This window comes from Accipiter gentilis, chromosome 3 (assembly GCF_929443795.1).
Source record: "Accipiter gentilis chromosome 3, bAccGen1.1, whole genome shotgun sequence".
In the NCBI taxonomy this organism is placed as follows: Eukaryota; Metazoa; Chordata; class Aves; order Accipitriformes; family Accipitridae; genus Astur; species Astur gentilis.
Window position 1 is genome coordinate 18,076,232 of NC_064882.1, and position 71,431 is coordinate 18,147,662.

The following is a 71,431-nucleotide window of genomic DNA, read 5'->3' on the forward strand; positions in this document are numbered from 1 at the left end:
CCAGTTGTTGCACACCAAGAGACCTTTCTGCCAATTTCTTTGCAAAAAGAGCTGAGCTCGCTGAAACCTAAGCTGGGGGGCTTTTATTGGGACAGAACACATTGGACACAGGACACAGGCAAGCCCAGCCACTGCACAGATAGTCCCTGCTCCTCCTGCTCCCCTAGGACACTCTTATTACCTAGGATCCTTTGCTTTCATTACTCCATCCAAGATAATAATTTCATTTTCATGCAAAGTTTTCTCTGCAGAGAGAAACTATGGCCCTTTTGAGCAGATGTATAGCTGCACATCTACGTATTTAGCAGAATTTATTCTACAGAATTACTGACAACTAAGGTCACATGCAAAGGTTGATAAGCTGAAACTGCATGTCTAGATTTGAGACAAAATTTCGACAAACCCTTTTGATGTAGTCATGTTAACATAATGAAAAGTTTGAAAGATGTATAACTTCTGCAATAAACTAATATTCTCTTTTGCTTTGAAGTATTAGTGCTTGTGTCCAGCCTTTGAGCACTTCCAATCACAGAACTACTAAAGCCAGAAAAATTCAGATGGTTAGCAAAAATGGTATGTCTTCAAGATGTGCTTGCTCTACTAAAAAGATTTGATCTCAGCCTAGGCTGTGGATAACATAAGATAGATAATATTTGATTTTCCTTTGCTATTGTTAAAAATGTTTTATATAAATGGTGGTTTTCTCACTAAATTAAACCTCTTTTCATCTTCTTTTTTCCAGATTCATAAAAAACTGAAAAACTTCCAAACATTCCCCAAATTTTCTGGTAGGTATTTTAATGAAATAAAAAAAATAAGCAAAATGTTTATTTTCATTTCATGAAAGATGCAGAGGATATATTTCATTGCACCAGATGACCATTCAAAGAGAGAAGAGGGTACGGTTATGTATGTATAAATATAAACAATCCAATCTCGTGACATCGCATCAGGTTCAACAATACAAGAATATCCTATAATCATAATTTAGTCAGTGCTTTAGCTGCTGCATGGGTACTTGATGTAAAACTCTAGCAAAAAAAAGAAGAATAGGGGTTTTGGGGAGTTGACAGGAGGATCAGTTGTCAGCTGTTGAAATCCAGCCAAGGTTGCCAACGGCAATAGTGATAGTAATGGAACTATGACTGCTACTACCTTCCGGCAGCTGTTTGACTTAAGTAAAATGAGTCAGTGGACTACTCCAATAGTTTTAGGTTACCCATCCCTCCAGTTTCTAGGCGGTGCCTTAAAAGCTCTCAGACCACTCCGTAGAATGGAGGTGTCAATGCACAAAACTCCACAAGGGTGTCCTGAGTGATGTTAAGCACACCTAGAAGTAAGAAACTTCAAGCCAGAACCACAAAATCCTCTGAGCCCTAAAAGATCTTCCTTCAGTGCAGGGCTGGGACAAAGTGGCTGCTTTTATGGTTTTCTGAAGTTCTCCTGGTGATTTCTTCAAGGCTAAATCCTTAATTGTCCCTCAAGGTGCCCCAGCAGTGTCACACTTTTGGACTTACTGGTCTTGGCCAGATCCTTGCTCAATGCTCCTGTGTGAATGAGAACAGGGGTGCTTTGCCCTGGACAATGGTGACAGGGTTTGATCCTTGCTAGGGCTGTAGGGTGTGTTACGTGATGACATTTACCCTGTCCTAGTGCTTACACGGTGCTGTTCCTCTCCCACCGCACACAACCGTACAGGGGTCCTTCTACCTCCCTCCCCAGCAGCTGATCCAGTGCCAGCTCCCGTTGTTGGAGGGGTGTCCTGGGCCAGAGCTACTGTTCCCCCCATGGTACAAGGCAGACAGGTCTCAGCAGTAGGGTCAGCAGTACACTTGCGGTTGGGGGACCTCAGCAGGAGCCTGGGGACAACGTGGCGGACAAGCTGCTGGGGCAAGGCACATAGTGCTGGAGGGAGGAGAAGACAGGGAGAGAGGTTTGCCATGAGCTACATCACCACCGTGCAGTAAATATGTAAGGAAACTCTTCCTTTCTGCTGACTTAACACTCTCACAAGCCCCCTGCTCACTCTTCAGTGCGGGAGAAGACGACAACCTGAGCAGCGTCGTGACAAAATCCAGAGCTGGCGCGGCAGACAGTCTCAAGATAAACGTGTGGCAGGTTTGCAGGCAGAGGAAGTGTCTTTTGCGAGCCCTGCCCAGGTGGCTGGCAAAACCCAGGCAGCACCGGCAGGCGTCTCTGACCGGCGTGAAGTTGCAAGGCCACGGTGGGGCTCAGACCCCCTCTTTGCTCCTGGGACATAAAGGTGAGCAGCCTGTGGGCAGGCGGCAGGCAGCAGGGTGCAGGCGGGCAGGCGTGTGCCCGCACACAAGCACCGCTGTGTTCTCTCTCACGCGTGTGAGCCCTTGCGTCAGCGATGCTCCCGGGAAAGGAGGCTCTCACCGGCTCCCAGAGACGACTGCCACGGGGCAGAGCAGGGGAACAAAATGCATCTTTCATGCCCAGGCAGGCTTTGCCAGTCCCCTGCCCGCAGCCTGAGCAGCACCCCAGCGGGGGCAGCTCTCGTGCCCTTATCCTCTGCCGGCATTTTTTTTATTTTTTTTTTTTTTTTTTTGGAAGCTGCCAGGATAAGAAATCCTGGTAAATACTTCCCTGGAGTTGCAAGGCAGCTTCTAACAGCTGTTCCTATGAAAGGTCCTTGTAGCAGCGCAGTCTCGGTCTCAGCACAAGATGTCATAACATGCGGGATGGGAAGGGGGGTCCTTTGCGGGAGGCAGGAGGTAAAAGTAGATTTCAACAGGGGAAAAAAACCCAAGAGCTTGCTTTCTACATTCTCCACAGCGAACATGGCATTTTCAGGAGAAAATCTGAATACCAAAATATTCGAGCCAAAAAATAAAGTTTTTAATTTTTGGCAGCTCAGGACAGGTTTGGGCTGCTCAGTTTTTGACAGTAAAGCAACATACATTCGCACCATATTTTTTTTCTTCTTCTTTTACAGAATGCTGACATTTTCAAATGCTTTTTCTCTCAGAATGCAGTTTCTCCTGAACATTTTCAACAACGCTTTTTCACGGTATTTAATTCTGAGGGTTTCTCACTGCCAGGGGAACAGCCGAGGATCCGGGGAGGAGCTGTGGAAACACGTTAGCTATGCAGACTCTCGGGAGCAGCTTGGAGTGGCACTGGACCTATTCGACCCTGGCCTTTGGCAGCAACTGGTGTCGTCCGAGTCCGAAGCAGGGCAGGGATGCGGCAGAGCTCCCAGCTGGCTTCCCCAGGGGGGAGGCTGAAAAGGGTGGATGGAAAGAAAAAGACCCAACTCAACTGCACCTTTGAAAAAATCATGCAGTCTTAGCAAGACAGCAGAAAAAAGCAGAATATGCCATGCCCCTGCATCATCTCCCTGCTTGTGCCAAGCCTTGCAGCCAGGGAGAGCATCTCCCAACCAGCCAGCCCACAGCTGCAACAGAGCATGGACAGTCCCCTGCGCTTGCAGCCAAAGGCAGAGGCCAAACCTCCGTGTTGCTACATTACGTTGTAGCTGGGATCGGTATAGAGGGTTCTCTGTCCATTCCTGCTTTTGCATACATAAAAGCCAAGCACAGGCAGCTCTGACTCCGACCCTGGGGGGCTCAGCAGTGGCACTCCTCCTGCTCTGCTCAGGGCAATCTCCCTGGGCCATCCAACGGAGAGGCACAGCTCACAAAAGCACAAGAAGGTCTTGGGACAGAGAGGGAAAACATGTTTAACTAAATTCACCCACATTTTCTTACTGGGTAGAAACGTTATACGATTTTTTTTGGCTACAGGCATCTTTCCTCCTTCAGGCCAGTCCACCTCCACTAACTTCCAGCCAGAGGAACTCCTGTTTCACACACAGAGGATCAGAGTATAGTATACACAAAACCAAAACTGCCAAAGGCAGCCACCAGAAACTACACTGAAAGTGATTGAAATATGTTGATGAAATCCCACTTCCCTGCTCCATCCCACGATCAGACTAGAAATGATGGCAAATAGGTTTCTGAGCTCCTCTGAGCAAACAGTGTGGAAATATAAGTCTTGGTTTGGTGCATGCCCAGAGTGTTGAACTAATAACACTTGTCTCACATGTAAGCAGCTGCAAAACCTGATATTTACACAAGGATTCACAGAGATGAGAAAAGACTGCTTTTTTCTAGATGACAGGCTCTGGTTCAAATAGGAATTAATTCGGGAAAACCCTCCTGGTCTGTGTTATACAGCATGCCAGGTTAAATGACAGCAGTAGACTCTTTTTTTTAATAATTGAAGATTGGCTTTAAAGCATTGACATTGTTCCCACATCAATATATCAGCATTTTTACCTACCAAAGCACCCATCATTTTGCATGTCAAATAGATAGCGAGCAAAACAAAACTCTGCCTTTGAAAGCAATCAATCAAGGAGCTCACAAATGCACTTGGCATAAATACAATACACCCAAATACACTTGCTGGTGGGAGCCACTTTTTTGCAGAGCTGTCGCTGGTAGCACACACATGCTTGGCTTACCTTGGACAAGGTAGCTCCAATTTCAAAGCTTACAGCTGCCTTTAAATAGGCATTTCTAAGACTCGGGCGTCAGCTGGCACATGCTACTGCTGGCAACAAAATGGCTGTTGTCTCAGCCACCCAGAAGTAATATGCAGAAGATGACTTTTATGAGGCCAATTAGTAGAGCTGGAAAACACAGCCCAGTTTTTAGACACCCAAGCCCTACCTCAAGTCCTGACGTAAGTTACTTCTTGGTTTTTTTCAGCTGGTCTAATAAATCACATCCTCCTTCCTGCAAAGCTTGCAACACTTTTATGGAGAAATGATAAAGCAGGTGATGCTCCCGCTGGTGGAGCGCAGCAGTGCTAATGGCAGGGTGGATATGGCAATATGTCAGATTGCTGCAGGATTTGGAATAGCTTACAAACTCAAACTAACCCTCGAACCTGCATGCCTTCTGAGGGTTAGAGTTTGGGAGTCTGGCTACGTACATTGGACTGGTCCCACCTCTTTATTTTTTTTAATACCACGAAGGCACGTAAATTTGGCCCTCAGCTCAGAAGTGCTTTCTGGCTCCTCATTTGACATCAGCATAACAGTAAAGCAAAAAAATGAATGCGGAAGAGATAGACGCAGTCTCAGCTGAGTTTGGGATATCCAAGGTGTCACTCGTCACCATATTTAAAATTATATTTTATTCTCAATCCCTCCCTCTCTCCACTAGAAGTAAGTTTTTTGAGGCAAAAGGCAGAGTGTCCTTCAGCACCATCAGGGATAGCATGGCAGTTGCCAGTGAAGTGTCCAGCTTTGCAGAATTTGGGCTGCATGCTGAAACACAAAATGGATAACTATGGCCCAGAAAATCCTAGGCAACTTCCCTGACTTCCACTATGCTGTTTCAGTTTTCCCTTTGGTAAGAGTAGACTTGAGGATGTATTTCATTCTTAAAAAGGACTGTGTACAGCAGATCTTATCCTATGGAAAACTATGGTTATTATAACATGTTCAAAGGTCTTCCAAAAAAACATTTGGAGTTGACGGACACCGTATGGAGTCCTTTATGTCCTATTGCTAAAAAGGCTCCAGCTGCTCTGCCTCTGCAGTGGCAGCACAGCTGCTGTGGAAACAAAAACAGAAAAGGGTTGAGGAAAAGAACTATTTAACAGATTTTTGTCTCATGCTTCCATCTTGTGGCCAACTCGGAAAAGAAAAGGTTGACTTTTTATTTCAGTAAAGGTATTAACACATGTAAGGAAACACTGAAATTTTTAAAAGTGTCCCAAATCCTTACCTGCAGTTATATGGATGGGGATGAATTGGGGTTGGAAGTTAGATGGGTTTTCCCTTTGAAAGGCACTGAACGTCAATGCTGGTGGAGGAAGGGGCTGGTGCCCCCTCTGCCGCCTGCTGTTTTGGTCTCCTGTGGGCTGGCTGTGCCAAGGGGTGCAGGACGGAGATGGGGCCAGGTGGACAAGCCCATGATGCTAAGCCCAAACTTTCACTTTGCTGTAGGCATTGGTTATGGGATTCCCATAGTGTATGGACTTTGCTTCAGCTGTCGGCTTCATGCGCCAGCCCAGGTCCATGAGGTGACTTTTTTTGGTTTCGAGCATATGAATGGCTTTCCTTTGCTCTCCTCTGATCTTTCCCGGGGATTATGCCAGCGCACAGCTCCTGTACCGCACAACCCCCCTCTAATGATGGGGATAAGGTGATGGGACACGGCTGTCATCCTGACAGCTGCAAGGGCACCATACGCCTCAGGTTCCCAGAGCCACCAGGAGCATCTCAGGGTGGCTGACGAACCTGCTGCTCTTCTTTTGCACTGCCCATAGCAATCCAGAAGCTTAGCCAAAGGTCTGTTTACGGGCTCAAACTGAAGTCTCCTGCATAGGGCCCACGTGGAAAGCCATTCCCTACCTTTGCCTTCCCATCCTGGCCAGGAACCCACGCCTCTCTGCTGCTCCGGGGACAGTGCCGCTCTCCCCACAGCTCCTCTCTCCTGGGCAGACCGCCTCTGCCGTGTGCCAGTGCGCTCCCTCAGCACATTTCCAGCCAAACACTTGCACAGGCCTTGCAAGAGGGAGCAAGACAATGAGCAGGACTCCTGCCGGACACCCGGACTCTGGTTAGCAGTGGAGTGAGGGGCTAGGCTTTTGCCCAAAATGGATCTAGTTTAGCAAGAGGGTGAGACGCTCACCCTCCATGCTCCCCAGTGTGGACACACGCTCACAGGCACACACAGCCATACCCTACACATGGGAGATTGCACTCCTGCTCTGCAAAGGGGAAGAAGAGGATGGAGAACTGAATCTGAGCTCTGTACCCAGCTGCAGGTTCCTGCATAGAGAGGAATTTTAGTACCCCCACCCTTTGCCATGCACAGCAGGAATAACGAGTCCATCGGTTCTCCTGTCTTACACAGCTGCTGAACTTCCAGAAGAGCAGGTGCATGGCTGAGCAGGACAGATGTAAGGACACAAGCGCTGCCACGACCCTTTCCCGAACCCCTGCGGTGACAGGAATTGTCGTGTGTCCGTGCGGTGTGGTAGAATAAAGACTCCTCTTTGGCAAGGATGCGAAGGAGAGGGAACCTGCTTTAACTCTTATCTAAGGCACGGGCCCAGGCTGCTGCACCCTGTTTGAAGCAAGGAGGAGGTTCGCTTTGGAGGAAGTGGTGAAGGAGAGGGAGATGTTAGATGGAGAGTTCATCTCCAAGCATGGTTTAACAACAGTGACCACTCCATGGACAGAAGGCCGCTACCCTGCCCGTTCACAGGGCTTTCCCACAGCCAGCCTTGCCTGGCTCCTGCCGGCAAACCAGGAGATGCTCCAGTGCAGCAAGTGCAGCTGACAAGTTTAGCTCTGTTTTCAGGATGAAATCTTCTAATTCTTCTCAAATCCATGTTCAGTTACACTCACTGGGTAAAATTAATTACTGTGGGAGCACAAAACCATAGGACAAAATCTGGTTTGATTCATAAAGGTGAGTTCAGCATAGGTTTAAAAAAACCCTGCAGCCAGAGGCAGAGAAACCATGGCCATTTCAAGGTGGGGCCATCTAATCCTCTGTAATCATCAACAGCTTTAGGCTGAAGACTGACACAAGTCACTTTTAGTCCCTTGTTAAAAGCAACCTTTGCATAAAAGCCTTTATTGTACACCTGTGCTAGAAGCAGCCGAGAGCACGTATCACAGACAGGCAGTGCAGCATGTCCGTTTGCGTCCCGTGTCCCCCCTTTCCTCGGTGTGTGCAGCGCAGCAGGCATCAAACTCCCCCAACACACACGGTGCCTATGTCAAGAGGGGTTTCATCTCATGCGGGGAGCCCAGCGCCCGCCTTGGGGTACATGCTCTGCTCCGGACAGCAGTTGCTGGAGCACCACACCTGCTGTGTTTTGAAGGACAACATCGCTCCCCATAGATGTCATTTGCTGTCCGGGTCATTTGCTGCAGGTGCTTCCCGACTATGCCCACTGGAAGGGCTGAGAGACCTGCTTGTCATTGCTGCCTGATGGATTTGCAGAGCACTCAACTAACCAGAGACCTTTTGGGGGAAAAAAAAACCCAAGCAAGACTGATTCTATACAATCATCTTTCAATAAGTGAGTATAGACCCCTCACATATCCTTAAATTATATATCATTTATTGAAATATAGAGATCTTAATTTACAGGATTTTTTTCAAAGACAAAATATCAACAGGGGCATTTTTGAAATACATTTTGTGCCTACCATCACTCAGGCCAGTTTGCCCTTCTTCAAACATTTCACAACAGCCACCATTTTGGAAACACTTCCTTCTTTATTATTCTAAAATATAACTTTTGGACATTCAAAGTGCAACAGTTAACGTGCCTGTGGAATATATCACAGTAAAAAAAATATAAACAAAGGCAGTGATATAGCTGTCATAAATGTTTTGGCAGTATTCTAGAAGTCTATATAAAAATACTTATATACATATTGATGTATAACATCATCATATCTCACGTCCTTCATCATGTAATAGGACCATTTTGTACAAGTTGCAGACCACACTGTAAGGAATTGGTTGGCCATTCCAAATCAAAAGCTGTGTTTCGTAGGCTAATGCTGATTGTCGTTATACAATTACTGTAGCAAAAGGTTTGGGAATATCTCTTCCAGTGGCTTCTCAAAAATTAAGCCATAAAAGAAAAAGTCTGTAATACTGATAATATTGTAAAACTAAATGAATCATCCTCTCGCACTTCTCCCTCTCTTGTAAATCCTCTCTCTTCCTCTGCTTCTCATTCCAGTTTCCAGGCCAGCTTATCTGATTCCAAGCCTGCAATGAGCTGGGTTTGGCTAGACCCCTGCCATGGATGCAGTGCATCTACACGATACTCATGACAGGATGCATTACCATGCATCAGAAAGTGAGCCAGCTCTGGTTCACATCCACCATCTGGGTCTAGCCCTGAGATGTGCTGCGAGGTACAGAATGAAACCAGTGAGGGGGGAGGGAGACCGCATGAAAATGTCCTTAGATTCCAGTAGCTGGTATAATAAAACATGCTGGGGCTGATTTTCAAACCCTGAAGAACACTAGGCCATGTGCAAAAATGCAGGTGAAATTGCTTGCCTAATTTGAATGTGTAGTTGTGATGACTACGCATGCAAATTAAGGCACATGTGGTCTCAAGTGGCCATTCAGATATCTGGGATATCCAATAGACAATTTGTGTTTCCTCAATTCATAGTTCATAGCTGGAGGGAGACTTCACATCGTCTCATCTGTCCTGGCTTTATCGAGAGTCTTTATGTTTCACAGTTGTCCCCGTACAGAGCTCAGTGACACGTGTTTGGCTAAAGCATGGCTCCCAGGAAGACACTTGGTCTTGATCTGTTGACTGCAAGAAATGGAGGATGCGCCATCACTCACAGTTCCCTCTGATTGTCAGTATCCATCACGTTGAAAATGTGGGTGCCTCGCTGCTGGTCCTGTTTTCACATCTGAGTACGTTTGTACATGGCCTCAGCCAGGTGACATTTTGAAACCCAGACCCAGAATTATTTGCCTGTAACACTGACTACATCACATTTGCTTTCATTTGATTCACAACTGTCCACAACAAGTGAAGTCAAGGGGACTTGTGTAGCTTTTCTTAGGGCCATTTCAAGTTAAACTGTAGTTTAACATGGCTGCACGTTCTGTCGGTCACTGCTGGCCCGTCTTTCACACTTCCTAGGAAAAATACTGCAACACAGGGATGAGTTTGCACTGCATTTGCATTGGTTGTGTTGTGCCAGAGGCTGAGCACGTCCTGCAACACGCTCATCGCACTGGATTAAGGTTTAGTTTGAAAGTTGAGCACCAGAAAGGATGGGGCCCTTCGCAGTGATGTACCTTTTTTCACATGTAAGTCTTCCAAAGCATCATATCTCAATAACACATTGTACAGTGATAGCAGTAATCGTAACACTTTGTTCATAAAAGTGGTGTCAAAAAACAACTATTGCAGGCTGAGAGCAGGTTCATTTTCATGCACCTTCTTCTAAAAAACACTCTTGGAAGCAATTACTAGTTGTAGTTACAGTCTGCAAAGATAATAGTCAGAGTTTTCTGTTCCTGTTGAAACCTGAAAACTAAGACAAGAATATTTGATGCAGAATTATTTCTGCTAGTTTAAACTTGAGTTCCAGGCTGGGAGAGATGTCTTTGTTCCTTGAGCATTTCAAATATCAAATCGATTCTTCACAGCTAACCCCAGGATAGGATTTCTTTTCAGTACCCGTGAAACACTAATAATGGGATGTTGCTGGTGGTTTATCATAATCTTTCATTCTCCAGCATCTTGGAGATCTGGCATAACTTTTTTTTTTTTAATTTATATTTTTGGAACCTCCCTTAATCAGAGGACAATCATTGCTTCTAGTATACCTGATTAGAAAAGCTACTCAGCTCACGATAGAAAACAAAATCTTAAATTTTTCTCCGTGTTAAAGTAGTTTTGGCTAACCAGAGCAGTTACCATACTGCGTAGAGCCAAAAAAAAGAATTGTTTCATAAACATTTTCAGGTCATAAATTTTTTCCTTGTACTTAAAAAAGTTTCTTGAGACTGTGCTTTTACTGAAGGACAATGAATTGTAAAATATACATTTAGTGTTACTGAAAACAGTAGTAGTATTATCTTGAAAACAGCTATCTTCTATAGTTAATAAAGACTTACTAGGTTTCTAACACCTATCATAGACTGGTTTTTAATTATTATTATTATTATTACTATTCCCTGTTACTTGCATTAATGGTAAAAAGTAACATGTTTTGTAGTACCGGTCAGTCCCTTGTGGTTTTAGACCTTTTTGGTCCAAAAGTGGTTTTTGCATGTTCTTCAATTCACATGATAGTTCAACAGCAGCTGACATTGAGATTGAGGGAGGAAGTACACAAAATTCATGAGCGATCTCTTCTAAAATCCATGGCATATGTTCAATGTGCACCTCAAAAGATCCTTGAGTAGACAGTTATTTACATAATTACAATGGTAAAGTATTGCTGCAGTGGAAATTCGATCCATCAAAGTCATATGAATGCCCTTGAAACACAAAACTGGTCTGTTTGTGGCCTTTTCCTTCGTCCTCCTACCAGTTCAAATGGCAAACAACACTGAGATGCTACTGAAGTACTGCAAGAAGCAACACTAAAAAAATCCATCTTCGACATGTCTTTTTCATTCATAGTCAGGCTGATTCCTCTGCCCATCGCTGGGAGTTTCTCTGTACAAATCCACCTCCTCCTCACATCCTTGACATTGCAATAAAGTGGTTTTCTCTGGGGAGCAGAAGTCTGTAGACGACACAGCAAGCTTGCCCGTGTGCAGAGCTGGAAGGTGTCTGTGGGGTTACAGGAAGCTGTCCTCCACCAGGTCTGAGGAGTCGATCCCAATGTCGTCCATCATGTCAATGTCCTCAATGGTCTCGTCCTCTCTTTTGATGAAAGTGGAGCTACTGGAACCGGTTTCAATGGCACTTTCTTCAGATGTCTGGGAACTGGAAGAGACAAACATCTCAGAGAGAAAATACATGGCAAATGTGGCTGGATGAGTACTCCAGTCTCTAGCAGAACTGAACACTACCTCCCCACATGCTTTCTGACCCATGGCGCAATCTTAGGTGACTCTGACCACCCGCTTCTTAGGAGATGATACATCTTGTATCTCAAGAGTAATGAACCACCTTGGAATTCACAGGAGCGGGTTGTTCATATGTTCCTCCAAGCACTTTCCACTGGAGACCCATTAGAGAAATAGCTTTATGACACTGCTGTGACAATAGGTCACTTAGGTAAATCTAGGGAGGCCAGGTGAAAATAAGATAACAGTAACAGACAGTAAGATAAGAATAACAGAGAGGGGTAATAAATCTTAATCTGAATAGTGCTTCTTAGAGACTTCATTCATCCCTTTCTCGAAAATTGCGCAAAAATATCAAAAAAAGAAGTATCTAGGTTGCTAATTCTATATACTATGAATTAAGTGCTGAATTAAGCCCCCTCTCTTTCACACGAAGGGTTGCACGGTGTTGTGCTGTAGCGGAATCGGTCATGCAAACTGACTAGGGAGCAGTAAAAAGTCCTGCATGCTCTGCTGTCAATGAAAAGAATACCATGGAAGATACTAAAAACAACTTCTCCCAAATTTTGGATCTGGTCTTTCACAGAACAAATCAATCCCTTGAAATCTCATATGCAGCTCCAAGGCATTGAGCTGTAGGCAAGATGTGTTGCAAAATGTGCCCACGGAGCCGCCAGACAGCCACTGTGACGCGGCCAAGCTAGCAAGGGAGTTGCAGTGACACACAGGAGCACCCTACCAGAAGTCCCCTTGCCCTGGCCATCACAAAAAAGGCAAAATTAGTTTTTGCCCATTGAAAACACTGTGGCCAGTCATAGTACCATATTTACATGGGACCTTCCCAAACAACAGTTTCAACAGAGCTAAGGAAACCGTTTGTGGAGTAGGATGCTAAAAAGTGTTAATGCACAATGCCAAACATGATCCCGAACAGTGACTATGGGCTATATGATCTGTAAACCACACCTACCTGTGCCTGTTCCTTTTGCCAAGCTCATCTTCAGAAACAGGGTCAATGTCGGGCAGGGGGATGATGTATCCACTGTCAGCACTGAGCCTCTGCTCATCAAATCCGCTCTCCCTGTCCTTCAGCTTGTCTTCATTCTTGTAGGTGACACCAATGTAAGCATTGTCACAGTCCCCCCTCATGCGTGTGACAGCTGGGTGATCGCTTTTCAGGAAGTCCAGGTGAATCTTCTCGTAGCTCTGAAAATATTCATTTTAAACCCCTCATTAGATACTATTCACTAAGGCTGCCTTTCTTCAGATGGGGAGCTGTGATTCATTAACCCAGCAAATACTCTGCCCTATAAGCCAGCAACACTGGAGAGAGAAGCCCAGCATCTTCAAATAATTCAAAGGGAGAAGTGACACGTAAGTTTTAGATGATGCAGGAGTGAGTGTGGCAGCACAGAGCAGACAAACAGATGTGAAAGAGGGGTAGGGAGAGGGGGAAGGGGGTGAAGGTAGGTGGGAAAATGAAACACTGAATGATGGGGCAGGCAGAGCTTGTCCAGAGGTACCAGAAGTACAAGGGGAAAACTTGCTGATGTCAGGGTCCAAAGGGATAGGGAGATCATACACATGGGCCAAGTAGTCCCCTGTCTAGAATTCTTTCACTGCCTAGAAAATCCCATGAAAACATATAAAACCCATTCTCCAGTAGAAAAATAGAGCTGGTAGGATTTCATTAGAAATGGAGAGCCCTGCTTCCCAGCTAACACTGTAGAACTGCTTCTCTCGGTAAGCTTGCATGCAGAAACAGAACATGCAATGTCCCTGTCCAAATCATGTAATTCACGTAGGTTAGGATGTGCCAGTTCACTGCTCATGGCTCTGATGGCTGGAACAACACTTTTAATTACCTCTAAACAGTACCTAGAAAACACAGAGAAAATTTCAAAGAACAAACCTTTTTGTACTCTCCAGGCAACAAGCTCTCCACAATTTCACTCAAATGGTAAAAAGAAGGTCTTTTCTCTGGTTCACTGTTCCAGCACTTCACCATGATCTCATACCTGCAGATAAAATGGAAACCAATTTAACCAGCTGGTAAAGGAAAATGACTAACCAAACAGAAACTAAAGCCAAAATTGTCTGGAGACTGGCCAGGTATGGAAAAGCCAAATGCACACATACACTTCATTGGTAGCATGATCGGGTTTGGCCATTCGGTATCCACTCTTGATCTTATTGTAGAAAGTAGAATCGACCATCATGCCAGGATATGGTGTACCACCTGCAGATAAAAGAGAAGAAAACATACTACTCTATACTCGACTATCCATGCAGAGTTGCCAAATACTGTCTTGCTGTTCATGTCAAAAGTGTTAATGCTATAATTTGACATGCCATCAGAATTAATCTTTCCTAGCCAGTGTTTCACATCAGAGCTGTTGTCTTGACCACATTAAGCCCTGACGTGAAATGTTGGCTAGGAAAGATTGAAGTAGGTACTACTTAGAAAAAAATACCTTTACAGTGTCTATAGAATGTATTGACTGGGCACAGAGGTTGGATGATACCTGGATCAGGTCATCAACCCGCATTTGGCAGATCTGAAGTCATGGCTCTGCTCTGCCACTGACTTTCTGTGTGACCTTAGGCAAGTCACTTGCTCTGTCTGGTTTTATTGCCTTTGGCACCTGCACGACAGATAAGAGTCTTCCCACCTGGGCAGATAGCATAAGACAAGAGCTAACCTTGGGTGCATGAGTTGTCGAAAAGTTTGGACTTGGCCCCTGAGCTGACACAGTTAAGTGATCATTTGGGGGCCACAGCATGCAAACATCATTGCACTCATGCTCAGTTGTAGCTGGTGTGTAAAAGGATCATTCAAGCTGAAGTCAGTGTTGCAACAAGATGTCAAAGTTGACCTTCTTAACAAACACTGCTGAGGATACGTTTTGCTTCCCAAGAAAGATCATCTTTCTCAGGTGGAGGAGGCATACTATAATAATACTCCAGAAACCTCAGCCCTTTCAAAAGCAGGATTTTCACCTAAAACTGAGCTTCAGTGCCTTCCTTACAGGCTTAGCTGTGCCTCTGTTCCTGAGCTATCCAACGGCACTCCCATGCCTCCCAGGGATGCTGGGGAATGGATTTTTACAGGATCATATGATGCCCAGAGATTACAGTAATCAATACCCTAAGTAGTGGTGCAACTGCTGTTTTCTGAGAAGCAGCTATATGACAACTTATTCTAGAAAATAACATTAGGCTTGGGGTTGCCGTGGGGCAGTAGTAGATACAATACAGGCATGATTAATTCTGCTGGAAGTAAATCTGGGCAATGCACGCTTACTGAAGCAGGCCAGCCACCCGCCCGGGAGGCTAATTAATGAGGCTGAGGAAAGAGCCAGGCTGTTCCCAGTTGGGAACTGTACATTGTCTGTAACTGCTATACATTGTCATAACCACTTTACGCTGCCATAAACCAACTGTGTGAACAGTGCTGACCTGGAAATGAGAAATCAGTGTCCCAGAAGATTGACATTTGTTTTCATTCTGTAATGGGAGTAAGACGGGCTCTTTGGAAACACATATAAAGAGACTGTTTCAAACCAGCCGCTGGGCTGGGCTGCAGCCCCAGGCACCCTGTTGCAAGGGGGAGGCATGTTCCTTCGCGTGTTAGCCAGAAAAACCATCCTGGCTCAGCACACCAATACTTTTCCACAAAAGCTTTTTACTCAGTGCTTTCAGTATTCTAGCAAAAAAAAAAAAGTATCTTGCAAAAAAAAAATCTAAAGAGAACTTTGGGAGAGTATGGACATTTCACTTCATGCCTAACGTTGGGATCTGAAACCCAGTATAGAAGAATAACTAACAGTTGATTTCACACATATATTTTTACTGCAGAATTTGAAATACTTTATGGAGAACAGCTTGAACTGACAAAGCTTAATCACTACACATAAGAAAGTGTTCACAGTACGTACCAAGAGAAAATATTTCCCAGAGCAGAATGCCATAAGACCAGACATCACTTAAAGTTGTGTACAGATTGTCAAAAATGCTTTCAGGTGCCATCCATTTTACTGGGAGGAAAGTCTGTAGCAAAAAGAAAGAAACCCCAAACCACTCAGATGAGTCATTAAAGAAATGCTTCCCATTACAACTGGTGTTTGATAGCCAGGATTAAGTTCTCTCTAATAAGAAAAGTTGTGTTAACCTGGCTAGTGTGTATTTTTGATTCCATATAACACAGAGGTACCTGGACTATAAGCAATGCTGCTATTTGCTCCCCACAAAAACTAAGCCATAACAACATTAATTTTATCACTAGAAAATGACCAGGCTGATTGAAGGTATGATACAAAAGCTGGCGCTGCTGATCTAGATCTGATATGTCATTGATTGATGTGTCACTACTCTCCATATCATAGTGACAGTTCCTTAATAATTTATCCAGTCACAAAACTTGCCAGTTAAAATGTAAGCCTGTGAAGTAGTAAGTGTGGCCAAGTACTTTTTGGCTTTAAAGCAGAATTAGGAAAGTTACAGGAATTAATGAACTGAAGAAAAATTGTTCTCAGGAGCGTTCATCCCAATGGTCAATTAACGTAACCAGCATTGAATGGCAAGAACATTAAACAGTATCTAAAACTGACAGTTCTCATTTCAGTTAAAGCAGAGCTCAGGAGATTAAGAAGTACATACGCTGCCCTTGGAGACATAGTTGGAATCATGCATGATGTCTCTAGCCAGCCCAAAGTCACAGATCTTCACGATTTTTCCTTGAGCCAGGAGGACATTACGAGCTGCCAAGTCACGGTGCACACACTGTATGGAGAGAAATTAAGTTGTTCAAGGACATGCTAATTCCACAAGGGTCATTTCCCTTGCAAAGATCCCTGAAAAAGATCTGTTGACTTTCTGGACACAGTCTTAACAAGCCCTTCTACTGAACAGGCACCTGTATTGCCCCGCTAACCAGTCCTCAGAAACAGCGAGGGCTCATGCGGATGCATTGCAGTGGGAGAGAGACAAAAGTGATGACACCCTTTCCCCTTCTACCCATCATGTACTAATGATATGTCTATGCTTCTGACCATGCTGGTCTGCGGCTGTATGGACCCTCCACCCAGACCCTGCCTAGATCCACCACCATCTCTGGCACCCTGACTCCATGAACATCACAGGCTGCAACAGGAGAAGAGGACTAACTGCTGCTTTGATTTTTCCTACTGTGGGGATCTCAGTTGCCAGGTAAGTCAGAAAGCTGTCTACAAGCCCAAAAAGAATATTGTATTGTGTCATGTTTTCAGAATCTAAATTGAAACCCATAGTTGGCAATGAAGACTTTTTTACACTCTCTTCCATTTACTTACATTTTTAGAAGCCAAGAATTCCATTCCCCGGGCAACCTGGTAGGTGAAGCTCAGCAAGTCCAGTAGGCTGAGGCCCTCCGAACTGTCATCTGAAAGAAGGTTTTTTACTTCTGATTCTATTGAAACAGAGAGAAAAATGTGTTTGTGCTGTGGAGTGTGAAAGCAGCATCCATTTCCCCCTACCTATCATGATTCGGAGCTGATGATTTTAAGAGAGTACCATGACCAAACCAGTCTTTTCATAACAACTAACCACTTTTAATGTCTGCATCAGTCACTGACACATACTGCATTCTTAAAAACATCCAGTATTAGATATAGGTTTTGGGTTTTGTCCCGTCTGTGTTTTTTCCCCAGAGAACTACAGAGAAAGGTAAAATTAAAAAGGATCACTGAAGTGTTATACAGGTTGTTTACAACACTCAGCGTGTAGTACAAAACCAGTTATTTAGAGGTGGTACCTTCACGAGGTTTTTGTGCACGCATGTATATTCTTATCCATTTACTTTTGCTGAATGCTGTTATATTTCCCAGCAAGTATTCACTGGGACTAATCCAATACCAGCAAAAAGGGTCAGGAATTCTATGGCAACAGTTCTTATTTTTTTATGAAAGATGTCAGCAAAAAAACAGTCAAAATGCAGTGATTCATCGACCCTGACTGTCCTAGAGCACAATATGAGTACATTAGTCTGCCATGTAAATCTGGGACTGGATATGGTTCAGTTTCTGAGGCCTAGAGGCAGAAGTGATGGTGCCTATTTTTAAAGCAAAGCATATTTGGTTTCTGAGAACAGGGCCAGGGAATGGGATGTATTCATTATCTTCATTACATAATCCAGGAAAGTATTTGGGAGTGTTCTGCATTTGCTAAGTGTCGGTTAATGTGAAATGTAAGTGGAAACAGAGCAATATAAATTACTATTATTATTGTTCATTGCTATTGCTCAAAATCTTGCAAACTACAAGACTGATAAAATCACTGCCTCCAAAGAGTGCCTACAGCCCCATTGCAGAGCACAGCCGCTCAGCGCTTCAGCATAGAAGCAAATACACAACTGGACCCCTTCCGCTCCAGGAGCATGCACTCCTATCCCCAGAGCATAATGAAGAACATAAGCATAAACTTTTAGCTTATAGCTTATACTCACACGCTTGTCGAACACAGCTAAGTAGTTTACCAGGGCAAAAATAAGATACGCATTTATGCAAGAATTATTTGTATCAATGATGTATGCAGAAGGGACAATTCTACATTACCTGACATAGATTTCTTCTTATATGAAGCAGGACGATCATACACAGATCTCTGAATATCAGAGTACTTAGATCCCTCCTTCCTTTCCAGCATTGGCACGTACTGAGTGGTATCAGCTTGTTTCATGTCCATGTATTCTCCAGTGTTTTCAAATGATAATATCACATAACTGAAATTGGAAAAAAAATACAGGTGTATCAGCTACTATTGCCCAGGTGATTTCCCTGCCACAGCATCCTGTAGAACTAACAGTTCTCTTATGGGGTACAATTGTATTGCTCTGAAATATAAGAGGTGGCTTCTTGATAGGGAATACATAAAGATCATGTATTATGACATAACCATGTATTATCACATATTAGTACATGTTACCATGTATCACTGTAGTCAAACACAAGTGCTTCAAACTTATCCTTCTGTCAATAGCCAGGTATGTAAACATATATTATCTAACTTCCCCAAATCCCACTGGATTCAAGTATTACTACCTAGGGCTTTTAGTTCAAGGTATTCCGAATGATAGATGTAATTTATTCACCCAGACAGTTTGCATCAAATTCAGTCCTGCTGAACAAACCCATTCTCAGATGAATAGTCCTGGCTGTACTCAGCTACTGAGTCAGCTGATGTATTTGCCCGAGTGATTTTTTGAAGGAATGCCTGTTCACCTTCTAAATCCTGGCTACTTTTATGGCATTGCTTTATTGCTGAATGTATGACGACAAGCTTCCTCCGCCGTCATCTGGAAAAAGCTATGGGATGAACCGTAAGGCAACTATTGAGAGTGGCTAAGCCATTGGTAGATAAAGGAGAGTACTTGAGCTTAGAGAACAAACTGTCAGGTTGTCTGAAGGGGAGGAGTTTTGGACAGTGGAAATTCCCCAAGCAGGGAAACAAGGAAACCAGGTAGTCGCACTTTACTTTTAAAACTTAGGTTGGTAGAGGCAAAAGGATGTTTTTACAGAAAAGCTTTATTAATGGAAATGTTCTTTGGGACCTCAGTATGTCTATGGAGAACCCACGGTCGTCCTGGGACTGCAGGCATCTCTACGCAGGGGGAACGTGGATCTAGGACACATGTCAGGGACACTGAACAAAAAATGCTGAAACCTTCCCAGATCTATGAAAGCTGATAAATAAAACTCTAATGAGAAGAATTAGGGAGGGCTCTAAACCAAAGAATGAGAGGAATGGAGTAAGGGTTAATAATGACATTTCCTTAAGTTGCAGGTCATACTTTTTTTTTTTTTCCTTTTTTCCCACCTTCTTGTGCTTTCATCAGCTGGGTTCATCCCAAAGATATCCAAATCTTTCTTTGGCTTCTCTGGGTGTCGGTTCAGGAAATTGTCCCTGTTCTTATGCAGATAGTTCACCAAATCACCATAAAAGCAGTATTCAGTAATGATGTAAATAGGACCTGATAAAGCAAAATCATGCATTGATGAGTGGGGTCTTTAAAAAAAAAAACAACCCCCATACTCCAAAAATAGTAGGAAATAGAACATAAAACATAAAAAGTATTGTGGGTTAATATATTTTTATTTACTAAGTTATGCCTGCAACTACTACCAAATATCAAGTAGGTTTGTGAAACCTTTTATCTGTTTATATTTATTGTTAAATCCTTTACTTGAAATTTGTGTGCTTGTTAAATGGTGAGTGATGGCTCCACAAGAAACCTCCATTTTCCCAGCCAAACCCACCTGATTTTGTACAAGCTCCAAGCAGATTCACAATATTCAGGTGAGGGCCAAGATGTGTCATTATCTTCAGTTCAGACATGAGTGCCTGCTTTTCACTTGATCTAGCTGTAGCTGTTGAAAAAAAAAAAAAAAAACCACCAGCCACTCAGTGAAAGCAATTGCCTTTTTCACAACAACAAAAAATTTCTCCTTGCTTGCCTCAGTTAAGCATTGCTACCATGGTTTCTTGAAGAAGACGGTGTCCTTTACCTGATAAAGGGCTTTCTTAAGTCTTGGAGAGGAGTCACAAATCATTAATAAAGGACTCATTTGATGCAGTTCAATAGCTAACCCAGTCTGTTTGTCCCTCTCCGGGGGTACAGTGCCTTGCCCAGGTGTCACAGAGGCACTTTACAAGCTGCTTGTTTCAACACAAGCAAGTCCTTATGGTTCCTCCAGAATCACTGCATCAGCTTCTCAGCTTTTATGAATGGGGAAATCTTCAGTGAGCTTAAGATTCTCACATGAGACCTGCCTATCTCTCCTTTCTTGTGTAGCTTTCACTTCTTCACAAACATTCATGGTTATTTTATCTTTTTCTGATCTTGCTGAGTTATTGTGGCTATTACATTCCATACAGCTAAAACCAGACTTTGGATGTTTTCAGACACCTGGAGACTTTCAGTCTTGAAATGCCATGAAGCAAGCTGAACTATAATTTTAAATTTCAGTCATTCCACAGCTCATTTTCAACTTCAGATATGGAGAATCTATTTATACATAAGCAGTGCTTAAGTAACCCTGTGGGAACATGCCCTACCCAGCTGGGGAAATGGAACTGCGACAACTTACGTTTCAGCATTTTCACAGCTACTTTCATCACCGGTTGAGAGCGACTCAATCCATATGCAGTCCCTTCAACTACTTTTCCAAACGCACCAGAACCAAGGATTCGACCTGAACACAAAGGAGAGCATTATTTATTCAGAAAGTAACAGCAATTTGCCTTGTTTCCCGCTGCCATTCCTCTACGGGTTGTGATTCTTGTGCGGAAAGAGCACGCTCACTTAGCCAGACCAGTGGTATTATTGTTATTACTGTTGCTGTTAAGCAGAAAAGGCAAATATGAAATACTGTCATCAAGTACAAGTCTTAAATAAAAACAAGCAAGAAAACATCAGGAGCACATCTGCACATGGGAGCTCAACTCATTCAAATTCATCTTCTACTGTGCCCTGCCACCCTCACTTTATCCTTTCTAATCATTGATTCTCCCATGTTTAAGTTGACCCCTCTGCCTCAGTCAGCACTTGACTACAGTACAGCTGTGTCCTTTACTTAAAAATCTGAATTGGACTCCTTAGTTGTAGTTTCAGGCCATTGCATCAATGCTGGATACATCTAGCAGTAAGATAGACCGAAGCGCATCAACAGCACATTTAGAAATAGACAAGCAGGGCCATTAGTGATCTGCAAGAAGCTGAAATACATGTTGGTCACACATGAGGGGAAACTTCTCTGAAGTTTAATGTACAAGTGTGTTTCATATGCTGGAATAAATTTTATTGCAAATTTCCAAGTGCTGGAATGAAACAGCTAATGTTTATACACGCTTAACTCTTCCCACAAATCAATTTAGACAAAAATTTTGGATTATCATATCCTGTCTCCTGATATGGATACAGTGTGCAGAAGAATTGTGTACAGATTGAGTGAGATTTTAGAGAAATATGAACTGCACAAACATACTCCAAAATACTCTATTTCATAGTTTCCGTATTGAAGAGCAAGTTCATCAAGGCTACGCTTTCTCAGTGAACTAACCTGTATATGAGCTCCAGATGCCAGGATATTTTCATATTCCTGAGAAGCTCTCTATTTTATTTTATGTTACTTTTTGACTTCCAACACAGAAAGAATAAGTAGTGACTTTTACTATGAAGATATACGGCATTTTGTCTTTGACGTTCGTTTGCAGTTTGAACTTGCCGCCTTTTATGCTTCTGAAGGTGTTATCTGGCATGCAATCCCATACGTTTCTGTTATCCTCTAGCTACAGCCCCCATTTTTATTGTATACATGCTTTTAAAAGAAAATTTCAACCGAACGATATCTGCATCACTAACAAGCACAAGAAACGGTTAAAGACCGCTTAGCTGAGTTACCACTGAAGAACCTCTCCAAGAGTATGACAGCATAGTTTGTCACGCACACAAAAACTACGTGATTTCTTTTCAAGATTCCTGTCCTCCAAAGGTTATCCTTCCCAATCAGGATGTGAGAAAGCTTCCCACTAAATTTCAGACTAATTCAAACAACCTGAGTCTGAAATTTGCCCCCTGAGACTTTTCAGACCGAAGGTCTGGGAGCCATATGGCAGGATGCAGCCCTTCAGAATGCGATGGCATTTGCTGATGCTCCTTGATCTTCTTGTCTTCGCGAGCCAATTCCTCCCCAAACCATATTGTCGGCTGAGCACGAGGCGCACATCTCCCTCTCCATCACCTCTGCCGAGCCGGGGTGCATGTGGAGACAGTGAGAGCGCTTCCGGAGCGGCGGGGAGTGATCACTGCTATTTCCCCTTTTCACCCCTCTCCGCAGACGTAGCCCAAGCCCCATGTGTTTTACACTTGAAATTTGGAGCCAGGTGGGAGCTGACTGCTCCAGAGCTGGAGGCATCTGTAATGCCATCACATTCTTGATGTCGAGGCCTTCAGTGGAGACCAAAGTTATAGCGTGTGTGTACTTTTCTTAGCACAAAGGCACGGCTGTGATCCGCTCGCCGGAGGAGCAACCCTGCTTCTCCGCCACAGAGGGACGGTGAGGACACCGCGGCAGCTCAAGGCCCCTCAGACTAATGGAGGAACAGCGCCTGGGGGTGAGAGCTATTTCAGCCTCTGTACCCATCCATAAAGCTTATCCGCTGAGCCTGTCGGAGAGGTGCTGTTTTTCTGCTCGGGGGGACACAAATACAAAGGTGAAGTCTGTGAGTTCGTTCCAGACACAGTCTTCTCAGCTGGGTGCTTCTTCGGCTAAAATTGAACTGGGATGATCAGCCCACCCCAAATTAAACCATAACTCTCTTGGTCTATATCAAAAGCCAAACAATCTACATCCAGTTTTTAGCCTCATGAGAAATTAGGTACCACATCCCTAATTGCCGTCTTACTTGAATCTTAACTTGCCTTTTGCAAATGGGGATGGGCCTGATTCAGTGTCAGACCAGCATTTCATTTTATTAAGATCACCAGGACAAATGGGTGGCTTGCTGGGAAGCGATAGGAGCAATTCTTCCCTCTCTTTACAGCCACCCCGGGATCCTGAGAAACAGTAGCATTTGGACCCCGTTCCTCAAAAGGCCCTGCCCTCTGCCGTCCAGACAAAGGAGGAGGTCCAGCTCCTGCTGGGACCTTGCCACTTCCCAGGGCCAGGAAAAGGCAGTGGCATTCAAACAGCTCACTGCCTTACTGCATTTCTCATTCTGTTACCCATCTCCCAGACTTGCGCTGGCTGCTGAGTGCTTTAAGCAGCAGCACACTACATACATTGTGGAGGCGTGATAGCAAAGGGAAGTTTGCAGTGTAACCCAAATTTATCAATTGAAGCTCTATCCAGCCAACATTCAGAGTTGGCATGTAACGCAGCACTGCACTCCAGGCACTACTAGCTAGAAAAACAAATAAATGCCAGCTGGCTTACACAGCTAGGATGGGAAATGCTCATCTGGCTGAGCCAAAATGTGTTTGTATCCTGCTTCAGAGCCTCCCTGAGCTAAAGGTGTCATTGCTTTGCTGTTATCTCCCACTTCGACAGGAGAAAACCCGCACAAAACAGAATTACCAGTCCCAGAAACAAAAGAGGTCCCCACCAGCAAGCATTTCATATGGCAAAACTGCCAGCGGGTAAATGTTAACCGTGTCAAGAAGAATGCTTGTGCGATCCAGATCACTAAAAGGACATCTAGCATTAGTATTTAAAGCAATGACTGTCCTGAATATACTTGTAAACAGGAAGGCATTGAAGTAGGATGGTGCTTATGAGTCAGAGGGAGACCAAGTCACAGTGGTGGTCTGTTAACAGCTCAGACCTGACAAATCCTATTTAGGCATATAATTAAAGTCTGGGTTGAAATAAAATAATTCCATTAAATATCTACCCTCCTCTAGTTTTCAATTAGCAACATGAATTTAATTAAAGGGTATCATTCCTGAACCAGAACTTTTTGTGCTGCTTCTTTCAAGAATTAACATCAATTCTTCCTCTGCGATGGGGAAGGAGAACTACACCAGGGGAGTCTGTTTCTTAAAATATATCCAACAAAAACCATATTTTATCTTCTTCTCCTGTATTTTGTGATACAGCTTGGTGCACTGATACCTCCAAGAGAGGGAAGCCTCATATATTTAAAGCACTATCTGGATAGAGCATTAAAATTGTCTATAGTCTATACTTTCAATTGATACAAGTGACAGATTGGGCCGGCCTTGAAGAAGTAATTACAACTGAATTCTGTATGAACTCCAATGCAGGAGTAACAAAGCAAGAAAGCAGGAGGGGAAGGAAGAACAGTAGCCACAAAAATAAGTTATGCAGTTATCAGCACTGCCATGTGCACACCATGGATTAATAATTTAAAAAATATTTTTAATAAAACTACATAACTACTTGCAGATTTCCCTTGGCCTCTGCACTTAAGTATGTAAATGTCTTGCACTTAAGTATATAAATGTCTTGCAAGTAAAAAATGCTGATGCACTTCTTACGGGTGCCTTAGCAGAAGTGAGTGTTGAAGAGGGCATTCAATGCTGGGAGGGGCCCCCTAAGCTACGTGGAGGTGGGCACTGCACGCGGGGCATGTGGAGGAGAGCTGGAACGGAGGTGCGGGAGACACTAACGCAAGGAGCTCAAGGCTGACACCACTGCAGGAGAAGAAGAGGATGCGGAAGGAGAACTGAGGCTCCGGACTTCATGGCCATAACTTACATTGCCAATCCTGGTAGCAGAGACCTCAGAGTTGTCCTTAATCATCCTTCTCCCCAGAGAAGAATGAGATTAGTCCCTTAGAGGAAACTTACCAAGCACTAACCCGTCTCGAGGAAACTCCCATCTGGAGTCATAAGGCAGTTGCATCGGGTCCACATAAATGTATTCGTGGCCATCAGGGCTGATAGACTCAATGACTCTCCATCTTATCTCATACCTCGGCTTCTGCAAAGCACATTGAATGCAAAACCAACCATTAGTCCTGTGCCTGACTTCAGACCAGATCAAAAACCAGCAGGGCTCAGCATCCAAACTGAAATACTTTTCTACATTACCTGTTTCCATATGATGACCAGGACAATCAGTGAAATTATCACAATCACTAACAGCACTAAGACTGCAGCAGCCACCGTTAGCTCTGATCGCAAGGCTGTGGAATAAAAAGACAGACCACATTTTCCTCCTGAGCTACGAGGAACACCACACACACATAAGACACCCACCTCCCCTACCATCGCAGTTCCTGTGTCCTGCAGATGTGGCAGGAGCAGATCCTGAGGCTGGTGACTGTGAAGTCTTTCCAAGCCCAGAGCTGCTCTGCCTTCCTGTTTCAAAACCAAATGCAGAGATTGTCTAGGAGAACACCCCATAGCCAGTGGCCATAAAATGATAAAATGAATCATGGAACCACATAGTAAGTGAAAACCAGATGCAACATAAAGACCCGTAGAATGCCTCATTCTCAGATGTTCCAGAGTGGAAAAAAATCTACTTTCATTTCATTTTATCTGCAGCAATTCATATTTTTATCTATTAAAACTGAACTGAGGTGTGTTAGAGAGGCATCAAACTGGCTGCTGTAATTTCATGGAAATACAAAGCAAACTTACTGGGAGCCACAAGCTTCAGTTCCCGAGTAACAGCACCAAGGTCATTCCTTGCCACACATCGCACAGCCAGGGTTTCCTCTACCTTCTGGAAGGTCACCTGGCTTTCCACCATGTTTTTCTCATCCAGGTGGGCTTCCATGTGTATATCAGAGATATTGTTAGTCAAAAGTGTCCATGAGGTGTCGTTGCTGCACCTGCAGAGAAGAATAACAGGGGAATGGGCGTTGGGCATAGGTATAGATGAAGAAGAGTGAACAGAAAAAAGAATCACCTTTCCCTACAACTTTCTTCTGACAATGATCCTTTTAAAGATCAGAAATGCTTAAGACCACCTCTGTGAAAAGCCTGCATCTTTCTTCCCTCAGAATAATTTGCCTTCTGATCCTCATCACTGCTGCCACTTTGAGGGCCTGACAATGCAGCCCAGCAGGTCCAGTATAGATAGACTTTGGTGCCACTATATATCCCATATAGCTACAGTACTGGATGGATCTCTGTTTCTTCCTGAATCTTTAGTGCTGTACAAGGCTCGCTGGGGCAGTGCTAGGAGGACAATCATCCCACCAGGCAGTAAGAGGTTTTAGCACAATGAGAGCGGAACACAGCTGGGAGGTGCCCAGGGCTCCTAGCCTTCTTCCATGCACGGTTTCCCTCTCCCTGGTGGATAGATAACCTCTCAGGGAAAAACTAGCCTCCCAGTAGCCACAGAAAGAACCAGTCTAGAAGTAGCAAAAATGGGAATAATTACTCCATGTGTCTAAAATACTCTGAAGGCAAAAATTATAATTAGGGGGGAAATAATTACAAATGAAAATTTAGAGGCACAAAAGAGTATTAATGAAGCAGACTGAGCTATCTGTGAAATGAAAAGAACTCCCTGAACGGAGGGACAGTTGCTTCTCGAGATCCTTACTCAAACCGGGACTGTGAAATCTGCTAAGTTCACTTCTTGAACACAAAGCTTTTATGAGAGAAATCTCCTGAATTGATGCATTGTGTCTTCTCCTGCAGGATGCAATAGGAAGGGCACTGACAACCACCCTTGAAATATGAGCAACGTGCCTCTAAAAAGGAAAATATTATCTAGAGCTTACTCACCCTTGATGAGGAAAATGCAGCATGATAACTAATAGTGTTAAGCTAATCAAGGACTAGACAAGTCATAATTTAGGTAAGAAAGCACCCGCTCCTCTTACTTTTTAATGTCCTTGCAAACCAGCCATTCCACATCAGGAAGCGGGGTCCCCTCCGCCAAGCACCTCACTGTCTGCCCACCCGCAGAGCCGTGGTGATCGTCCACGAGGTCTAAGATCAGGGCTGGAACTGAGAAAGAGTCAGGAGTTTGTTAAAGTGTTCGTCAGGGTCTACAAAAAAAACCAGCCTGAAATTTCAAATAAAGCAGGTTTTTTGTCGGTGGTGTTTGGCCAACAGCTTAGCAACAGAGGGAGACCCTCCTTGTCCAGGAGGTCCTTATCTCCCGTAGAATAGAGCGGATCCTAGGCTAGAGCCATGAAAAGGAAGTGCTGTGGTTATGCCACGTCCTCATGTCATTCTAAATGAGCTATCGTCCCCACTGTCAGCTGGAATAACTTAGGCGGGAGGATAAAGTTTCTTTTTGGCTCAAGGCCAGTGCAGAAGTGAAAGCCAGGATCAGGGTAGGAGAGCTCCAAGGACTCGGCAGGCATGCACTCCTCTGGACACCCCAGTTCACACCTTTCTTATCTCCATACTCCAGGCAATCCAACGTCTAAGTGGATCAAATCTTTGCCATGTGCCATCAGTTCTGGTGGGCAAGGCTTTGGGGCTCCTCACCTTGTATTAGCAAGGAGAAGGTGTATCTTTTAATCTCATCTTCATTTTCAGCAACCAAAGTATAATATCCGCTATCTTCTTCCTTGGCCCGGATCAATTTTAATATACTCTGAAACCTGCAGAAATGAGAGGCTTTGTTTGTATTTTTAAAGCAGGCATAAAAAAAATTCGCTTTGATGCAACATGTAATCTGGGTATGTCGCAATTATAATGTAGTGACATGTAGCATTTCTAGCATGCCTTTAACCAAAGTCACTACTCGAGTGGTAAATAACTACCAACATACAACTGAGAAACAAGTGGGCGTAGTTATATTCTGCAGGGATCTGACAAAGCCCTTAATATTACTGGAAATAGCCAGAAATTATTGGTATGGAAACATGTTGGAGGGACTGAAGAGGCTTAGCGCTCAGAAACCAAGATTTCTATAGTTTGGAGAGGATGATGTTATGAAGGGAATAAGATGAGGCAGATTAGGCATCGCCGTTTAGAGTAGAAAACAAAAAAAATATTTTTAAATGCCACTGAGGAAGAAGCAACAAACTGAGGTGGAAAGAGAGAGCGGGAGCAGTGCCCCCAGGTTTCTGGGGGAGAAACTCAAGTCAACATGCGAAAGCAAGGGTCAGAAGAATATTTTTACCTTGTTTCCTGGACTCTGTTGGAACTAGTAACAATCTCAGTAAGATTTTCAATCAGAGTTACATTATCCTTCAACCAGTACATTTTTGGTGCTGGGTATGCCTGCACGTCGACGACAAAGTTTTTGACTTCGTGTAGATTGACAGCTTCCAGAGGGCTAAACTGAGGCTCCAGGTGAACAAAGCCTTTGTCTGTAAATGAAAAAGCCTTGTGTAAACAACGCTGTGCAGCACTTTTCCAGAATGGTGTTTTCCAATGTGTTAATAATTTTTGGACACTAAAATCAGACTATACCATGAACTGTAATGACTACTTTCTTATTTTCCTTAACCTCCTTGGTTGCATGCCGAGCAGTACATTCATAATCCCCTGTGTCTTTCACTGATGCCTCAGGAATGGTCAAGGTGTAAACCAGCTTCTGCGATGGGACTTTGATATCATCAAGTTTTATCAGACCTTTTTCTTTCTGTAGTTTGGAGAAGGAAAAAAAACCTTACTTAAGTAACTGAGCTGAAAGCACACCATTGAGGATCTATGATGCCACTGGAGTGAGAGCAACCATCTAAACCCTGTATGGCAGAAGACTTGTTTACTCAGTCAGGGACGTATTTTTCAGCCACAGGCACAAAAAGTGTCTATAAAAATAGACCCTTTTGGGGGCAGGCACAGAAGGATGAGGAGGTTGAGAGCTCGTATTTTGTTCACTCAAAGCAAATACCATTCAAAATTTGGGTGAGGAGCCTGAAAGAGCATTTTACTGCTTATGCGCTACCTTCTCCTCAGACACAAAAGCCACTTGACTTTTCCTTGTTCAGTTCCTACCCATGAAGTAGGGTGAATTTTTATCCCCTCCACCAGACAAAAAGTAACCAGTTGCTAGATTCTATGTTCTGCCTGTTCTCAAAACAAGAATAATTTATTGGCAAGGAGAAGACTCCTGCGAGTAGAAGGATGGTGAGAATGGTAGATCATGTTATCTTGAGAGGCTGGAACAAAAACTATGATGGCACTAGTTTTGAAAGGTGGCATATAGCAGAGATTATGATGTGTAACATGGAAAATAGAACAAAACCTTCTCAAATAATTTTTCTTCTTGTGCTCTTAACTTACTTAAATAAAAAGTGGGATTTGGGGTCACAACTAGGTACACTTCAACCACCCCATTCCTGCAGTGACCAGACTTTTAACATGAGATACTCTGAAATCCTCCATTGACTGGGACTGCCTCTGATCAAGTTTCACTGAATAAAAATTTTCACTGCAGAAGGATGTTACGCCAGTTTGAAAATTTCCAAGGTTCTCCAAAAGTTTTCTTACTAAATGGTTCTCATTAGTGAGTAATTACACTGACTGTAAGAGTCATTTTAATTTACACCTGCATAAGGAAAACCAATTAAGACTATGGACTTGATTCTTCATCGTCCTTTATTATGCCCAAGAACCCAGGGTTTAAGAAAGCCATTTTAGAAGTTCAGACCTTCAGCAGCAGAGCTCTATGTGTTCAACACATTCCTAGGTCTTTCTATTTCCACAACATTTCTTTTTTTGAACCTGCACAAGACTTGAGAGACAGCATTCCTCCCTCAGAGGATGGACTCTCAGTCATACCTCTCCTTCCTCTCATGCTTTGCATACTTACTAACGCAAACTCTAACTTTTGGGACTGACTTTCTTTTGTGGTAACCTAAAAGTAAAAGAAATTACTTTGTTTTCTCTCCTCAGCTGTCCTTATTCAGAGAAGAGAAGAATATTTTACAACCCCACCTTCTTCCCCAATAAGTAATTACCAACATTCAAACAGAACAAAAGAAAATAAAACAACAAAAAAAAAGAGAGATATTTACCACTTTCCCAGGATAATTCCACTGTAGATTAACCACCTCATTGTCAAAGACCACACAAGTTACTACGATGGTCTCGCCTGTTTTGTAGACAGTTTTAAGAGCTTCAATTTCAACTGGCAGCTGTGAAGTAGCTAAGAGAAGAGAGACAGCAGATTTAGTTTTTAAAAGTATGCAATATTACATGGTGCAATTTCAGGGGGAGATTTCCATTTCACTTCCTCTACTGAGGAATTACCTGGAAAATTCAGGGAAAATGCTGCTGATTTATACCGGTATAAACAATTTGTATTTAAAGCATGAAGTGTATGGGCATTGAGTTCAATCCCACAAAGAAATTATTCATGCATAAAATTTCAATTAGAAGTTCCTATCTCAAATGCCCCTGTAAAAAGGCACTTGGTATAAAATCAATTTCTCATTTTGCTAATCAGTGACTGTCTTTGAGAACCCCTCGCTGGCCAATAAAAACCTTGCTTTCAAAATATTTGAATCATGCTGTTTTTCAGACTACCCAAAGTCCTATGATTTGAAGCGACTGGGAAACACCAATCTTTTAAGTTACGTTTCAGCAAACAGGATGAAAATACATGGATTATGGAAGACTTTTCTTGCAACCACTTGGGAGACAAGATAAAGTTAAGGACACTTTATTCTCATCAAAATTTTATGCAACTGCTAAGTAAACTAGCAACTAAGTACCTGGCAATACTGCCAGAGGAGCAAGGAGCTCATCGTTGCAGAACTATCTGACGTAACCCTGTGATGCTGTGCTAATATGGCTCTTACAGAGTGAGGGAAGAACGGGGCTGAACTTTATTACTTTTTTTTTTTTTAAATGAACAAAACCAAATACCTCTCAAAATATAGATGAGGAATTCATCGGACTTGAACTCCACGCCTTTAACCATTGTTTTGCATGTATATGAGCCCGCAGGGAAATTCCCTATGAAGCCTTGTTTGCTGTCATAGAAAGCATAGACAGCCTTGTCTAAACTGTTAATTAAAGTCACTTGAGCATTTGGGTCACTTGTCCGACAAGGGATAACGGTGGGATCACCTTCTTCTACTAGGATGAACTGGTCTTCTGGTATAGAAGGAACAAAAGGCATGTCTGGGTCTGTAAAAAACAAGAGTTAAATTTACACTTTCTTGTACAAGAATTGGATATCAATGACCGCTTATAGATCGTAACTGAAACTAGTACAGTTCATTACCCCACTTTTTCAGAGATTTCAGGTAGGGCATGGTAATTGCATGCGGTATCTCAGTTTTGCTATTTGATCTGACATTGTAGTGAGACATTTGACCTAAGCACAAAACAGGAAAGGGCTTGGGCTCCTTTGTGACAATTCAGGATGCAGATTGAAAAATACAAATGATCCCTCCCCCCAGAAAATGCTAAGTATTATTAATCCCCTTAGACCTGGTTCTGACATATCTTTTTGTCCCCACTGTAGGAATATCTAGTGACAAAAAGCAAGAAAATCACTTCTGGGTGCAAAAACATTCATGCAATTTCTGAGGACTAAAGTAAAGCTGAATTTACTTTATCATAGACAACTCTATCAAAATATATGTACAGCAAAGAACTCAGGGAAGAATTTGGACTTAAACATTCTATTTTTATGACACAAGATTTTGCACTTAGGTGCAACATTCACTGCACAAAAACATTACTAAAGATCCTGCCTTTTATTGGCACAAATCACTCCTCTTCTTCAGTTAGATGGGGTTTTTTCCCTTTGGTAATAGTAGCTGTCTCCTAACCAATATATAAGCAGAGAAGAAAAAAAAAATCCAAACACTTTCCATGTTAAAAAGTGGAAATCAGTTTCATGTTGTTTATGTTGAACACCATTAAAGCCACATTTCATCAAAAATAGTTCAAGGTACTTATCTTCATGCATTTCTAACATGTCCAACACTATAGTTATGAGACACAGTTAATTATGGTCACAGCATGTGGTTTTCAAAATATGGTATTCAACCAGAAACAAAAGCAAACAAACACCTGGTAGTTTTATTTCTTTTGAAGTCAACAAAATATATGCCAACTTTCCAATCCAAAGTCTGAGTTTAAAACACAATTGCATAATATAGCCAATTTAAAAAGCATAGCCCTCAAATTATCTCCATTTGGCCATTCGCAATAAACAAATAATCCCTGCTAGCCTGAAGCTTCTGTGCAAAGCTTTATAATAAAATTTAATAAATAGAAATCCAAATCCCTCCAACAATAGACTTTCTGCTGCACTGGCAGGCTCTTTGTAGCAATATTCCAAACACAGCGCTCCATCCCAAAGATGCTGCCAACTTCATGTATTCATTTTCCCACTGTAATTTAAAACAGAAACAGGATTCACCTAGTTTGGTTTTCTGTGTGCTGTTAGTGAAAATAGGATATTGTGTGAAGTCTCAACGTAATCCTCCTTGGCTAAAGTGGGTTGCTGCCACCCATTGCCCTCCTAATTCATTGCAGGAAAAACAATTGTAAAGACAAAGTTTATAGTGGAAACAGAAACACCCTCTATAATTTGGAGAAAAGGATATGTTTCTGCATTTATGACATCTTGATGGTTAGTGAGTGGAAAAAATTACAGGGTGTCTCTGCCCTGCAAATCTGGTAGGCTGATGTCTAGAGGCTTTTAAAAAACAAACCAAAAAGCCCTCTTGAAGAAATCTTCCATCTCTTGCCTTTATATTCCTTCACTGAGTGAGTTACAAAACTGCTTAACACCAACAACATCTTCTGGTGATTTGGTTAGAGCTGTTTAGAAATTGAGATACACGTGCCAAAGCCTGCAGCCTCTGCCGAAACATCCTGCTTCAAGAATGAACGTAAACACTTTACATTTGTTGTGGGAAATGGAGAAAAAGCCTTGGAAGAATCACTGTCCTTGAATCACGCATCGTGAAGTGCAGAAACTTAATGCCACTGCAAAACAGCCTTTAAAACAAGTCCCGTTATTGTTTCTTGACTTTTTTCCCCTTCCACAGTCTTCCTTGCAGTGGCAGACGTCATCTCCTTCACAACATACTGCAGTTTTACAGGATGATTTGCAATCTCTTCTTCTCTCTTTTGTTTCCTGTTCAAAATATTTACTGCAAATCTACTGGCTTGATCTTTCCTGGCCCTGTAGTTGTGCCACTCATCCCCTGAACCCCAGCCAATGCCAAGGAAACATCTAGACAGACAGGGCTTTACAAAGGCAGTCGGTTGTGGCTCAGCCGCTGGTGCCTATCTCAGCTATGATAATAAAGATCTTCATCCCACGGATAGCGTGGAAAGCCTTTAAACAGACTTCCAGTCGGAACAAGGGGGTGGGAGGGCAAAGCTGGGGATAGGTACTTCCAAAAAGAAGGGATGCCATTTCTTCTGGGTCCAACAAGTTTTCCACCACTAAAGAGAAAGGCGGCGCAGGACCTGGGAAGGCTGTGTGTGCTTTGAAAATTACAGGGCACTGCATGGTAGCACCATATTTTTAATCTTGCATCAGACTGGCCAGCAACAACACTTCTCATTTCGCTCTCCCTTGTGACAGCCGCCTCCAAGACATCTCTGTTGCTTTATACTTCCCAGGCCCTATGCACACACAAGCTTTTTCCAGTTCTCAGTTCAAGCCTAATTCCAGTTAAGAACGAGGTATGGCCTTCCTCATCTGGCAACTGCTTTAGTGTCAGACATGGCACTGGTTTGGTCAGTACACGTCCCAAACCATCCACCCAAGTCACCCCTGAAAGGACTGCCATTGACGTTAACGCCCACCTGGGGGCCAGGCAAACCCGAAGGCTGGACATGCTCCCACAGCCAAGCTGACCTGGTCACCAAGGACTACTACCTAGCCCCTGGTGGTCAGAAGACCTCAGCTCTGAAGTTGCAAATCCATCCCTCTTCTTGAGAACTAAAACTCTTACCAAAAAAAACGAAAACCGATAGAAGGAAAGAGGAACATATCCGTAGACTCACAGGGGCTGGTCTTGATTTACACGTTAGGAAATGGCCCTGGGGTCATTTATCTTCTTCTGACAGCAAATTGCCACCAGCAATATTCCTCTTCTGAACATCCAGAGTTCAGCTCTCCCATCCAAACCTCCAGGTACAGCTGCGGCATCCCCCACTTACCAGGCACATAGACGTAGATGTCCTTCCCTTCCACTTCCCCATCCTCCACTTGAGTGTGATTATAATAGCAAACATATGAGCCCGTATGAGCGGCTGAGGCATTTCCTACTTCGAGCACCGTCACGAAGAGGCCACTGTTGTTTTCTTCATGTCTAATGTCTATCCTGTGGCTTCCCTCGGTCACTGGGTACTGCCAGCTCACTTCGCTGTCTCCAGAGCATTTGAGCGTGAAATTGGAATTCAGCTGTACCACCATTTCATTCCTATTGGGAACAATAGTCGGCAGAGGAAGCTGGCAGAATGTTAGGAATGGTCCTGCAAAAAGACATGAATAAATAGCATGTGAACACACAGAACAGCCTCAGCACGGGGATGTGAAAGCAAGCAGAGTGGATCCAGAGCAGCTCTTTTTCTGATCATTTCAGACATGCTGATGTCCCAGGAAATTCGCCCTTGTTAAAAGCCAGAGCTTTGCCCACAAGATGGCAAACGGTTTCCCTTTGAAATGCTAAGTGTTTGCTTGCTGACTTCTGTTTGTCAAATCCAGAGGTGAAAGACAGATGTGAAGTTAGAGATGGCTCCCAGTGCACATCTCAGCTTCCCAGCCCCAAACGTGGGCTCGGCGCTGCTGCAGACCAGTGAATCCTGCACCCTGGCTGCTGGGTCATGGGCATCTTACAGCTCCTTCCAGCAATGGTCAGGAAACCAGCAGTTCTGTCAGCCTTCGAGTAAGCTCACAACCGAAAGTTCGAAACCACTTCCCAAGACCAACACCTGCATTTTACATCTGGCTTCTATTTCTGCAAAAGGCCGGAGCAGGGGCTTACACTGAAAATTTGTGCATCGGGTCTACCTCTAGCCAAAATGTAGAGAAGGTTTATAGCCAAATAAAACTGTAATTCACTGAACTAGATGTTGTAGATGGCACTGGTTTTCAGATGCAATCTCCAGTTACAGGCTCAGATTTGCAAGCCTACGTAATTTGTAGGTGGGCTGGTGCAGGTCCAACTCCCAGAAGCAAAATTAGCGGAGCCACACCCTAAAAAAATAGGGAATTCACCAGGGAAACAGACGTGTTGTTTCAGTCTATCGAGTGACCCGTACAAAACAGATAGGGTAGTCCACGATAAACAAGCACTTAGGCCCACGGCGCGAAAGTGGGCTCTGTGCAATAAACCGGCAGCAGGAGTCCAGACTCTCTTTGAAACCAGTTTCTCACTCCTGCACGTGTTATCTCAGTTTACAGGCCCTTTCTATATTTGGCGCCCTGTGGCAAACCCTGCCCTCCCCTCCCAGCACCATTCTCTCGGCAGATGTCGGGAGGCTCGGCAGGCAGCCCCGGCGAGGGCGGTTCGGTGGTGCGGCGTGGGAGGATGCGGGGAGCCCACACAGGCAGCCTCGCCTGCACCACACTGCTGGAGAAACCCCAGTGGGGCAGGGCTGGGACAGCCGGAGGTAGGCAGGCTCACTTTCCCTGCGCAAGGCAGGGAAAACGGGGAGGGGGTTATAGCAGCTGTAGGGGTGCCAAAGTGGCTGGCACAGGCTAGCAAAAGTACTGCCTTCTCCACGGGTCTGGTCTTAGCCTACCGAAGGGAAGGGCAGAAAAACAGTCTGTAGCCAGCTGGCAACCATTTGGCGTTTGTTATTGTGGGCACAATGAAAGCAAGCTTAAATACAAACTTACAAAGGAATAGGAGCGGAGAGGCTTAGAGGACTGAGGAACATTACCTGTGAGAAAACATCCCAGGATCAGGAACGTCCGTGGGGAAGTACCCATAGCTACCACCAACTGAAACAGAAAGGAGAAGGCAAGAGAGAGCCAGTTAATGGACTGACAACAGTATGAGAGGTTGCAGGACCCCTCTCCTGCAGTGCCCTAGCTCAGCTTCCCAGCACTCTGCACGATGCCATGGAGAGAAAGAGCCTGGGGACCCCGGCTCCCACCCGCAGCCCACTGAGGGTCATGCCACCACCTCCCACGAGGTACGCGGGGCCACAGACACATCACCGGCACGGGGAATGCAGCTAAGGCACCATAACCCCTTCTCTCTCCTGCCAGCGTAAGGAGCCAAGTCCTGGAGCATCACCCTTGCAAACAGCCTGCAAGCAGCTCCGATGCCCGCTGCAGCACCCAGGACTGAGCCCACAGAAACACCCCCGCACGGAGGCAGTCCCTCACAGGCATCCCTGAGGATGCAATGGCTTTATGCAGTAAGCTCTGACCTTATAGCTGCAAGCAGTTTTATGGGAGAAGAAGCGTATTTTGAAGCTACTTTTATTACAACTAGTACAATCCTGAGTGATATTTTTGTTTTGCCATTGTACATATGTATATATATAGCTTAGTGAATACAATGTAATACAATAGTGTTTATTGCTTATTTAGCAAGAATTCCCTTGATCGAGAGGCATGCTATTTAAAACATATGCTGAAATCTTCTAATGGAGTAAATCCATGACAGACTGCAGGCCAGCACTGCCACTCACAGAGCATCTCTTCTCCCCAACACTGGAGAATCATAGATCATATGCGATAATTTCTGCTTTCACGCACATAATCCTAAGGCATCAGTCCTGAAGAGGCAACAATAGCAATAAGCATCTATGTAATTTTTGTGCCACCTAACGACATTTCTACTTAAAACCCTCAAGCAGCCTGCTAGGTAATTTCCAGAGGAGAAGCTCCTACAACCCCTGCTCCCATTGAAATCAATGGTCATTTTGTTGGTGACTTTAACAGTAACTGGATTTGGCCCAAAGCCAATTTAGATTTAAAAAAGACTGCACGGAAGAACCTTTAATCTGAAACACAGACCGAGGAGTAAAATGAAAGATGATGTACCAAGATAGGGACTACTTTTCAAAGGTTCTGGAGAGTTTCTATTTACCCTCTGGTATCCAGTTCCTGGTGCTGAGATAGGAAAGCCCATAGGTCCATCTAGTTACTACGACTATGCCAGTGCCATATGGGAGTTAAATGCTTACATCATGCCAAGGACCGTTTCTGAACTAGTCCTGCTTTCCTTCTGCAACGTGTGGAGCAGACAGCATGCCTTTGCGATGCAAAAAGTATTTGACACTCCAATCAAACCTAAGGGTCTCAGAAGCAGGATTAGAAGACTTACAAACTACCAGCCTCAAAAACATGCACAAACTACTTCAGAAATTCAGCTGACAACGTTCCAGCAAAGACAAGGCATTTCGCCTGATTCTTCAATTAGCAATAATTGCCATGTGTTTATGTATCTGTCTCCCACTGATAACAGACTCTTGGATATCAAAGAAGTCCCTCGGTTTCAGCCTCCTTACTCATTTTTATCACATTTATATCCTGAAATTCTTTCTGATAAAGTAACTCGCTGTAAATCTTTAAAGACTTACCACGGTCTGCCTTACTGATCTGACTTCTAGCCTCCCAAGATCCACAAGACAATGTTACCCCACTGTCTGCCAAGTTTCCTTCTGCTTTTTCTCTCTGAAAAGACAGGTCTCTCCCCCGTTTTGTGTTGTTTTTACAGACTATTCAGTGCAAGTGATGCAGCATAGAAGGAGAAAAAACAAAGCTAGCTCATCTCTTGTACACCAGTCTGTAGAAGCTCTGCTGAAGTGGACTTGCACTGTTGCAGAGCTGTGTGTGTAAGTGAGAACCAAAGGCCCATGGCTATACTGCTGTAAGTACAAGTGATGGCATTTCCAAAGTGCTACTTTGAATTTGCTGTCTTGGTTGGGCTGCCACAGAAATCAGTAAGAGCTGAGCGCCTCAATCTACTGTTGCAGTTTAAAAACACAAGGACTTAACTAAATTTGCATTTTTAATTTGGTTATTCTTTCAAAACCCAGAGCTTTGATCTTTCCTCAGTGATCCATTAATCTCATCAAGACCCAGAGCAACACTTCCTTGCTGTGAAAGATAGAATAATGTACTAAGGATTCACCATCATCCCTACTCGAAATCTATTTGAACTGGATTTAGTTGCATCATGCATCTGACTTAAGCGTGCTAGAGTCCCATCACCAGCATATCCTCGCACGTCAGTGCTGGAGGCAAAGTTTAACACGGGTACAATTTCACACTTCTGGGTAAGAAAGCGTTTACTTGTTCCTACGACACCAAGCAGGTACACTTATCGTGTTTTTCTTTATTTACAATCACCTAATTTTTTGTATGCATTTATTTGGCTTTTTTGCCTTCCTTACGGCAGAGCAGCCCTCGTTGTCCCAAATCACCCAGATCTCAGCTCTGAATAAATACATCAGGTTCAGTTGCTAACACCATTCAATCAAATGACAAATTGATGCAACCTCACTGAAGCCAGTAGATTTATGCAAGCTGAAGTCCAGTACTGACAGCACACATACAACGTAAGTTTGAGCCAACCTTAATTCTTTGCATACCTTGAACACTGCTAGCTAAAATAGAAACATGGACGTATATAGTGAAAGCTTGATGATGCCACGAGGGGTTTGCCACGCTTTCTGCAGGGGAGGCTGATTGCCCAGGGTAAAACAGTCATTGCATCTACTTTAACCACTGGGTTTTGAAAGGATCTGACTAAAATCCTGGTATCTCTCTTGTGTGCTTTAGTGATAAAAAGTCTGGAAAATAACATCTGAAAAACTGTTATCAGCAAGGAGCCAATCTTCCAAACACTCACTGCCAAGCGCTGGCTTCCTACCAAGAAGGGTTTCATTGACTGCACCACAGAAGACAAATTAAAATCAATATCCAGAAAGCCAATGGAAATATGTCTGTAGAAAATGGTGGTTTTCCTAGGTGATTGCTCTACATGTCCTAGAGAGAAAGCACAGCGGTGGACCAGGACGAGCGAACTGCTGTAAATCAAACAAAGACCTCTTTCTTTCAAGACAGAAAACTAGCCCATCTACCAGAAGACTAGAGATTACCACACTGATTTCCTGCGAGCTACCCAGTCACGACAGTTCATCTTCTTGGCCACAGGATGGCAATGTTGATCCACATTAATGAACCAAATGTCTTGCCGAGCAGAAGGCAATGCTACTCTCCAACGTAGCAGATGGAATCTAAACTGGGTCTCCTGGACCAATTTAAAATTCAAATTTTGTATATTTTAACTTCATGCAAGTTCACCAACTTAAAAAAAAAAAAAATAGATAAATAAAACCAAACTGGCCCCTATTGCTCTGTATTTACATAAGAGATAGGACAGTAGTTGGATTGCAAATCTTGGCACGTAATGATGTGATTATCCTTGTTACGAGAGGGCTGGATAATTTCAGTGGTGATTTTGTCAGAGTGGCATTCTGTCCTTCTGGGAAGACTGATCTTTTCCAGGAAGAGCTAAGGCCAGCCCAAGAAAAGAGGGGAACATTTCTTCCTTGTGGTATATGTCACTAGCTGAATGTAAATGTTCAGACAGGAACTCCCGAAATATGTCTTGGTTCTCAATTCCCAAACTGCAAACTTAGTTCTCCACAGGAGCGGAGCTGCCCTGCAGTGCTCACAGGTGGGTCTGATGGTTTCACTGGGGGAAGGCTCAAACAATAAATGAAAATTTCTTCAATGAGAAAGACTGGCATATTCTCCTAAAATGAGGCTTGTTCCACATCCAAGTTATTTGCATCCAGCATAGCCTGTACGCAGGAATAACTACGCACCAAGACTAGCCCAGTGCTGGGCTCCTTGCAGAGAGCTTTGCGCTCTGCAGGACACGCGGTGATGGCTGCTACCCGATGTGCCTTCAAGCCAGCCTCAATTCTTCAGTCTAAGCCTCAAGGAAAGACTCCACATGCAGCCTAGGAGCTAAAGGTGGGGAGAAATTCATGAAGTCTAAATTTCCCCAGTCGGTCCAAAGAGGATTTTCCAGACTGTCTCAGCAAACAGACAAAAAGACTGGCACTTCCAAGGAATACATCTCGCTTAGATTCTCGGGATCAAAGCAAAGAACATCTCAGATCGCAACTCAAGTGCTCAGAAGCATTGCATGGAAAAACCAATCCATCTCTGTTGACCACAAGAGCTAAGAAGCCTAGCTGTTGCAAACTTTTCCCCTGGGTGCCCATGCAAAGGTTTATTGGCTTGAAAGAGATGAGTCAAGCAGGAGAGCAAGGCAAGAGGGAGAGAAAGGATTGTTTGCTTACTTGCTTGCTTTTTTTAAATTATCATCAGTTTTTGCCACCACCAGGAAAAAAAACCTCTCAGGAGTCATTCCCTGGTCTTTACAACAAGTGGAGCAAATGTCTTCTATTAAAATTTTCAGAGTTCACATGCAGAAGTAGTGCCATTGTGGCCATGATGATCTAAGGATGCAAGCGAGGCGAGGACTGTATAAAGTTATACATTTCACCCTCACTTTTAGACCAACTGGTATAGCTGGAAATAACCAGCACGGTCTCGGGTATGCAAGACTTTTTCTGTCTATATACATTGTACTCGAATCCTAGCTCGATACTGTAGTACTGTGGAGAGGCATTTTATTAAAATATTTATTACTTCCTGCTTTCTTGAAACCTAATACCTATATATTACTCTCAGAGCCGCATGAAGATTTCCCATATATCAACGAGCAAATAACAGCGAAGATGGCCCCAGCGCCCGACGGCAGCTGGACTGGCACACCTCCTGCCCCTTGGTGCCCGGAGAGGAGTACCAGAACAAGGGGTCTCATTTTAAAGCAGCGGGAGAGCGCCTGCAGGCTGGGAGAGCTGGTGTGCTTGTGGACTGCTAAATCCCAGTGCTTTGTGCGGTCTCATTTTTTCTTCAAACTTTTTTTTCAAGCTTTGAGGTTGGCTAAACCGCTGTTTCGCTGAGGGCCTTTCTAAAATGCTCTTTGTTAACTAGAAGCTAAAACTGAAATCCCTTGCTGGGAGATCTTTCCCTAGCGTTTCTAGACCCAGAGTTAAAAGTGGGATCTCCACAGTTCAGATTTTGATCCGCCAATGACAGAGGAACCTTTGATGCCTGTCTGCTTGCTTTGATCCCCTCCCTTGCCCCATCCAGGGACACGGAGTTAAGGCAGCCGAGCTGGAACTCCAGCTGGGCTCTGCATCGGCCCCGGGAGGGCATAACAAGCCGCCCCCCTTCCCCCGGTGCGCCCCGTCGGGGAGACAGCGGGCCGCCTGCAGCCAGCAGGGACTGGGGTGGAGATGGTTGGGGAGGGGGGGGTTACGTTGACACTCTCCAGCCCCCATCAGGCTGCAGGCGCTTGCCAGACCCTGCGTGCCCGCAGGGAGCCCGAGCGGCAGCCCCCAGGGCGCCGGGAAGGGCCGCGGCTGCCCCTCGGTCCGTGGCCCCCCGGCGGAGCCCGAAGGCTGGAGCCGCTGCGGATCAAAGGCTGCCAGGGGCACCGAGCAAACCTAGCAGGGATGGCAACTCCCAGCCGCTTCGCTGTTTGTCTGGGAAACAATAGGAAAGCCTTTGCCAAGCTGGAGCGATTTTTTTTTTTTTTTTTTTTTTTTTTTTTTTTTTAATGCGAGGTAGCCAGGAAAAAGAAAAGTGGGGCAGGGGAGGTGGAGGGGGGCAGAGCAAAGCCGTGTTTCCCTCCGGGGCTGGCTAATGCTGTTGGCGCTGCGAGCCGGGGCTTCTTCTCCAGCCGCCTCCGTCGGGCGAGGCGCGGACCCCGAGGGCGCGGGGTCCGGAGAGGGGCCGGGCGTCTCGGCGGGGGACAGACGTCGTGCCCGGGCTCGGAGCTGCGGGACCAAGGGAGAGCGACGTGCCCGGAGCCTTGGGGACGGTTCGGCCGGTCCCCACGCGGGCCGAGGCGATGCCCCGTCCGCCCCGGGCGTGCAGCCTCGGGCCCCGGAGGAGCGCCAGGGAGCCGGAACGTTTGCGAGAGACGCGCCGAAAATGCCGTCGAGGGGCGCTGGAAACGTGCCCCCCCGGCGCGGGCGGGGGCCGGGGCATCGCCCCCGCCTCTGCCCCGCTGCCGCCTCCCCGCCGGGATGCGGGCGAGCCCCGGGGGCTGGCGGCTGCGCCCCGGCGCTGCCGCCGCCGCCTCGCTAGATCTGTCGCTGCTGGCTCCAGAAAAAGCTGTCCAAGTCCTGTTCTCTGGAACGGCTCCTGGGCCGCGGGATCCGCGTCCAAAAATGTTGAGCAATGCCGCGGACAGCCAAAAAGCCATTTCCTACTCGCTCCTAGGACTTTTCCAGGGGACTCCAGCCTGGCAGAGGCTGGCAAGCTTGCAGCCTCCGCTCTTGACAAAATCCAAACGGTGGCCGCGAAGACCGTGCCCTGCCCCGGGAGAGGAGGCGGTGGGCTCCAGCAGTCCGGCGGGGCACGCGGCGGGGCTGGCGTTCCCGTTGCGAGAGGGTGCTGTAAGCTGGAAAAGCTCCAGGTACCAGTCCTGCCTAAATTCAGCATCTTCCCTTCGGCTGAGGCGTGTAAAAAGGAAAAAAAAAAAAAAAAAAAAAAAAAGACAGGGCGCGCAGGGACGGAGATCGGTTTGCCTTGGGGGGGTTGCGTGCGTGCCCCCGCCCGCGATCTCGGGGCATTTGGGGCTAGCCGGTCGGGGGAGAGAGGTGGGAAGGGGGATCTGAAGAGGGGAAGGTGGTGAAAAACAAAGGGTGGGGGAAGGGACGGGAGAGCAGCGGCGTGAAGCAAGCAAGGGATGCGAGAAGAGGGGGAGCCGCTTACTTCGCCGGTGCGCGGCCCCCCGGCCCCCCGGGCGGGCACCGCCGCTGCCCGCGGAGCCCCGGCGGGTCGCTCCCGCCCCCGCGGCAGGAATGCGGCGCGGTGGCCCCCGCCGTCCCAATGTGTTCGTCATTAGCCCTGCCCGCGCCGCTCGCCGCCGCGCCCCGACGGCCCGCGGAGCGCCGGCTCCCCGCTCCCCTCCGCGGGGGCCGCCAGCGCCCGCCGCCCCCCGCCGCCTGCGCCCCGCGGGAAGGAGCCCCCCGCCCGGCTCAGAGCATCGGGGGAAAAAAAGGGGGGGAAAAAAAAGAAAAAAAAAAAAAAAGCCCCAAACCAACAACAAATATATGAAGGGGGGAAAGAGAAGAGAAGAAAAAAAAAATCAAAACAAACAAAAAACCAAAACAAAAAAGAAGCGGGAAAAAAGGTGAAAAAAAGGAAAAGGTGGGGAAACTGCCCCTCACCTCTTACCTTCTCCTTTATAATCCGCAGCCCCACTCCTGCAGATTGTAAAGTATCCAAAATATGTCCACGTCTTTTGTGACTTTCCCCGCTCAGCCGCGCTCTTTCCCTCCCGCTCGCCCTCCCTCCCGATCCGACTGTAATGGTCTCACAAACCGCGTCCCGTAATTGATTCAATGTTATAGTCCATCCTTCCAAAACTAATCATTTGCTTTAAGTAAATAGCTGTCAGGAAATGAAGCCCCCCTCCGGCCCCTTCAGAATAAGAGCCGCCCTGGCTCGCCCGGCGCCCCCAGCCCCGCGGCCGGAGGCGGGCGCGCCGGCGGGAGGCTCTTACGCAGGCAGGGGGGCCAGTCTCTGCCTCCAGATTTCACCAGCCTTGCAGGGGAGGGGGGAGGTTAGCCATATGGCAGGGGCGAGGGGGAGGAAAGGGGGAAGCGGAGAGTTTTGCACTGCAGGGGGAGAAAATAAAAAAAAAAAAAAAAACTAAAAAACCCCACCAAACAACAAAAAAACACCCGACCTAAAAAACTTTCATGAAAACTCCGAGTGCTCCCAATTTCATGAATGAGCCTTCCCTTCACAGACCCTCCAGGACGGTGGCTCGGGCGCCGGGCTCGGTGTCCACGGTCACAGTGTGAGTTTATGGCTGGGGAGTTTGAGCTGGAAACGAATTTGCGGCTTCCTCGCGTCCTTTGTACACCGCTGAAGTCGGGCTTGGGCTAGAGAGCGGGACGGACGGCCGTGAGCCAGCCAGGAGCAGGCGGCGCTGAGAGAGAGGGGAGAGAGGCATCACTAACTTTTATGAATGAAAGACACAACGAAAGGTAACCTTCGCCAGGAGCCGGCCCCCCCAAACCCCGCTGCTCCGACGGGACCGACAAAGCTCTTCTCTCCCTCTGCGCCTTTGCTTCGCCCAGCGCGAACTAACCCCGGTAACAGCCGAGCCAGGGGGCACGGCGAGGGCCGGGGGTGCCTGCGGAGGCGAGGGCAGCGCACGTCCGAGCCCGTCCTGTTTGAACACGCTCCAGACGGAGCTTTGATCCCCGCCGGGGAGCCAGCACCGGGTATCTCTGCTTTGTTGGCCGTCGCTATCTGGCTGGCGATAAGGGGCGGCCGGGGGAGCTGCCCTCGCAGCCCTTCTGCTGCAGGCTCCGTGCGGGAAGAGGCGAGCGGGGCCGGCGGGGCGATGCGGCGGCCGCGGGAGAGGGGGCAGTGCAGCCCCAGGAAAGGAGCGGCGCGGGAGGCCCCTGCCCGCCCGCCCGCCCGCCCGCCTGCCTGCCTGCCTGCCTGCCTACCTACCCGCCTGCCCGCCTCCTGGAGAGGGCACCGGCCCGAGAGCTGCGCCCCGGGGCTTCTCCCGCTTCCTCCCCTCCCCGGTCTGGCCCTCCCGCCCCCCGCACCTCTTTTTTCCTTTTAGTATTTGACAAAAGAAAAGTTTGTTCTCGAAGTCAAGCGCCAGGATCCGGTCTTTTTTTCTCTCTCCTAAGCGAAGGGGAATTAAACCTCTGAAGCGAAGATGCCCCGAAGGGAAGGGGGGCAGAAAGGAGACCCGGCTCCCGTGACAAGCGCGCTCAGGCTGAGGTGCCCCGGGCTGGGCTCGCAGGGTCCCCGGCGGCGCTCCCGGCCCTTTGCACGCCCCTTCACTAGGGCATCCTCGGCTCGGGTGAGTGCACAACCCCGCTATTGCTTCCACATGTTCCTCCAGGAAATCATCGGAGTCAGAGCTGTGAGGAGCCCCTGGTCGGAATGCTAACAGGATACCGTAATGCTTGTGAATAAACAACAGGCTCCCAGTGAGTCAAAAGCATGGCAAAAAAAAAAAAAAAAAAACCAACACCAACACCAAAACCCAACAACCAGAAAACAACCCAGGAAAAAAAAAAAAAAACAAAACAAAAAACACCACACCCTGGAACTCTCCACCTGGGGTGGAGGGCGGCGAGAGCACCAGCAGCCCGAACCCCTTAATTTGTGGAGGGAAAAGTCCTATCATCACTTGGGTCGGAGCTGCGGGCTCCCGCAGGCTTAAGCCCCACGAAGATGTGCGGTTCAGGCCGACGGCAGCAACCGCCCGTGAGCTCCGAGGCGATCCTGCCGGGCTCGGGCCGTGATTTACCGGCGTGAACGTATCTGGTTGAACGTGCGGGGAGGTTGAGGTGATTCCTGGCCAAGTACCGTCAGGGTGGGACGTGATGCGAGAGCTGCTCTTGCAAACAGAAAGGAGCAAAAGGAAAGGGGAGGAGGCGCCTTCTGGTTGCAATTACCTGCCTTATTTGAATAATGCCTTTGTCATGATCATTATCGAGCGGTCGTTAACGGCTTCCACGTGGGATCTCACAAGACCCAGCGAAAAATCAAAATTGCAGGCTGGGGGGGGGACCGGCAAAGCTGCTTGCCAGGCCAGGCCGGCGCTGCGGGCGGGGAGCCCGACGGCCCCAGCGGGGACGGGGACGGCAGGGTGCCGTCGCCCAGGGCCCCTCCGGGGGAGCGGCGACACTTTCCCCGACGTGGCTTTCCCCCTTCCCCACGCCAAGGGCCGGGCCACGCCGCGCCGGCCCCACGCCCGCCGCCGCGGGGAGGAACCGGCCGGCGGGAGCCGGGCCGGGCTCTGCCCGCACGGCCAGGGCCGGGCAGCCGCGGGGCCGATCCCCCCCCCCCGGGAAGTGCCGGCGGTGCCTATGGATTGATGCCGCGCAGAGGAGATGGCAGTTCAAATAAACCCACCGGGACGGCTGCTGAGCTCTACCGTGTGGCGCAGGGGGGTCCCGTCCAGGGGGGCGCGGGCGACTTGGGGTTAGCGAGAGGACAGGCTAGGGGTGGGGGGATTTTTGTACCACTGCGGCCCCCTCTCCTCTCCCCTCTCCTCCCGCCTTCCCCTCCCCCGAAGGGCTGGAGCATAAGACATCCCGCTAGCCTGTGTTTATGCGGCAACCGATGCAAGCTGCACATCTTCAACAAAACGGCGGCGCCCGGCCTCTGCCTGTTTATGCTCCCAACCTGCCCCCCCGCCCGGGGGGGGGGGTGTCCCTCCCCGGGCCCGCAGCGGCGGCAAGCTCCGGGCAGCGGGCACCGACGGGGCTGCTTTTGCAGGGCGGCCCGCTCCGCTCTCGGGGGCTTCCAGGGGGGCTGGGAGGCTGCCAGCCGCCCCGCTCAGTATCCCCCCCCCCCCCTCCGAAGGAGTCCCAATTTGCTGCAAGTAATGAGCCCTTTCCTGCCGTTCGCTCCCAAGGGTGAGCCGGGCAGCGTTTAGCTGGCTGAGGCTATTAGCCAGCCTAATAGGTAGGTGGCTCATGTGGGGTCGGGGCGGCCTCCTGCGGGTGGGGGCGGGCGAGAGGGGGTGCCCCGGCTCGGGCCCCGCGGGGAGCCCCGCCGTGGGGCCGCAGCCTTTTGTCTCGGTTTGATTGTCGTTACCAACGTTGCAGCGATGCGCGGTGCGGCGGTGAGCCGCAGCCTGCTCACCCTTTTCACCTTTTGGAGCAGGAACCCCTGCGTGGTGAAGAGCAGCTACGGCCTGGAGCAGAGACCCTCTCAAGCCCCTGAGAGAGGGAGAAAGCGGAGCGGCCTCTCATCGCCTGTCGCTATAAATCTGTGCTCGCATCTGTCGCGGAGGGAGGAGAACACAGCAGTGAGGGCTTCCTGAGACAGAAGGGGAGCAAGTTAGGGGACCGCCAAGCCCCCCAGCCCTCCCCCCCCCCCCCCCCCCCGGGAGATGTGCGCTGGCCGCAGGAGGGCCCTGTGTGCATTTACAGTCCTACCAGGGGTGGGGTTTTTTCTTTCTTTCCCTCTTTCCACAACACTAGATTCCCTCATTTTGTTTGTTCAACAGAATTTGGCTCTGAATAGCAGGGATCCCGTGTCACCGAGAGAACAGGGAGCCAGACAAAAGAAATTAACGTTGCACAGCCTGCCCTCCCCACCCTTTATTTGGATTCCCCACATGGTTGGTTAAGGTAGTTCCCCATGCCCGTCGTTTTCCCACTGAGGCCGCTGCTGCCACAGCGTCGAGCTGTTTTGCTTTCGTTGTTGCGCTTGGCTCTCGACATTAAAAGATGCCAAAACAGCCGTGGAAGCCTTACTCTTTGAAAAACAGGCTTTGTTTTTCCTTCTGCTCCCGCCCTGACTTTTTGACTGGGGCAGGACAAACAGGCGGCTCTGGCCCAGAAGCGGCCCGAGCCCAGTCGAGGGCTGAGGTGAGGCAGCCCAGAAGGCAAAGGCCAAGCGGGTTGTTCCTCCGGCTAGCCCTCCACCGGCGCCCTGCTCCCCGCTTCGCCTTGCCTCGGCCCCCCCCCCCAGCCCCCGGGGCGGGGAGCCCCGGGCCCCGCCACCGCACCGACGGGGCGGGGTGGGGTGGGGTGGGGGGCAGAGCCGCCCTGCCTGCCGGCACCCCCTTGGCCTGGCCCTGCGGCCGCCCTTCGCCGCCGGCCGGCCGGCCGACCGACCGAGGGTTCCCGGGGCAGCCCCGCCGCCGCCCGCGACACTAGAGGGCACCGGAGCCCGCAGCGAGCCCAGCCCAGCCGGGGCACCGCACGTCCCGCCAGCCTTTGATGTCCCTGTTGTTAATTAAGGGATCGACCGGGTCCGTAGAGGATGGTGAAGCGGGGCCGGCCTCCCGTCCCCGAGAATCTGAGGGCTTCATCCCTGCAGGTCCAGCCCTGCAGCCGCTCGGGGGATGTGGCGTGCTGCAAGTAAAGCGGAGAGAGCAATTCCTCCCGTGCCACAAATGAGGAGTTTTCCCTCTGAAATCAAAGGACCTCCTCTGCTGATTCAGCCCAGGTTTGATTTCGGTTCATAACTCCCGAGACCATTATCTCTGCCTTTGTTCTTCCAAGCTGCAGCAATTAATGGATTGCAGCAGGACGAAAACACAGCCAGACCAGGCTGCTTTGGTTCTGCGTCTATTTACTATTAGTACCAGCTTTGCCCCCTCGGGCTGCTGTGCTCGGGACCCAGCCCTGAGTTCTGCACGGGGGAGCTGGCTGCTGTGGAGGCCACCCTGGCCATAGTGGTCACGGCCACCCTGGCCATAGTGGTCGCTGTCATCCTTGACGCGACGGACATGGGCCAGCCCTTGTCTGTGTCGGTGTCAGTCCCCGTGCGTGCCTGGGCTGACCACGTCCACCATACATCCCTCCCACGGGCACGGAAGAGCCAAGCTAGGCTGAGCATCACAAAGTGCCAAACCTGGGAGAGACCCAACGTGTCTGTTTACTGACTACCCTGAACTGCCCACGCTCCAGACATGGGATGTCATTTTTCTGCTTCATCCCACAACAGATTTTCTTCTGATGCTTAGTGATTAACGATACATCCCTTCGGGATGATTTGCTGTAGAATAACTTGAGCCAGGGCCAAGGTTTCTGAATTGTAATTGGCTTTCTAAAAGGATCCCTCTCCTCCCTGGATGTTTCATGCTCCAAAATACCATCACAAACAAAACACTATCCCTCTCTTTCTGTGGCATGGAGAGATTCTGAGCATGGGTCTCCCGCATCCCAAGGATAAAGAGGAGGGAAAGCTGTGAATGCCTCCTAAGAGCCTGCAGAATTGGGGTTTGTGTGGAGACAATGGAGGTTACAGGTTTCACCCAATACTTTCCAAAACAGGTCGACCACTAATCCACCATGAGGAATTGCAAGAATCGGCATCCATGTTGACACAGTCAGCAAAAAGCTCCAGACCTGGAAACGAATTCAGTTATTCCTCTTAGTCATTGAATTCAGTCATTCATTTCACTTTTATTTACCAAGATTATGCTGGAGGCGCGTTGGCAGGAGGTGTGAATTACGTTGTCTTTCTTCTTGCAGCACTGTGTGTTTCCTGTACTCAAACACAAGATTGAGGTTAGCTCTGTAACCCTAATCTGTGATGGAAGAAATCAAGCAGGCGCCATTCGCACCTAGAGCCATTCCAAGAGTGCCAATGACTGAAGCCTGCACGTTCAGCTTGCTTTCTTTAGTTGGGAGACAGGAGGGACTGACACACTGAAAAGCCAGGGGAAAATGTTCCTCTCTTTTCTGTCACTTCTACAAAAGACTGTTTGGGCTTTCCCTTTTGTCTGAGGTCACCAGGTTTCAGTCTGTACTACCTCTAATTCTGCAGGGAGCACTTTCTGCTTCAGTTACATGTTTATTTGCCTGGCTGTTGTTGGCAGTCTTTTAGACTACTCAGTTACATGCACTTCACTTGGGCAAGGTGGTTGCAGAGGGAGAGATGCGAGAGTGAGATGAGAGGAAAACACAGGTACGGGTCCCTTCCCTGCAGGTGTGAAGCTACAGCTCAGGCTTAGCTCAGCCAGGGGAGCTCTGGCATGGCTCAAGAACAGCGGGTACGGCAGCATGTAGGTAGGTTTTGATCCTTGGACTGCTGACTGTTTTAGTCAGATACTCTGGGGTTTAACCTAAATTATCTTTTGAGAAAGAGTCTAATGTGGAAACTGGGCCAGATTCTGCTTTGTGTAAATGTGGTGTAACTCTAACTTCAAGGGAAATATTCCAGATTGAATCTGGTATAATTAAGATTAAAAATTGGCTCTGGAAGTCTTTTCTTTGGCAATAAACTTAGAGAAGTACTGTGAAGAAAAATAATTCAAACCAGAACAATGTTTCAGTGCTCTTTTAAATAACATATGCTATAGGCACTTTGAAGGCATTTGTTCTCCATGGCAGCAGTATTTTAAAACTTTCACTTTGGTTCCACTAACCAAGTTAACCCTTGATAACCAACTGTGCTTAAAATAAGTTATGTACAGAAACTTATCACTTTGCAGGACATTGTCCAAATAACAAATAAACAAAAAAATTCCATTAAAATGATACAATTACTGCTGGGGCAGTAGCAAGCTTCCCCTTGCTGGTGAAGTAATGAATTTCATTTTTCTAGCCACAAGACAGGCATTGCAGTGATTCTGAATTTATACCTTACTTGTCAACAGGTTTTTTTCATGGTGCAAACTTTGTTATTTGACTGCTAAACTCAACACACTGAGAAGGAGCAATTTTCAGAAGGCAGTTGCTCAGTATCCCTGGGAAACAAACTCTGAAAGGAGTCCCTAAAGGAACGCTGAAATACTGAAGACCCGTAAATTACTAGACATTTTTCTAGCTCCCATGAATCAGACAACAAGATATCCATTAATAGTTTCCATGTCCGATATCACTTCATTTGTTAGGCCCGTGTCCCTAATAGAAACTTTCACCATCATTTGTTTGCAATTGGTGAGAGAAGATGCTGGCCAATTTTTTCCAGCTCTGGCATTCAACACCAGCAAAATCACTAGGACTTTTGTCATTCTCTTGAGTGGTCCCAGACTTTCACCACAGGTTAATCAGATCTTTCTTTAGGGTGTGTAGGAAAAGGGGGGGGGGGGGAGGGGGGAGGGGGGTGTGGAGAATCAGCTGTCTTTGATTCCTTGTAGCGTATGAAGAATACGGATTTGGAAAATGTGTTATGCTCTTTTTAGGTGGGGTTGGGATGTAGGAGGAGTCAAATCTTGTTATTTCAAAAATACAGGAATATCAAGCTTTCCCCCCCTTCTTTTTGCTAGAGGACTCCTTGCTGAATCAGTGAACAAAGACATCAGGGTGAAACTGACTCACAGAGCAGTCTTTTAAGCTGTTTGTTGAGCAGGTTTGTAGAGTTAGGGAGCAGTGAGACAACCTCCTGCTGCGATGAGCTTATCCACCATCCTTCCTCCACGCTGCTTGGGTACCTCGAGAGGGATGCAGGAAGCAAACGAGGGAGAGCCCAGACTGCAGCACTGAAAGAACTTGTACTGCAAGAGCCACGAAGATGGGGCCCATTCTGATTTTACCCATTTGAGGTTTCTTTCAGAGAAAGGGAATCGTGGGATAATCTCTCACCTTCCTGGCCCCTATTCCCATCCATGTTTTTCTTCCTTTGTCCCACGTTAACAGGCTAAGTGCTGAAGGAATAACAGTAAGGATACGAAAAATGCCCAAATCAGAACAGTGCTCTTTGCTGGCTCTCTTTGTCCATCAGTCAAAGACACTGCAAAGAAGGAATAGAGTAGGAACAGGCCGTTTCACCGCGATTTTGTATTTTCATAGTCAAAGGGAATAGATACATGGTCTCCTCATTGTCAAGAGAATACAGAATTTCCTTTCCCTCTGTCTTTGTGATGGGAAAAAACAGTTGTGGAGCCAAAGTAAATCAAAATAAATTCTTGCAATTCCTATCCATCACTGAACTTACATTTTTTTCTTCTCAGTTATTTTTCTCCCAACGTGCTTTATACTACTATAAGAAAAATGTGTTCTTTAAATCCATGCCTCTACAAAACTTGGTTGGGAAGCTCTTGTTAAGAAAACTGCAAGCAGGGTCTCTGGTGGTCTGAATGAATCTATGAAGCCTGCTCCGATTATCCTTCTCCAAAACATAGTAGGATTTAGTCAACTTGACAAGATGAAGGATTTGAGGAAATGTTTTACTCCAGAAACATCAGCAGCTGTACAGCTGGGGGCTGATCAAAACAGCGCTCGGAAGTATAACTGTAGCCTCCGCCGTTAACAGGGAAGTCAGAGGCACGCAGTTCTGCTTACAGGAGGTTAAAATATATAGGTAGTTAGACAGTTTGAGTGGACAGAAGCCATTGTAAATATCTGAAGAGTCGAGTGCTTTTTTTCACTGGGAGACAAATGGTCCCCCAGCCCACTTAGCACCTGCCAGTGCCTCTCTGCTGCCCTTTGCCCTGTGGGGCTGCTTCTTCTGACGGCTTCTGAAGCTCTCCCGGCTTCAAATTCCTTCTCCGTATGTTGGCTTTTTTCTTTGCTGCCTATCCCAATATTGACTTAGGAAAGAAGGAGAGTTAAAAATAGCTAGCTCCCGTACAGTCTACAGACCTTCTGCCTAGCTTTGCTTTAGGCCTGTGAATCACAAACATTGGTTTAAACCATCATTAGCATCTGAATGGAGATACGGGGGACAAGAGGAGCCAGGGTAGGCAGTCACCTTGTGTAAGTATCACCCCTCAATTATTTTGAAGAGTAGGAGAGAAGCAGGATCACAGCGGAGGATGTTTGCATCCCATTTCAGCAGCGGGGGTTATTTGGAATTAAGGATGTAACAAATTTGCTTTCAAAAAACCATCTTGGATCTCTCAAAGAGTCCACTGGAGCCTGAGTAAAGCCTGCTGTCATTTATGGGTAGCTTCGTTTCCTTCCTCCTCCTCACTGCCATCCTTGCCTCTAAACTGCTCTGCCTGCCCAAACCCAGGAGAAGCAAGTGTGAAGTCCCAGGTCACTGGGGTACGCAGTGTGAAGGGGGGGATGTGTGTGGCGTGGAGGGGGGGGTCTTACTGTAGTGGGTGGCACAGCTTTACGAAGGTCAGTAAACCTGGGCTCCATCAGACCACCAGAGAGAGTGGGTTTCCCAGCTGGAATCACTCAAACATGTGGCCCTGCACTGAAAAACACCCTCGCTCCAGTCGCCAGGAATGCATCTCTGCCATGGTTAGTAAAAGTGTCCCAGAATATCTCAGCGTCACAATGTTACACAAGAAGAGAGCCAAACTCTGAGAGAGACACATTCGAATTGGGATTAAAACCAACTGCTGGCTTCCCACCCAGAAGCAAAAATAAACCGAGCGGCAGCGGTAAGCACAGGCACCACGGGCTCCCTCCGCCCAGCTCCACGGCTTCGCCAGCTCTGCAACTCCTGCAGCATCTCCAGGAGCCGCAAGCAGAAAGGAGACACCACAAAAGTCAAACCCAAAGTAGGCTGTGGTGAGGTGTCCTTCAGGGAGAAAAGCTTTCAGATGTCTATAGCAGTTAAAATATGCCGGGGGTGACTCTTTTGACCCTGGGTGGATTCTGAGAGCAGGTGGTGAATCCAAAATATCCCAGCAGTGTGGTTTTCTTTGGCAAGGAGTCAGCGGTGAGAAATCTGATGTCATCCTGATGTCAGAGCTTGAATGTGACACATTGATATGGCAACATAACGACTAACCCATGTGGACTTGGGTCTCTACCCTTTGCTGGGGAGGCCCGAGGACAAGTCCCACCACACGGCGAGCCTGCAGATGTGGCCAGAGGGGCAGGATGGTAACAGGCTCGAGGGGATGCTTGCTGGCATCAACCTGGCAGTCCTTGAGGCAGAATGTAGATGGAAGGCGTGCAGCCACCAACCACACAGGCCATGGGCTGCTCATGAGGCTGCTCTTCCCTCGTCATACCTTTGTGGCTTTGGAGCCTGGAAAAGAGCATCCCTGTAGCTCCAGCCATGGAGCATCAGGAGGGTTCAGTTCTGGGAACCACAGGAAGGGGGAAGGAAGAAAGAGGGATTGTACAGAAGCTCTAAAATAGCCAAGAAGGGATTTTATATTTATGCTTTGTTTCATTCTTCAGTTTAACAGTGGAGGCAGAGCTGAGATAGGGTAAGATTGGGTGGTGTTATGCACCTATGATCCCTCCACAGCAGGCTGCAATGCCACTGTTTGACATCTTCTGCAGGAAGAGGGACTGAGTTTCCTCTGCGTGGTTAAGTAAAACAGGAGCACCAATGATAAAATAGTAAAAATCCACCCTCCCTCACTCCTGTGTTCATTACCACCTGAAGCTTTGCCCACTCCCAAAACCTGGTGGAGCGCCCTTGATGCCAGAGGTGTCCTGCGGCCCGACAGGCATCTTCAAAACTGAGCTCTGTTGAGAAAGATCTGGGCACAGTCAGTGGTCTTCTGAATGCAGGGACTACGCTGAGACCTGGAACCTGAACCAGACCACAGTGCAAGAAATGCCGCATTGCAGAGGGTACAGGCAGAGCTTGCATCCTCCTAGATTTTACAGTGGTGGTGACAGGTCTCCAGGCTTATTGAAATGCATGGATGCCAGCCCTTAAATCCTCCATCTGGGTGGGGAGTGGTTTTGCTGATGATTAGAGCAGACATAGTGATTAGGTCCACATTAGGAGCATGAGTTTGGAGCAGGGAAAATTCACCGTAGAAGGAACAGCTAAGCCTGTGGAGAAAGCATAGGCAGAGGCTTGTGCCGTCTTGGTGGGATTTAGAGTTAATTATGCACTTAGCAATTCACTAAAGCAGCTACAAGGCTACAAAGGTGCAAGTTTAGACTGCCTGGCATTTCTGTTCCTATTAGCTTGGAAACCTTTGGGCCCATGTATATCACACATGAAATACCTGTCGGAGTTACAGTCCAGGAGACTGGGTTTGACCAAGTAAATAAAACTGATCAGCATGTGTTTAGTGCTAGTTGTAAAGGGAAAAAAGACCAGTCGCTTCGCAGATGCGGTGACTTTACTGGTGTGAATGATAACTGTTGAAATCCACAAAGTTACAGTGAGCAAAGAACCAGACCAAGAGGATGAGCCTGCTTTCTTTGAAGTCACAGTGATCACCCATTATGCTTTTCACTTTTGGAAAACTGAAATGGTAAAAGAGAAAATCTGTGAGGACAATAGTATATGTAACATGCTGTATCTACAGGGGTCAGTTAGACATCTCTCAGAAAAATCAGCGTTCTGAAGGTGGGGTTCTAAGAAAAGTTTCTAGCGGTTTTGTTTCACTCAATCTATGTTAAGAACACCACTGAAAGGACTTTGTTTTGGAAACACATAAAAACCAGAGCCAACTTTCCACTTCCAGCATCTCCCATTCAGAAGGAATGTGCAGAAGACCTTGATATGATATGAATTAAAAGGATTCTGTCTTTGCCAGCCCTAAATTCCAGGAAGTGAAACACAGCATCCTCATCTGCTCTTGCAGGGAACATTTGTTTGTACTCTAGCCTAAATACCAGACTGTTTCCTAAATCTCAAGAAGTTGACCGTTTGCTTAGATTCCTCAACCTCTCACAACAGTGGCAGGCTCTACGCAGGCATTTCAGGCGCTCTTGCACGCCGTCCAAAATCAGCTCCTGCCCCTAGGGATTTAGAGGTGCCTCTGGAAGAAACACAATGGGACTCCACTGTGAGCAGAGCTGGTGGGACCGAGCTGGTGGGACACACAGCCTGTCCAGAGGCCCCTCGGTGGCAATGCGCAGAGCGATGGGCCAGGTGATCCTTTGCTATCCGAAGCCAGGCCAACACACCAGCTTGTGACCTGCAGGGGAGTAGATTTCATAAAGTAGATTCAGAGCTTCATGAAAACCTTCCATAGCCCTGCAAGGGCTGCTTTCGGTTATTGCTTCTTTCCTTCCCCTCTATAGTGTCTTCCATTATTCTACTTTCTGTGCACAGGCAGCGGGCATCCTACCCGTCTAGCACACATAGTCCCAAAAATGTGCAGAAATTTTCTGGCCCCAGCTTCTGAACTGGCGGATATTACCGAGCCAGTCCCTCGCTCCCTGCAGAGCAACTGGGCTGATGCTTTCCGAGTGCGAAGTGCATCAGGCTAGCAACATCTGACACTCTTCAAAGAGGTTGTATACTGCATCTGGTGGAGACGCTGGATTTGCTGCTATCATGGAGAGGAAGGATGCAGATAAAGAGGCTTCTGCAATCACCAGACAGCTATTAAAATTTAGAAGCCCTGATCCTGAGGACAATTGGGTCAATAAAAACCTTAAATTTGTCAGGATGCCTATGCCTGCTGTCAGCTGGTAAACCACCAGCCTGCCTGCTTCCCCCTCCTCTCACCAAATTCTGCTGATGCTGGCATCCCAGAAGCACAGGACTGGGGCAGCAGAGCAAATAGTCAAGCATGACGAAGTGTGTGGGGTTTCTCCTGGTTTAAAAACCCTCACAAAAAAGCAGTAACATACTAAATATTTTACTAAATATTTTCTGAAGTTGCTGAGGGATTTAAGTAGTGGGCAACATTACTCAGAGGTAGTATAGCAGCTTTTAATCTTGAAAAATAATTAATTAGACACAATAGCATATTTTGGCAAGCATTGCTCTTTCCCAAACATTAAAAAAAATTATCATTGTGATAACTACATAAGAATTAATCAGGGACTCCATAAGCATTTGGTCAAAACCCATACCTCTGGATATCATATATAAAAAGTCTTTCTGCTTGGCTGTGCTACCTGGGGCCTGGGTTAACATCAGCCTTCCCAAAACTCACTATAAGGTGGTTAAAAAACATCATTGTGCTATACCCATACATACACCACCTCCTGTCAGAGGTTCTCTTTCAGCATCACTATGGAAGAAACCTGGGACCGTGAGTGTAGCTCAGTAGGGCATCTCCCATCCAAAATCCCTCTGTAGCTAACAGTGTAAAATCACTGCTCCACATGGGCTTCTGGCTGCTGCTAACATAAATGAAAAAGCTTCAACTAGCCAAAACAGGTCACTGCTTTTTGCTGGAAATTTTTAACAGACGCTGGTAGGAGTTTTTTAAATTTTCTCCAAGAAATCTCTTATTTTTTGACAAAATTATGAAAACCCAAATTGTAAACTAGAAAAATCTATTTAAAACACTGTCAAGTTCTCATTTTCCACATTTCTTTATGAGTTTCCTTCTTCCCTTTTTTCCCCCAAAGCTTATAGAAAAAAAAGGCGGGGGGAGGGGGTGAGAAAGAGAGAAGAATACAAACATCCCTGCTGCATGGTGACTCTCTCCAGCTCGAGAGCTAACACTGAACACCCGGGTTATCTCAACTCCGTACTCCAGTTGGGCTTGTTTACTACTTTGTGCAACGATGCAGGCGTGCTGGCTCGCTTTCAAGCTGTTGCAACAGCCAGCCACATCCTGAGATTCTTCCTCCATCTGCCTGCTGTCAGACTGAAGCACGTTCCCATTTACTGGACCGGGGACGGAGAAAAATTGGGTCAAGAGAAAGACAGGTCGATGCTCGCTCCTTTGTGGCAAAACCAGTGCCGAAGCTTTGAGCTGTGCTGGTGGCACAGGCAGAGCAGATGTTTGCTGCAGTTCTGGACTGAGACGGGAGATACATGCCTGAGAGAGAAGGAGATTGTGATGGGTTTGGTCTATCTAGGGATCCAAGACTTCTCTAAGCAATTTTGAGAACAGAGTGGTGAAAAACAGGGACAGGAATGAAAAAATGCAAACAGTTCCTTTCCAGCTCCTTCTCCTTCTGCCACCAATATCATCTGTTTAGAGCTGATGTGGCTGAGTATGGGTTTAACAGGCAGAGTGACTGTAATCCTAAGTGTTCTGATAGTACATCAAAAGACAGGATAGTGAAAAAATACATAGTTTCATGAAAATATTGACAAGTGTATGGTATGCTGCCTTAAGAAAATGAGATATAGAGTATTTTTAGTAGCACGGATAACAGTTATACAAGAAAAACTTAGAAGAATGTGACTACATGCAATATTTAGGCTGATTTTTACTTTATTTGACAACTGCTTTGAGCAGAAAATAGCATTTTAGAAAGATTTTTCATTTCCTATACTCATATCAAAAGGATTTTGAGGTGCAAAGGTCACTCATTTTTCTAAAGGGTGTGGTGATGTAGATCAAAAAGTTGTATCATGGCATGAAATTTGCTTCATTACAGACTTTGATCACTATCAGATTGTTATGATTCCTATTGGAGAAAAACTTTGAAAAAATCAAATCCCAATAGCACAGTTCTGAAATGCTATCTCTAGCATTTCTTTTGAATTCCCTTTGAAATATTTTTGTCACACTATTTGTTCTTACTAGTTTGTTTTTTTAATCTTTGAGTTTAATCTTTTTAGCAAAAAAATATGAATAGCTCCCTCACAAGAGAGAAAAATATGCCAGGTTTGTTTAGTATATTATATATTGCTTGCCACTTTGATAATTACCTAATTTGCAGGCATGGGCATAATTTCAAGTTGGCAGTGTCACCTTAAACTATGATTTCAAGAACGCTGTTTTATTAACATGACCTGACAGATTCCCATAAACCAGCAAAGTTGTGCAATGCTTCTCCTGTGTTTTCATCCTTTAGCACAGATCTTTTTTCTCAGAAAAAAAGGGGCATTGCAGCATTTCTGGAGCAACGCAGATAACTTCACAAGACACCTTTTCTAGAGAAAGATCACCATAATTCATTATTTCCTCCTCTAACTAATCCAGGAACTGTCAAAAATAGCTTGATTTACTGTCTAGAATAAACGAATGGAAAAACAAACATAGGGAACCATAGGAGTAAGCTACATACAGAAGCAATTTATTATTGTACTTTTCTATGCACTTATATATGCAAGCCTACTTTTCTTCTGGCAACTTTCTCAATTTCTCCACATTTTCCCTTCACACTTGGGTTTGTTTCCAACAATTGTTTGTTTGCTTTTAGCATTTTGTCGTTTATTTTTTATTGCAGTAAGTACCAGTCAAGATCAGGGTTCTGCTGTGATAGATGCTTTGTATACACACATGTACATATATATGGATATATAAAAATATATATACAGCCTGTCCCACAGCCTGCAGTCACATGAGTGTGACAGACCAAGTCAGAGGCTGTGTGACGGTCCTTGTCGCCAGCTCCTGTCTCAGACCTCGGTCAGAGGGGCAGTCAGCAGAGCTCAGCTCTGGCTCAGCCGCCGTGCAGGAGGTGAAGCTGCTCTGGCCCCGGTTTCACCTGAGACGGAGGAGCTACTGAGCGGTGAGTGCCGCTGGACCACGGTGGGCTCCGCGCACGAAGCGATGCCTGTTCTGCACCAGGCAACGCTCCAAGCAGACACACCAGGTTTCACAAGGGGACATTTCACTTAAACAAGAAGCTTCTCAAAATGTTCAAGTTAAAAGGAAATCAGAAAAGGAAGAATCCAGGATTTCTGGCCAAGATAAGACTGTAACAACAGCTGTACCAGGTCAGACCACAGGCCCATCTTGACCCTGACCATGGCCAGCAGTGAGCAACCCAGCAATAGAGGCAAATGCATAACGTTACTTTCCTAGAGTGCCAATCTAGCCTGCAATAATTTATATCTCAGAAGGAGTTCCTTCACGTTTAATAGTTCCCAGTGTCCATGAATTTTTTCAGTTGCACTTTGTATCCCAGCAGATTTTTAGCCTCTGCACATCCAGCATCAAGGAGTTCCTTGGAAAGAAGTGTCAGCAGAGCCTCAGGAGAGATGAGTGCCACTGACAACAGTATGGACACTGGCAAGGTCAGACAGACTCAAAGACAAAGTCAAAATGGGGAAATCAGTTTTTGGGGTTGCCAATAAAGAAAAACATAAATTACAGCAGGCAAATGAGAGGAAGGAAACTAATAGGAAGGGTCATCATAAATTTCATAAAGAAAAGTACAAAAAGTTTAAAACAAACAATAAAGGATTCTTTACCTATATCGGAAAGAGGATCTCATGGGAAGAACCCGGGGACTCACTGAGTCACTGAGGATAAAAGGAAAAACTCAAAATAAGCACATTCCTAAGAAGATAAGTAATCACCCTTTGTTTATGTTTATCACCAGAAATATGGAAAGATGCCTGCTCTGAACTTGGTCACTTCCTTTAAGAAACATGAGGCCATCTTGGAGACAAAGAAGTCAGAAGAAACCAGAGTTTACAGAGCAGTAAGTTGCCAGTTCCAGGTGTTGTGCATCTAAAAGCTGTGACGAAGCTCAAGGCTGGAAGAGCTGAGCAGCCTGGGACAACGCGCAGTCTCCATGGTGGCTCTTCCAGGAGGCCAAAGGACTGCGAAGACCACGGCTGCTCTCCAAAAGCCTCTCCAGAGCAGCACAGCAAGGAAGAGTCTGCCAATAAAGTCTATTGAGATCAAGTTGGGAAGCATCACTGGTAGACAAGAGGACCGGGACAGTAGGCAAAAAAGAGCTTAAGGACTGAAGTGAGAGAAATGAGATGAAATCTGGCTTGAGACTGTGCAAGATCATGTACCAATGGGCTATGAACAGGTTTTGCTGTGGAATAAACTGATGGGAAAATTTTGAGCTCCTAGGCGTGTAATGGCCAAAATAAAAAAAATTTTAAAGCAAACAGGTAACAGGATGTATCAGGATAAGAATTGACATCAGAGAGATGGAAGAATAAATGCTGCTCTAAGGGCACTGGGTAAGATCTCAACTGAAATAGCCTGTGCAGCTGTATTCAAGCACACGCAGGCAAGGTAAATCCTAGGTACAGGAGAAGGGCTACCTTGAAAATGGAAGGATAAGAGGACACCTAAGGAGCTTGGGTATGTCAGCCTGGCAAACTGAAAACTGAAGAAGTATAAATGTCCTGTAAACGTATCAGCAACAGTAAATACCAGAAGGGAGAAGATCCCTTTAAGAAAAAGCAAAAGAATAAATGCGTTAACAGGTATTGGTAAATAAAATAACAGTAAAGAAGCAAATATTGATCATGCCCATATTTAGGCTGGTAATCAAAATGTTTCCAAGCACCAGACTGATGAGGTTAGAAATGGTCCACTAAAATGGTGGGCTAGTCACCTGGAGCCCTGCAGCAGCCTGAGAGCAGTGAGGACAGAGCTGTGCCTAGCTTCACCTGGGAGGTGAAAGACCTCTCATGGCCCTAGTCTTGGAGGACCAGGCTCCATATAATCCTGAAGAGCATTTATTTTGCCAGAAGGATGGGACAGCAAAGGCAAGCGTGACATCAAAACTGCCGTATCCCATCCCCAGTTTGGGGAACCAAGCTATGAGGCAATGGCTCCTGTTATGGGGAGGAGGCATCTCCCTCACCAGTAACCTCTGTTATATACACACCAGTTCTTCCCTTGCTGGTGGCCGCAGTAATGGCAGTCTGATTTTTCAGAGCTTTTAGATACGTAGAAGAGGCAGAGATTTGCCCATGCTGAGAGTTAGTGCTGAATTATGACACTCCACAAACCACTGCGGTGCAGAGAGGAATACATCTCTTTAGCATTATGTTTAAAGGTCCTAAATAAAAGGAAACCATTAATTGCACCAATATTAACTGGCTTGTTAGAAGCTCAGTGTTTGCTCAGGATTTCCTAGGTTACTGGGCAGGTCATCAGAAAGATTACACTTTTCTGAAGCTTGCAGTAATTGGCTGGTAGCTACGGCTTCTCCCCAGTATTGAGTTAAAATGGTGGGGGAGGAGACAGAAAAAAAGACCGGGAATGGAACCAAGACTGCAACCTGTTAACTTCACTGAGACCTGGCACGCTCCTCTGAGAGCAGCTCAGCACGTTGTTAGTGCATCAGTTTGTGAAGTCTCCCTTCTCACCACACAACCCTTCAGAAGTTGGCTGGAGATGACAGCGTAGCGCAAAATACCTTGGCGATGTGCTGGATTGTCTTATTACACTACCGTGAGTAAAGGAACGCTATTAAGTCAGGCATAGCTGGAAGCTGTATTTGCAGAGTGGTCTGGACCTCATGTTATTTATATCTGTAAAACGATTAACCCTTGCACTCTTCTTTCAACACGTCGATTCTATTTTCTTTTTGAAATGATAAAGGGAATGAAGTTTGTGAGTATTTCTTAAGTAACTCTGCACACAGCTGCCATCGTTGCTTGCTCTCGAGGGTTTTTCTCTCTCTTCAGCACTCAAATCTAAGTTTCTTCAAATAATTGTATTTGGCTGGTACTGTGCCAGCCTCCTCTCACATGGATATACATGTTGCCTCTTGGTTGCTGAGAGACACAGAACGGAGATTTCCCCAAGGTGGAGGGAAATATTTCCTTCTGCTTGCTCAGGCTCACAGGGCAAATGCCACCCTTGCTTTGTGGGTTTACCTTGTCAGCTCTCTCTCCCCTTCTTCTCTGCTGCTTCCAGAAACAAAAACATTTTGCCTTGAACCAAACTTCCTGCTTTCCACTTGTTATTTTTGTGAATGGTATAAGGGAAATGCCTGCTATTCTTTACTCTAGCAATCAGCCAGATATTTTTTGCACTAAGCTTTGGGACTATGTAGCTGGACAGGGATGCTCCTTCACCTCTGCAGGTGTATGACTGACCCTCCACCTCTGGGGACACCATCTGTGACTCAGGGGGCAGAGATCTGTATTTTGAAGCTGAAGGATGATACTTCTGTTTCTATGCTCACAGCTCATTGAGTTTTAGAAACGATTTATGTCAACTGCGTCCTGAGCCTGTGCCACATGGCTCCGCTAACATACCCACAAAATCTATTAGAAAAATACACTGGTTGACTGCATCAATTTAAAATGTTGCATGTTTCCTGCAGAGTGACAAATTCCAGCATTAACCAATGGAAAATGAGGTCTCTGTATCAGCACACATGGAAGCAGGAGGGGATTAGAGTCCTTTCAATAATCAAAAATGTATAAAGTTAAGGCTTGATTCAAAGCCTGAATCAGAACCCATTGAATTTGCTGGAGTAAGTCCAGAGGCTGCAGTAGGCTTTGGATCAGTTCCAGCCTGCAAAAAATAAATAGGTGAAATTTAATATCCTGAGATATATGGGAGCCCACATTAGATGAGCTAATAATTTCATTTCAGATTTCAACTGTGTGCATCTTGTCAAGTCTGACGGGTTTTTAGCCTCTTAAAAACAGTTGTAGCATGAATGGTCTGAAGAAAACACAAAGTAGATGTCTACACTACGCAGCAGGGCATGTTACAGAGATCCCAGAGCCACTGCTGACTGCACGCTGTCCCCTCAGCTGCATGGCACTGTGCCCAGGCTAATAAGACCTGCTGAGCGGCAGAGTTTGTTAGCGTCATAGCAGCTTGGCTTTTAGAGCTTCTCATCTCCTCTGCTTCTTGCCTGCATCCCCATGCGGAAACTCCACCAGTTTCTGTCCTATCTGCTCAGCTGCTCATGGGATTGCTCCCTGATATGTTTCTCACAAAATGGGTCAGGTTCGCAAAAATCCCCTCTTTAAACCAATTAAGTTAACCTGGTCCATCTCTGTTGACTATAAAAAGGGAAGGGCTTTATGGGACCCACTCCACGGGCAGATGCAAGCAGTAGGGAGCTAGCAGGAGGGTAAGGACAAAGAGCTGCACCAGGCCATCTTCCACCACCCAGCTGCCACCAAAGAATTTACCCCAAAGAGGTTACAGCAGAAATATTACCATGGTCCGTCATCGAAAAATGCTTGTGCCTTTTTCTCTCTTAAAAACAGTGCACCAAGTCCTGAACATCTTATTCTAGGCAATGCTTGCAGCCTTCTGTAACACAGACTCTTGGACACTGACACAACTGTTTTGTGTTTGAGCAAAGCTGCAGCTCAGCTCACAGTCAGAAATTTAGGATTCAGCATGATATTGATAAGCAGGCATCAAACAGCATGTAGAACAAACACAAAGAAAAACAGAAAAATCCTTTACTGATTTGTTTCATCACATTTCAATTCTTACAGGAGAGAAAGCAAATGTAGAAGGAGAATGGTATTCCTCCACCTGCTATTAGTTTCAAAGCAGAAAAACTTTCCCATCATCATAAACACGCAAACACCAACATGGTGGGATAACATTTTTCCCAGACTTTGGTTACATCAAGTCTTTTTCCCTCTTGAGACAGTTGATTATGTTTCTATGCAAGAAGAAAGACTGTGATTGCAGGATTCTTGCTAATGTTGCGCTTTCTAAATATTAAAAGGCAGCAGTGGCAATTTTGCTGAAAGGAGATGTGGTATGTAACATTTTCCCATCATGCTTTAAAGCTGCTTTAAAGTGGAGCGAATCAGCGCTGTTTTCCAAATTATGCCAGGAAGAAGCTATAACTCTTAAGAACTCTGGAGGAATGGAAATAACAGTTGGTTGTTTTACTGTAAAAACCAGTATTACTCTAATAATGAATCATTTCAAACCTTCACACAGCCCATTATAACAATATTTTAAATCAAACTGTAAGGGAGTTAACCCCATAAATCTGAAAATGGGCTAAGCCCTCTGGGAACGACAGTACTTTCTTGATAGGCCAGATTCTGCAGCACTGAAATCAAGAAAGATTTTTACTTTCTTGGGAAAAGGTATGAGGAATTTATGTTGTCAAAGTTCAGCCTACTGTTTTAAATGACAGCAATGCCAACAGAACATATTGAATGCTCTATTATAGGCATTTTGTCTCATCAGTCAAAATATTTTCCTGAGCAGTTTAACAAAACATTCATTAGCTCAGCATAAAGAGGTCCCACTCTTGCCTACATACATCCAAATCAGGAGGAGTCCCATTGGACTAACACCACATCACTGGTGTGATACATGAAAGGAGAATCAGGTAAGAGAACGAAGAAGGTGTATGTTACTTGCCATTTAATATAAACTACTCCAGGAAATGTCTATTCACGTGAGAGACTTCTCAAACTAAACACCTGTTCACATTAATTTTATTCAGCTGTATTGTATGTCGTTGAAAAAAAAATCTGTATACATCTATATGTTTGGCATTTTAAAATATAGTTTCTTTTCCATTTAAAAAGGCATCAGTCTTTCTCACCCATCACAAGAAAGACTCTTGCACCATCCCAGACCCAATTTCTGGTGTACCGTATGGGTTTCCCAGCCTTGTGGTACTGCAGAAGTGCTCTGTGAATTAGCAGTGTTTAGGAAGAGGAAGTAAGAATGTCAAGAAACCCCAGTCCCAGTCCCAGTTTGGACCAGCAGAGTAAATCTGGGGCCTGATACGGAAACTTATAAAAATGACTTGAAACTGAGGTCAACATTAATATAAAGAAGTAATGTCATTAATAAAAGTGCATTTAACATTTTATGCTGTGTGTGCTACCCCCATCTGGAACTACTCTATATCATGTGCAAAGGTGCTTCTAGATAAAAGCTCAGAGAAGTTAATGTGTAGTTACTGATACCATATCATTCTGGTACTACTGTCTTTTTTTTCCTTATAAAGCTGTCAAAATAATATAGTAGATATAAATCAGACCTCTTTGGTTTTGGCCCAGTCTTTGCCTCTTTGCCAAGGCTGCATGAGCAGCATTCCCTCAACAGCTCTCGACTTCATGACGGGGAGAGCAGAAAATCCCATCTAATATTCTTTCATCGCATATCTGCCGTACAGCAACCAAGTGTGAGCTGCTCTATAAGCTCACTCTGATGCACACCCCGCTCTCTGACAGCCATGGTCTAGGTTGGATGGGGAGGGAGGAGCTGGGAGGAGCAAGGGTCTCGACCCCACTTATTCCACGTTTGCTCGCCAGTGAGTTTCATTTCTTGCCTACCAAAGGAGTAACGGTGAGTTACTAGCCCAGACTGCCTACACATCTACACGTAATTGCTGTTCCTAAATCAAAGGTATTTCAGATTTCCTCTGTTAGATTCCCTGGTTCAAAATAAAGCCCCTTTGAAAGGCTACTACTCACTCTAAGGAATAACCTTCCCCAGGAAGAACTGTGAAAGGTTCACAAGCAGAAGTGAAGATAAAGATATGGAGTGAGGAGTGGGCAGGACAGGAAATTAGACCTCTCACCCACATAAAAAAAAAAAAAATCCAAACTGAAAATCCTCCCACCTCTTACTACACCACCACCCTGTGCTCAGGTAAAGCAGGAAAATGTAGGAAAATCTAAGAAATGTAGGAAAATGTAGGAAAATCTCATCTTTGCCTTTGTATGTCCCTCTCAAAGACAGGAAAGTTTCTGAACTGGCAGGGAATACATCCGCAACTGGTTTTCTCCCAAATGTTAAGGGTTAACATATAGTAGTAAGAAAACAAACAGGGGGGCAGACAAGCTTGTAAGCACAAGGCACCTCCCGAAGAAGCCTGCTGCAACCTTCAGAGCTATAACATAAAGAGCAGCAGAACTTGCCCAAGAGAGTCTAATGCCAGTTTGAATGACATTTTTACGCTGTGAGCCAGACCTGGAGAGGAAGACACTGGCTGATGGAGCTTGACATAAGGGATCTGGAAATGGGAAACTGTCCAACGTTATTTTAGAGCTATATCCAAGGAGAAGGAACTTAGAGCAGCCAGCTCTAGCCATCTACATGCAGGTAGCCAGGCTGAGTTGGCTGCCTCTGTATTCATGGAAAGAGAGTGGTGTCTCCAGTGATTCAGGAAAACACTTAATCGCGTACTTAACCTTTGAAGTGTGCTTAAACAATATTGAATTCTCTAATTAAAAGCCTGGGTACATTTCCAGTGTACGGCCATAGTGATGGGAGATGATTCAATGGACATGAAGTACTAAGAGCATCAATTTACTGTTCCCTCCTATTATAAACTATTTGCAAGATTTCTTTTTTGCCTGCAATGCCTTTAGCTAATCTGGCCTCCTGCAGAAGTGGAAGCAGGATCAGGTCTGTAAAGAAGTCATCAAATAAGAAAGTCTTCTGATTCAAAGGCTTGTTGGACTTGGTTCCCAAGGGGAAATCCCTCTACACTGATGAGTGGGATTAACAATAGCACTGTCAACTCTTCTTGTAAATCCACTACAGTACCTCTAAAATGGTTCACTTGAAACACTATAAACAAGACAGCTCTTTGTGCTGCAAGCAAGATGAGTGTTTGCTTATGGTGCAGTGTGTGTGCGCATGTCTTTCTCTGATGCTCTTTTGAGTATTTCAAGTTGAAATTGTCTATGCAGTATAATGATTATGTTTCTCAAAGAATTTGAACACACTGTTGGGTATTCTAGGCACCTTAAAAAGCAAAATATTCCCTTGAAAATGTTGTATCGCAGATGCCAAGGCATACTTACAGCATTTTATAATCATTATTTAGAGCAGAGGGTGGGAGGTTGTCTTGTCTTTGACAGTTCTCACATTTCTGCAGGCTGAGTAAATGTGAAACAGGAAGCTCTGATACCCTGTAAAATATATAGCATAGCCAATTCTTGTGCTTTCATTTTCTTCCATCCAGTGAGGGTTCATTTTGCCTTGCTTCAGGCATCCAATCTAAGAATTTATTTAAGCAGGCTGGGATACAGTCCATGGAGGAAAGTAAGGGTGCTGAAGTGACCCGAGCCTGTGTTTTTTACATGTTATTTTATTTTTCCTTGGGTTGTCCTGCTTCCAGTAAAATTGTTTTCAAATGTGTGCTTCAATTATTACCATTCAGTACTAACAGAAAATAATTTGTGTACACATACCAGCTTGAAAACCAAACCAAACCAAACCAGATAACAATGAAATTTCTGCCCAAGGTGCCTTACAATCTAAAAGTGTGTTTGTGTTTCCTTTTTTTTTAATAAATGGTCACTTGTTATAGTGCCTCACCATCTTCAGAGTGCAGACTGCAAGTTTTCACACCAAATACCAGAAATATGTTTATCTTTCTGAATTTACAGTAAAGCTTTAGTAGTGCTCCTGGATCTCAAAGCCAATAGTCTGATGGCGACAAAATGACAGTAAAACCTGGTGTGCACAGTAATTCAATGTAAAAATTCTCTCACTGAGAATTTAATAAAGACATTCATTTCTGTTGTTTGAAAATGTAGGTGTTTGAGGAATAATGTATGATTGACTGCATAGAAGAGTATCATAGGAATAGCTGTCTTGTGTTATACTACATTCTAGCTTTTATGTGTTGAAAGTTCTTACGTCAGTCAATATTACCTTAGGAGCTGACCCTGAAGCCAATGAAATCAGAGAGTACTTTGTCACTGATTTCAGAAAACCATACTCTAAAAGAGTAGGCATTTCTCAAAGTGAAACACTTTCTTCTTCTGAAGCTTTTAGGTGACCTATAGGAAGATGTGGAAGACTGGAATGGCAATCTGTTGAATGTGAAAGTGGAGATGGCTTAAGGGTATAGACAAATGCAGCAGCACTCCTTCGTATTGGGCTGATCTTCAGCGGTGAGTATTATAGCCAACAGCATTTCCAAAATTTGGTCTCTGTCCAACAATCTGTACTCAGTGGTCCATTACTTTCATCCTCCTCACTCAGTGTAAGAACAAGGAATGTCAGTAATTGTTCCCTAAGAAACAGATCAGGGAAAGCTCCAACAAACAGTAGTTTCTGCTGTAGTAAAAAAATTAGAAACTTAATAAATAAAATCAGTTAAAGCAGTGTAAAGGCAGTGATAGCTTTCCATTCATTTTCAGCAGAGAACTATTTTGAATCAAGGTGCAGTAATGCCTAAGAGTTTGCTCTGCATTGTGAAGGCAGCAAAGTCATTTGGTTCCTTGAGGCTTAACATTGGGGTAATAAAACCTTAGAAGAATAGAAAAAGAAAGCTGATGGAAAGTGTCCTGCATTGCTTTTACTTTTGGGTTGCCCACAGCATTGTTGATGACACACCGCAATGGCTCTATAAAAGCACTAGCTCCTTTTTCCACAGATATCTAAAAGCAATACAAACACCAGCCTCTTCAGATTTGCATTTGAATATAAACCTTCAGAGAGAATCCATTTCATTTAGACAACAAATTAGCACCTCCTGCCATTTTATAACCTGTATATCTGGAAAATTATTTTGCCTTAATGTTGCTGAGATACATGAATGCATTGTGATCCATTCAAATAAACGGTTGCATTTATTTCAGTGCATAACACTTCGAGTCTATTCCTTTTGTTGAAAATCTATTCCTTTTACTCAGAATACTGATAATAAATTTAAGATGAGATCACTGACTATACATACATGGTGGGTGCTTTCCAAATACCACAATAGCAGAAGGACAATAAGGTCCTAAAAAAGACAGCATTTTTAGATTATTAAGTCCCGGAAAGTATTGAAAAATGCAAATGAGCTAAAATAGCTAATTCCTCTGGCATGGATAATTAAAACAGAATTATACAATTTTGTGTGTGTGTGTTAGATGGAAAACCTAATTAAGCCCTAAATGGGAAGCCATGACCCCTCCCATTTCTTATCTGTACTATGAATCTTTTATTAAAAACAATGTAAAGTACATTATAAACTTAGCATGGGTGTATTTTCCTCCATAAGTACCTCTCAAAGTTGTCATTTGTTTGCTAAGCAACACATAATGCTGGGACTTCCTGAGTGTTCTGATGAGGTGGCAAGTGTGCATATATATGAGTCACACATCTTTTAATAAGGTTTTAACAAATTTTGTTAACAAATTCAAATGTTCTACAAAAAAATATACCATGAAGAGTTAGAGAATCACCTAACTGGAGAGACTTGGCTTTCATCCTGGCCCATACTTACTCTCAGTCCTGCTCCAGCCCTGCTCTGACTTTGGCTTTAAGACTTAGCAGCTCTCTAGCAGTCCCCAGGAGGTTTTTCTGTAAGGACTTGTCTGACCCTCACTGTCAATCCCTCCTAAATTCCTGTCCCGCTTCTCTTCTGGCTGGATACAAACCCAGCAAGCTGTACTTACAAACCAGCAAAGTCTTCCCGGTGCTTTCCCAAGAGAGTGGGAAATGGCTAACAGCATGAAGTGGCCCAGGTAAATATCACCATCGTGCTTCACTTTCTAAAACAATTAAAGCAATGCTTTCATGCTGTTTTCTGCTCCAGCTAGTTAGTGTGTGTGAGCAAACTCCCATTTACGTATACACCCTGCTTTGCATGGGCAAACACATGCCTGCATGGACACCTCAAGGTCTGTTTGGGGGTCCAGTGGTGTTTGCACTATCTGAGCCAGGCACACAGTTTGAAATATTTGTCCCTTGACCTTTTCTGCTGAGGATAAGCAGAACTCATCTCAGACAAAAAAATCTACTTTTCTGAGTGCTCTAAGTGGCTGGAATAGGCTGAAACAGCAAGTATAGCCTTAGTCACTGCAACATCACTTCCATGATGCTATAGAACAGTTCAAAGATGTTTACAGATTAGCATTAATGCAATCAAAGTGGAAACCTCTGTTCTTCAAAAATGAAAAAGTATTTGCTGATGCACTGCTCCAGGGCTATGAGCATGCAGTCACTCTAGCAAAGAAACTGGCGGATTGCACAAAATAAAGAGCCAATGAGCGTTAGGACCACACAAGTGTACCTTGTTAGGACTGGAACGGGTTACCTTTATGCCATTCCCATTCTCATTTACAATCATTGCCCCTAGAATGGATTCATGTTGTGCCATTTTCTCCTCTGGCTACTGTAAGAATGAAGTTTTCAAATCCGCATCCCCTCTTTGATTTGATGGTCATTCCTGTTCCCCCTTTTTATACAGTCTGGCAGCTCGAACAGTAAAATCGCCAGTGAATCAAAATACTCCTTTTCGTAGGGAAACCTTTTGTTCTCCACTTTCTCTTTTCAACTTTCACCTTTTGCCTTCACCGTACCTTCCAAAGAGGGCCCAGGAGGGAACCACGACCCAGCTCCCCTGAACTGACCCCAAACTTCCACCCTCTCTTCTGCTGCAGTGGTTCCCACTCTCCATTAGGTGGCATTAGTTCAAATTCCCTCCTGGAGCAAATTACTCCGAGGACTGTGCTCCCCCCACCAAAGCCCCCTCCCGGAGTTGGCTGGACCCTGTCTTCTTTCACTCCTTGTCTCAGGCCTGGATGTCGCCCATCTCCAGAGCTGTTAATTCTGTAGGCTTGCCAGCGTCCTCTGCCAAAACCAGGCCTTTTGCAAATGTGTACCTTTTTTTATGCGTAAATAATCTTTTAAAACGCACAATTTCCTATGAGTTTCTATAGCTCCTTTCAGTGTGTAGAAAGAACTGTGCATGCACTTACGTGTTTAATAGAAAGCAAGTGTATAAAACGAACAAATGAACTATAAACTGGTATCCGATATTATTCTGCTTGCTTCCAAAGAGTAAAGATGTTAGAAGGTGAAAGAGAAGCAAGTGCTTTCTTAACTCATTCCTTAAATGACCTCCAAAACAGAAAAAGGGAATAACACAAATCCAGCAAAACAAGTTGGTTCTGCGTTGTTAGTTCTGTGAAAGGCAGTATTACATAGTAAAAAGACTGGGGTATAGTACACCCTGCTTTCCTATGCAAAAAAAAAAAAAAAAAAAAAAAAAAAAATTATTTATGCAAAATACGACCCAGGAGATTCCCAAGTTCCCTCAAGATAAACTGAAGCCTGAATAAGATGAAATGGTAAGGCCAAGGTGAAGACACAGAGGGGGACATGCTGGCCAAGGACTGCGGCTTGCTTGCTGAAGCTCACGGTTCTAAATTAAGGTAAAACAGAAGTAGTTTTCAAATATTTGTATCTCCTGTTTACTTTTTACACAGAATTTACTCTTTAATTTCAAATGTCAAATTTCTTCAAATGCCCTGGAGCTTGCCTCAGGGGGGAAAACACTAACATAAGGAAAAAAACAGTAGAACTCTTCCACTTCCCTTCAGAGTTATGGGAAGAACTAAACACAAGACTAACAAGGGAAAAAACAGTTATGAAAACAACAGAACTGTGCTGTCCGTTGCTCTAAACATGCACTATGTTTACTGTCTCCTCTTCCTGCAGTTTTATGCAAGTCTTCTCTTTGCAGGTCAGAACCCCCTAGTCTTTAGGCGCAAAGGACGCCCAAAGTATGTCAGCTTTATGGCTTCAGGCACGGCACGTTCCTG

General features: G+C 45.5%; 1 protein-coding gene across 3 annotated transcripts; it reads right to left on the bottom strand.

The window, feature by feature from the left end:
* Window positions 1–8,146: 8,146 nt before the first annotated feature.
* Window positions 8,147–43,947, bottom strand: PDGFRA (platelet derived growth factor receptor alpha). Of its 3 annotated transcripts, none has more exons than XM_049831446.1 (23): window positions 43,728–43,947; window positions 35,866–35,926; window positions 34,138–34,452; window positions 30,868–31,131; window positions 30,015–30,145; window positions 28,465–28,636; window positions 28,172–28,361; window positions 27,532–27,647; window positions 26,916–27,042; window positions 25,720–25,913; window positions 25,165–25,259; window positions 24,922–25,054; window positions 20,699–20,803; window positions 19,868–19,978; window positions 19,428–19,581; window positions 18,167–18,333; window positions 16,907–17,022; window positions 16,236–16,358; window positions 15,515–15,626; window positions 13,716–13,815; window positions 13,489–13,594; window positions 12,547–12,782; window positions 8,147–11,493 (listed from the first exon to the last, which is right to left on the bottom strand). In XM_049831446.1, exons 2-23 carry the CDS (start codon window positions 35,912–35,914, stop codon window positions 11,346–11,348), a joined length of 3,264 nt encoding a protein of 1,087 aa, XP_049687403.1. In that variant the 5' UTR covers window positions 35,915–35,926; window positions 43,728–43,947; the 3' UTR covers window positions 8,147–11,345. The 3 variants fall into 3 exon arrangements, with proteins under 3 accessions (XP_049687403.1, XP_049687413.1, XP_049687393.1); XM_049831456.1 differs by lacking the exon at window positions 43,728–43,947 and adding an exon at window positions 43,214–43,498 and having other exon boundaries at window positions 16,907–16,995; XM_049831436.1 differs by lacking the exon at window positions 43,728–43,947 and adding an exon at window positions 43,214–43,497.
* Window positions 43,948–71,431: the final 27,484 nt, after the last annotated feature.

What these genes read in the sequence shown, in the direction of transcription:
- PDGFRA (XM_049831446.1), bottom strand. Translation starts at nt 35,914, where the DNA reads ATGGGTACTTCCCCACGGACGTTCCTGATCCTGGGATGTTTTCTCACA. An exon ending in AACAGAGTCCAGGAAACAAG is followed by an intron (nt 27,648 to 28,171) that starts GTAAAAATATTC and finishes TCATTTCTGCAG; the next exon opens with GTTTCAGAGTATATTAAAAT. An exon ending in TGGTCATCATATGGAAACAG is followed by an intron (nt 25,055 to 25,164) that starts GTAATGTAGAAA and finishes TGTGCTTTGCAG; the next exon opens with AAGCCGAGGTATGAGATAAG.